The 72089-nt window shown below is 50.9% G+C and overlaps 1 protein-coding gene across 2 annotated transcripts; it reads left to right on the top strand.

Moving 5' to 3' along the window:
• The first annotated feature begins 20913 nt into the window (after positions 1 to 20913).
• LOC142912109 (uncharacterized) lies at positions 20914 to 33132 on the top strand. Of its 2 annotated transcripts, none has more exons than XM_076060425.1 (7): positions 20914 to 21065; positions 21546 to 21666; positions 22045 to 22235; positions 23541 to 23923; positions 25801 to 25963; positions 30321 to 30746; positions 32069 to 33132. In XM_076060425.1, the coding sequence occupies exons 1-7, from the start codon at positions 20975 to 20977 to the stop codon at positions 32314 to 32316; spliced, it is 1623 nt and encodes a 540-aa protein (XP_075916540.1). In that variant the 5' UTR covers positions 20914 to 20974; the 3' UTR covers positions 32317 to 33132. The 2 variants fall into 2 exon arrangements, with proteins under 2 accessions (XP_075916540.1, XP_075916541.1); XM_076060426.1 differs by having other exon boundaries at positions 20917 to 21065; positions 30588 to 30746.
• The last annotated feature ends 38957 nt before the right edge of the window (positions 33133 to 72089 follow it).

The raw sequence follows: 72089 nt of genomic DNA, 5'->3' as shown, positions 1-72089 counted from the left end.
GATCACGACCTTTAAGCTGTGTGAGAAGAAAAACACAAAGCGCCTTGACAAAAGAATTAGCATTTAATTTAGCATTGAAATGGCTCATTGAAATAGCTAAGTTAAAGTATACACATCCGCAGAGGTACCCCTTGACAAAGGAATTAGCATAGAATTTAGCATTGAAATTGCTGAGTGATTAGCTTGTAACTGGTCACAGAAATAGCTATGTTAAAGTCAGAGCATATACATTCACCGAGGCACCTAGTACTCATCAAAGAGGAGAATTTAACGAAACACAACCACGCTCAGACAGCGGACCTTTAAACTGTGTGCGAGCAAACAGGGTGTTCTGACAAAGAAATTAGCATAAAAATTAGCATTTGATTGGCGGATTTTAGGAAAGAGGTGGTGTACGTGCCGGTGGACTTGCCGTTTGGCGCAGGGGGGGGGGGGAGTTTACCTATTGATGGTGTGAAAATTCCCTTTTCACACCATCAATAGGTAAACTCCCCCTCCCCCCCTTCCCCCCCGCGCCAAACAGCAAGTCCACCGGCACGTACACCACCTCTTTCCTAAAATCCACCAATCAAATGCTAATTTTTATGCTAATTTCTTTGTCAGAACACCTTGTTTGCTCGCACACAGTTTAAAGGTCCGCTGTCTGAGCGTGGTTGTGTTTCGCTAAATTCTCCTGTTTGATGAGTACTAGGTGCCTCGCTGAATGTATATGCTCTGACTTTAACAAAGCTATTTCTGTGACCAGTTACAAGCTAATCACTCAGCTATTTCAATGCTAAATTCTATGCTAATTCCTTTGTCAAGGGGTACCTCTGCGGATGTGTATACTTTAACTTAGCTATTTCAATGAGCCATTTCAATACTAAATTAAATGCTAATTCTTTTGTCAAGGCGCTTTGTGTTTTTCTTCTCACACAGCTTAAAGGTCGTGATCTAAGCGTGGCTTCTCTCACTCCAGCGCTGTCCTCCAGACAGTCTCATCCCTTCACCTGATGAAGGCCGCTTGTGTTGTGGCCGAAACGTCGTGATTTTTTGTTATTTTATTTTCACCTACGTGACTTTACCCAATAGAACCAAAGAGTATGGATCCTAGCTGTCACGAAAGCTTTAAATCTAGAAGTGTCTGGATGGTCTGACTTAGTCCACTAGGGGGCGGTAGGGCGCCACCCCACCAGGCAGCTGGACATGAGAATGATTTTTCGAATAAAAAAGACTTTACTATAACCGTTGTTGTGTTGACATAACTTAAAACTATAATCATTCTTTCAACGTGAATTGCCCGAGTAACATTTTTAGTAGTTCGTATTAGAAACCGCCGCTGCAACGCCGCGCGGTCTGATTTGTACCTCGTGGGAGGTCTCGAGACCTTTTACCATGGGGTTTATATATTGCAGAACTAATGGACAACCTGAAGTGCATTTCTAGGAGAAAGACCCAGACCAGCCTGTGCATTATGCCTCAAGTTACGTTCGTGTCAAATGAAGACTTGATTTTACAATTTTTAATTTACTGAAATAAGTTTTGATCAAATTAATGTACTTTTTAATCACAAGTATGTTTGTTCTGTTCTGTATATACATGGACACAGTTCAACATTCAAAGCATTACAAGGCACAATATCCTCTAAATGCAATGGGTTTTATTCCGCTCTTTGGCTTTTACAAGCAGCCACTTGTGAGCCCCGTATTTAGACCGCTTCGAATCACACCTTGGCACAGTAATGAGCAATGTCACCCAATTCTGTCAAATGCGGTGTCCAACGTTTTGCCCCACGTGCCGTCGTCAGGTGCTGCCAGCCCACATCACCGTCTGTTGTAACGAGAATGGCCCTTGCAGATCGATCCCAACCAGCTGATTCGTCCGACTGACGCGGAACGGCCTCAGGGGTACCTGGTATCGCGCTGGTTTCGGCCCGCATTGCTGACACGCGCGGCAGCCCTGCACCCAGGCGGCCACGTCTGGTGCTAACTTGGGCCAGAGATACTGGCGACGCAGGGTCTCCCGAGTGCACCGTTCCTCATCATGGCCCCCGAGCGGGTGGTCGTGCACCAGTCTTAGCAGCTGGGGTCGCACCTGGGCGGGAACACAGATGCACCCAGGCTGGCCGGCTTCGGTTAGCACGCACAACCGGGCATACAAACCACTCCAGGGTCCTGGTAGGGCGTCCCTCTTCTCCCGTAGGGCCGCTTCCACCGCCGCCAGATCTGGATTCCGCAGCTGGGTCCGTCTCAGCTGCTTGTCGTCCAGGCCCGGGAAGGCGCAGCCGACGTCCTCCTGGATCCGATCGGGTGGGGTTGAGCGATCCGTCAGGCCCCGGGGTGTGGGCCCCGTGCCTCCCGGGCGGTCCTCCGGGTCCCTGGTTCCTCCTGCCGGGGTCTCTGTTGCACATACTGCACTCTCTCCCGCGAGGGGGGTTTTAGTTTTGGCGCGCCCTCTGGGGCCCGCTGCTTGCCAGCAGCATCCCTCCGCGAAGCATGGGCAGGCTTCCCCCGTCCTTGTCTCGGCGCACACCGCGGGTCGCCTCGACAAGGCGTCTGTGTTGGTGTGCATACGCCCAGCACGGTACTCGATTTGCAGGTTGTACTCCTGCAGCTGCGCCAGCCATCGGGCCATCTGCCCCCACGGTTCCTTGAATGTAAGGAGGAACTGTAGGGCATAATGGTCAGTGTGTACCCGACATTTTCTGCCATACAAGTACGGCCGGAACTGTTTACATGCGAAGATCACGGCATACAGTTCTTGACGGGTCACACAATAGTTCAGCTCGGCCCCGCTCAGGGTCCGGCTGGCATATGCGATGACTCGCTCTGTCCCATCCTGCACCTGCGACAGCACCGTGCCCAGCCCACTGCCGCAGGCGTCGGTGTCCAAAATAAAGTCAGTGGTGAAATCGGGGAAAGCCAGGGTGGGAGTGTGGGTGAGGTGGTCTTTGAGGGTGGTGTCTTATTTTTGCGTGGGGTAACGCTCCGCGGGTTCGTACCGCTTCCGACACCAATATGCGGGGGCTGCTGCCCCCCGCCTCCTTCGTTTCATTCTCGCTACTACCCCCCGACTGCTCTGTCGGGTTCGGGCTACTGACCTCCAATTCCTCACCCCCCTGTACCCCCGACTTTGCTGCTGCCCGCGTAGGCATGATTCAATTAGTGGGGCCGCCTGCTTTATGCTTACGACGCTCTACGCGGCTCAGTGGCGGACGCGCTGCTGTGAGCACGCCCGCGAAGTAAAACCCCGTCTCGTGCGTAAACAAAAGGGTACAGCGCGCCGACGCGTGACTCTGCGGCTGGCGCTTAGCCCCCCGGGATCTGTTCGTGCACACGCCCTACGTGCCCAGGCACTAACCAACCCGGCTCTGCTACCTGCCTGGCTCCGTACACCAATCACACGTGAGGAACTTGGGGTTAGGGGTTAGAGGGCAGGGGTGTTCACCGTGCGCGCACTGCTGATTGGAGGGAGTCACTCCGCCCCGATTTAAAGGCCGTCTAAACAGCCGCGTGTGTATGCGAACACTAGGCGCTTCACCCTCCTCTTCGCCGTAAACAGCCGCGCATGCACGCGAACGCAAGGCACTCCACCCTCCTCTTCACACTCACAAAGACCACACGAGACCGTTTATACTCTACTGGCTATTTTATTCCCCGTGAGTAACTCGCTAAACTACGCGTGATTGTGTGGGTCAGCAGACCCTAACTAGCCTATCCTTCGTGGATCCTGGACTCAATTTATCCTGCCTGGCGCTCCACTTTCTACCCTCTGACTAATTAGCCCAAACTCACCTCTCTCTTACTTACGCTTACTTCCAATCTGATGCGCCGGAAGCTGTAGAAGGGCGATGCTGTGGGTTGTCCCCATGGAGGATTGTGCCTGGCTGCGTTGAAGCTCGTCACACGGACGACTCGAACGGCTGGCTCCAACACCCCGCTGACTTCGATGGCTTGAAGGAAGGACTCTGATCTTCTTCTTTGTTTTTTTCGGTAAAGTCACGTGGAATGAGAATAAAATAATAAATTGATAAAATAAAATAACACAATAATATTCTCACGACGTTTCAGCCACAACACAAGCGGCCTTCATCAGGTGAAGGGACAAGACTGTCTGGTAGGACAGCGCTGGAGTGAAAAAAACACGCTCAGATCACGACCTTTAAGCTGTGTGAGAGGAAACAAAGCGCCTTGACAAAGGAATTAGCATATAATTTAGCATTGGAATGGCTGAGTGATTAGCTTGTGACTGCTCACAGAAATGGCTATGTTAAAGTTAAAGCATACACATCTGCAGAGGCACCCCTTTACAAAGGAATTAGCATAGAATTTAGCATTGAAATAGCTAAGTTAAAGCATACACATCCGCAGAGGCACCCCTTGACAAAGGAATTAGCATAGAATTTAGCATTGAAATAGCTGAGTGATTAGCTTGTAACTGGTCACAGAAATAGCTATGTTAAAGTCAGAGCATACACATTCACCGAGGCACCTAGTACAAAGCAAACAGGAGAATTTAGCATTGAAATAACTAGGCGAATTTAGCATTGAAATAACTGAGTAATTAGCTAGTGACTGGTCACAGAAATGGCTATGTTGAAGTCAAGGCCTACACATCTGAGCTATTCACAGTAACTGGGTATACAATACAATATATAATGAATACTATATAGTGAACCAATAAAAAAAACTAAAATATAAATTACCTTAATGTTATCAATAAACTCTATATTCTCCAATCAGCTAAGCTACCAACAATAAGTCGTTATATATCACAATGCTATATGGCGAAAAAATGGGTGGATTCTTACCCTTAACTTTTGCAACACGGATAGCTACGGGCCCCGTTCAGACGGACGAGTTCATCCATGGTCGGAACAGAGGAGGGGGAGAGAGACAGCTGCGAGGCGCTATTATACTCCATGTTGTAAACCATACCATTAACCGTGGTGTCAGAGGTATTAAGAGTCAATGCTGGCGAAAGAGCTGCGGTCTGAAGGTCATCGTAAAATACAATTAATTAAGAACAGAAATAGTTTAAAACATCTTTCCAATGGTTACTAAGCCAGAATCCATCTTCTCGGTTGAAATTGTCTCTGTGCTTGTATATGTGAATGGCCTCATGAACGAATCTCTCATGGTAGCCGGTTGGTTTGCAAAGAACCTCCGTCTTGGAGAAGTCAATGTCATGTTAGCCCACTGAATTATAACAGTGATCTGCCACGGCAGAGGAGTTAGTTTTACCGTGTTTCAAGTCTGCTTTATGTTCGCGGATGCGGTCCAAGATATGTCGTTTGGTTTCTCCAATGTAGCTACTACCACAGAGGCACTTTAGTTTGTAAATGCCCGGGTACTGTATGTCTGGAACAGCATCTTTTACAGATGGAACTAAATCACGGATTTTATGTACTGTGTTGAATCGGACCTGGATCTTGTGTTTATTCAGGATTTTGGAGATCTTTTTAGTGACCCCTGCAATGTAGGGTAAGGTGATGGTTTTGAGTGGCTCCACAAGAGGATCCTTCTTCATGACTGGAGTGATGGCTTTGCGGATTGTGTAGTCGGAGTAACCATTAGCCCTGAGAGCCTGGTGTACGTGCTTGAGTTCACTGGTAATGTGTTCCTGGTCGGAAATGCATTCGGCTCTATGGTATAGAGTCTTGATGAGGGAGTTCTTCTGGGATGGATGGTGGTGGTAATCCGGTTTCAAGTAAGCATCTGTACGGGTAGCTTTCCTGTAGACAGAGTGGCTCATTGAACCATCATGTCTCCTTTTAATTAAGACATCCAAAAAGGGTAGTTTGCCATCTTTTTCGACCTCCATGGTAAATCTGATGGCTGGGTGTATGGAATTGATGTGGTCGCGGAATTGGTCTAGAGCAGGCTGGCCATGTGGCCAGATGACAAAGGTGTCATCAACGTACCTCTTCCATAAGGTCGGGCGTAGAGTGGCAGTCTGGATGGCGTCAGTTTCAAATTTTTCCATGAATACGTTGGCTACAACCGGAGATAGGGGGGAGCCCATTGGGGTGCCCTCAGTTTGTTTGTAGAAAGTTCCATTCCAGGTGAAGTATGTGTTGGTTAAGCAATGTCTCACCAGGGGGGGTACATCAGTATGCAGTCCTTGATGAACCAAGTCTTCAATGATAGCGATGGTGTCAGTGTACCGGGACTTTGGTGAACAAGGACACCACATCAAAACTGACAAGCAGGTCGTCTGGGGACAGGGAAATGCCTTTGATTGTCGATACCAGGTGAGTAGAATTTAGTACCGCAGAGGTGGTTTTTCCAGTGAAAGGTCGCAGTATATCAGCAAGAAAACGTGCCAGTTTGTAGGTGGGGGAGTTGATAGTAGAGACGATGGGACAAAGGGGTGTATCTTCTTTGTGTATCTTTGGAAGGCCATATAATCTTGGTGGTCTGGCAGCAGAGGGTTTCAACGAGAACTGTTTGATCTCATCAATTAATGCTGTTGAATCAGAGATGATTTTGTTCGTTTTGGTGACCAGGCAGTTGGTGGGATCTCTTTTTATTTTTGTATAGCTGCCATCGTTGAGTAGTTCTTGAATTTTGTTGTTATATTCTGTTTTGTCCATGATGACAGTGGCATTGCCCTTGTCGGCTGAGAGGACGACAATATCATCCCTCTTTTTTAATTGAGTTAATTCAAAACGTTCGTCTTTGCTGATGTTGCTGGGTGGCAACTTAGCGTTTTTAAGGGTTGCAGCGATTTCAGATCTTGCTACGTCTGCAGAGATGTGACTCAAGCCCTTGAGTGCAACGTCGACATGTGCAATCATATCATTTATCGGTAATTGTCTCGGTGTGACAGCAAAGTTTAGACCTTTAGCTAAAACGGATTTTAGACCATCAGAAATGGAACTGTTACTGCGATTAATTACGACTTTGTTGACGTCTATCTTATCGGTGTGTGGATCCGATTTTTTGCTGGAGAGGTGATTGAATTTGGAAATCAAATTGTCCCTACATTTGGTCGACATAGTGGCAGCCGAAGAGGTAGTCATATTATCTACATGTTCCCAATCTGATGTAGACATTGTTGCTGTCAATTTTAAGTGTGATTTGTAGAGTGTCTTGTCTAACTGATCGAGTTCGGTGCGTGTAAGTCTGATTTTTTCCGAGATAAGAGCGAAGCTAGTTCTAGCTAGAATTCGTTTTGCATTGAGAGAAGTTGCAACAGCAGAGGTTAGTGTAAATGCGGTTGGTATTACCTTAGAGTCGCGGCATCTCTTCAGAAAGGTGAGAGACTCAATTAGTTGAGCCTTCTTATCCCGGAGTCTGTTGAATGATTTTAAGAATGTGTGGATCTTACTGCCTGAATCCCCCTCCTTTTATCCTACCTATAACAAAGGCATTCCGCTGTTTCGCCCCCGTGTTCTCCCGTCCAATCAGGAGCCCGGATTTTCCCGCCCTTTTGACCGTCGGAACCCAGCTCTGGTGACGTCACCGCAGTGGTTCCCTCGACGTCCGCTTTCCGCTACCCGCCCACTGACTCGTGTTGTGTGTGCGCGCTTCCATCCGCGGTGGCTCAACAGCCCCTGCCATGACCATGCCATTACAATCCAAGGTCACGGCGCCGCAGTGCCCATTAGCCTTAGGGGTAGGTCGCCCAATTCCCCGGCCGTGGGAAACCATGAAGCTTGATCTCAGTAGGGGCTTCTGGACGAAAACCCATCGGCCAGGTGACCTTCCCTCCCGGCTCTATGTGGGGTATGCGTGCGTTCATGTGGGGGGCGGCGAGGGGCGCGCAGCATCGGCGTCGTCACTCTCCGGTGGCGGCATCACGGTGGTGAGCACGGCCCCGACGGAGCGGCTCCGCTGCGGCGGCACCACAAGTCTCACACACACACACACAGAGTCACACACACCACACACACCACACACACAGAGTCACACACACCACACACACACACCACACACACACAGAGTCACACACACCACACACACACACCACACACACACACACAGTCACACACACAGACACACACCACACACACCACACACAGACACAAACACAATCACATACCACACACGCAGTCACACAACACACACACATAGTCACACACACACAGAGTCACACACACAGGCACACACACACACACACAGTCGCACACACAGGCACACATCACACACACCACACACAGACACAAACACAATCACATACCACACACACAGTCACACAACACACAAACAGAGTCACACACACACACAGAGTCACACACACACACACAGTCACACACACTACACACACACAGACACACACCACACACACCACACACAGACACAAACACAATCACATACCACACACACAGTCACACAACACACACACAGAGTCACACACACACACCACACACACAGTCACACACACAGACACACACCACACACACCACACACAGACACAAACACAATCACATACCACAGACACAGTCACACAACACACACACAGAGTCACACACACAGTCACACACCACACACACCACACACAGACAAAGTCACATAACACACAAAGTCACACACACCACACACACCACACATACAACACACACCACACACACAGACTCGCACACCACACACACAACGAAACACTACACAAAGACACAACAACAACCGCCATTCGTCACTAAGTGGTGGTGACGTCACCACGACGCTTGTGCCAGGCAATGTGCACCTTGAGGCCACGTGAAGTGTCGAACGCCCACTGGCAGGAGGTCACAGGGCAGACCCAAAGTGCCACGGGTCGACTGACTAAGATGACTGAGATGACTGGCTGATGCACCACCTGTGCCCCCTACTGTGCCAACCTGCTGTGCTTTAGCCACCAGGCGCTCCGCTCGTTGTTGTGAGCGTCGCTCCTCCGCCCTCCGTTGTTGTTGGAGGGCGACTGCCTCCAACTGCCCAGTAGCGTCCTTCACGAGCCTCCTCCACAGAGGCCGATCTTGACACCGCTGGTACCAGTCATCGGCAAGTCCACTCAGCTCCACGTCCTCCTGTACGACATCACTCCATCTCTTCTCTAGCCCGTGCCGCGCCCATTTAGCCCCCTCGATCCGGCCGAACAAAAGCTGTTTAGGCATGCGGTGGCTGGGCATGCGGTCTTCATGACCCAGCCAACACAGCCTTACCTGCCGGAGGAGCTCACAGATGGGACCTTGTCCAGATCTTTCGGGTATTTGTGAGCTCCTCACACAATCCAGCCTGGTTAAACCCAGGATGGATCGTAGGCAGGCAAACCTAAATGTTTCTAACTGGCGACGATGTTCCATTAGAGGGGTCCACGTTTCGCAAGCGTAGAGAAGGCAGGGAATGACCGTGGCCGAGAAGACCAGAAGCTTCGTGCGGAGCGACAGACCAGGTAGTTTCCACACAGTGTTGTGCCGGACTGATTCGGAATGAGACCTCTGCTGTTAAACTGGAGCCGGTCATGAGCACACTGCCCAGGTATGGAAAACTCTCCACTCTCTCCACAACTGCCGCATCACCGATTGGGAGTTGTGGGGGTGGAGTGCCCGATGGTACAAAATACCCAGGCAGGTGCTTCGTTTTGGTGGGGTTGATGGTAATGCCCCACAACAACCGCCATTCGCCACTAAGTGGCGGTGACATCACCACGACGCTTGTGCCAGGCCATGTGCACCTTGAGGCCACGTGAAGTGTCGAACGCCTGCTGGCAGGAGGTTACCGGGCAGACCCAGGTGCCACGGATCGACTGACTGAGATGACTGGCTGATGCACCACCTTTGCCCCCTACTGTGCCAACCTGCTGTGCCTTAGTCACCCGGGGCTCCACTCGTTGTTGTGAGCGTCGCTCCTCCGCCCTCCGTTGTTGTTGGAGGGCGACTGCCTCCAACTGCCCAGTAGCATCCTTCACGAGCCTCCTCCACAGAGGCCAATCTTGACACCGCTGGTACCAGTCATCGGCACGTCCACTCAGCTCCACGTCCTCCTGTACCACATCACACCATCTCTTCTCTAGCCCGTCCTGCACCCGTTTAGCCCCCTTGATCCAGCCGAACAAAAGCTGTTTCGGCATGCGGTGGCTGGGAATGCGGGCTACATGACCCAGCCAACGCAGCCTTGCCTGCCGGAGGAGCTCACCGATGGGACTGTGCTCAGATCTTTCAAGGATTTGTGAGCTCCTCACACAATCCAGCCTGGTTAAACCGAGGATGGGTCGTAGGCAGGCCAGCCTAAATGTTTCTAACTGGCGAAGATGTTCCATTAGGGGGGTCCACGTTTCGCAAGCGTAGAGAAGGGAGGGAATGACCGTGGCCGAGAAGACCTGAAGCTTAGTGCGGAGCGACAGACCAGGTAGCTTCCACACAGCGTTATGCAACCGATGAAAAGATATTGCCGCTCGACTGATTCCGAGTGAGACCTTTGCTGTTAAACTGCAGCCGGTCATAAGCACACTGCCCAGGTATGGGAAACTCTCCACTCTCTCCACAACTGCCCCATCACCAATTGGGAGTTGTGGGGGTGGAGTGTCCGATGGTACAAAATACCCAGGCAGGTGCTTAGTTTTGGTGGGGCTGATGGTAAGGCCCCACCTCTGAGTGGCACGCTCCAGTCTCAGCAGCAGTGTCTCCAACTCCTCCTCTGAATGAGCGGCTATTACCAAATCATCGGCATACATAACGTGGTTGACCAATAGGGAGCTATCCCTTGACAGCACCCGGGCATCGATCAGCCTCCCATTATATCTGTACCATATGGAGATTCCCCCGGTACAGCTATTGAAGGCTTCGCGAACTACGTGGTCAAAATAGATGTTAAATAATGTGGGAGCCAGAGGACATCTCTGTCACACCCCAAGGTGTACAGGGGATGGCTCTGACTCCCGACCTCCTAGTTTTACCCGGGCCCGCTCACCATCATGAAGGTCCTTAATGATCGTGAGCAGAGGGTCAGGTACTCCAAAAGCACGAAGAACGACCCAGAGCCCAGGCCTACTGATGGTATCATAGGCCTTGACCAGGTCAATAAAGCAGAGATATAGGTCTTGCTGGAATTCCCTACACCTCTGCTGAAGCAGACGGACAGAAAATATGGCATCTTTGTAGGACTGCCCTTTCCTGAAACCGCATTGGGGCTCCGCAAGTCTCTCCTCAGCGTGCATGGCAAGGCGATGTTGAATAATCCTTGCCAGGACCTTTCCCGGCACACTGAGGAGTGAGATGCCCCTGTAGTTGTTACAGTCTGTGTGGTCCCCCTTCTTAAAGAGGGGGACCACCAGGCCACCCTTCCAATCCTGTGGAACCCGTCCAGTGGTCCAGACTGTTGTTATTATGTCATATAGGGCAGTCTATGCACAAACGCCACTCTCCTTCAGCATTTCGCTTGGGAGATCATCTCTGCCCGCTGTCTTTCCTGGTCTCAGACTCCGGATCGCCTTCAGTACTTCCTCAACAGATGGCACCTCAGCCAGCCACTCACAGAGGTGACTTCTTCCAATATTTGAGGTACCGCAGCCTCAGTAGGGTCATCCTCACTTTGTGCCACGATGTTTTCCTGGCTGAGGGATTTTTGTAGTGCCACAACAGCGAAGCCGCTCCGTCGAAACCGGGGCCGTCGCTGTGCTGCTGCGACCGAGAAGCCACCCGGCTCCCATCACAGCACTTCCCCCGCCACCCCCCCCCCCCCCCCCACCTACAGGCACACACACTCAAGTAGGGCCTCATGGGGAGGGGAGGGGGGCACCTGCCCTGAGTTTTTACCCGAGAGGCCCCCTCGTGGGGGTGCTCCACGGTTTCTCAGGGTCAGGGAATTGGCAGGCACCCCCCCCCCCCCCCCAGGCCAAATGGCACTGCGGCGCCGTGGCTTAACTTAGAATTAAATGACCATGGCGAACCCACTGAGAACCGCAGTGAGGAGATGCCCAAGACACACACGGACCAGCAGACAGGTGGGGAGCGGGGCAGCATGGGTTAAGCGTCTCTACCCATGGTGCACCGCGGGCTAGCATCTCTACCCATTATGCACCGCGGATTAACGGCCCTACCCATGATGCACCACGGATTAACAGCCCTACCCATGATGCACCGCGGATTAACGGCCTGACCCGTGATGCACCGCGGATTAACGCCCCTACCCATGATGCACCACGGATTAACGGCCCTACCCATGATGCACCACGGATTAACGGCCTGACCCGTGATGCACCGCGGATTAACGCCCCTACCCATGATGCACCACGGATTAACGGCCCTACCCATGATGCACCACGGATTAACGGCCCTACCCATGATGCACCGCGGATTAATGGCCTGACCCGTGATGCACCGCGGATGGGCGGTGCGGGGGCTTTGAAAGGAGCATAAAAAGGGACGCTTTGGGCAAGCAAGGGGCCATTTTTTTATTTGACTGGAGATCAACAGGAGGGAGGGATCGGGGAGCCGTCACCTGACTGTTACTCGCACGTCCGTGAGACGGGGCAGAGAACAGCCAGATTCTGTTTACAGCATCATCTATCCGCGACCTCCATCGCTGCGAGGTCGGACCGTAAGTACGAGGGAGAGAGGTAAGACAAAGGGACGAAATTCGGAGAGAAAATAGAGGGCAGACAGGTCCATTAAGTATCAGGCAGTAGCGAGATAGGTTAGACCTGTCCTGCTGGTCCGTACTGACACACACAGTCTAGTTCGATACTCGTGGGGAATAAAACCACTAATAGGATAAAGCTGTGTCGTGGTCACTGTGAGTGCGAGGAGGGAGACGGAGTGTTTGGTGTTCGCATACCGGTATGAGTGTGTACAGAGTGTTTTGTGTTCGCGCGCATACGCGGCTGTTTGCAGCGAATAAGGGAGTAGAACGTGCTTAGTGCCGGTACCTGTACGATCGTTTACAGTATTGTTCAGCGCGCGCGTACCTACACGAATATCTTCGGTGGTGCCCAGCGCTTGCGTACCTGCGCAATAGCCTACAGTAGAGCTTTGCGCTCGCGCGCCTGTGTGACGGGGTGGCGGGGTGGCGGGCGCGCACTCGCGCTATTGTCTAATAGCGAATTAAGCGCCTGGCGTGCGCGAATACGCAGCTGTGTAAACAGCCCGTTAAATCGGAGCAAGTAATCACGGCGTGGTTGTTTTTGCTTAAGCGCGTGGAGCGTGGGTGGAAGGGAATCCCACGGGGGCGCGCCGCGCCTGTTTATTCCCGTGCAGGACGGGGTTTTACTTTGCGAACGGGCTCACCGCGACACGCCGCCGTTGAACAGGGTAGCGCATCGCAAGCGCAAAGCGTACGAACCGCTAATTAAGCTACGCAAACGCGGTCGACATCCCAGGCAGAGGTACAGGGGGGCGAGGCATTAGGGGTCGGTAGTCTGGACCTGACAGAGCAGCCGGGGAGGTAGCGGTATGAATGGAATGGGGGAGTCGGTGGGCAACGGCCCCGACAATTCAGTGATGGCGGGGGACGGTAGCCCCCACATAATGGTGTCAGAGGTGGTACGATCCCCCGCACCTCCAAGGGAGAGAGGCGCCCCACCCCAGGCTAAGATAAAATGCACGTTCACGGGCAAGGGGATTCCGTCATGGAAATTGTTTGCCCGCAGCATCAGAGGTGCGAAGAATTTTAATGGCTGGACGGACGCGGAGGCGTTGCAGCAGCTGGAGATGCACTTGGATGGGCGGGCAGCCGACTTTGTAGAGGCTTTGCCCGCAAGCGCACAAACCCAGTGGGGGGAATTAATGCGCCGGCTTGAACTACGCTTCGGCACGCATGATGAGGAGGAGGCGCAGGCGGCCTTAGAGGTGCGCCGCCGCCAACCCGGTGAGGATTTGCGAGATTATGCCGAGGACGTGCGCGCACTAACCCAGATCGCGCACCCGGAGTATGAGGCGAAAATAATTGATGACCTCGCCGCCGGGAAGGTACAGCGATATTTGGTGCGTACCCCGTGGTGGAAACCAAATGTAGACGGGGCGCGCCTCCCCTTCGACACCCTTGTCGAGCGCGCGCGTAAATGTGAGAAGCTCTCCGGTGAGCGCACGCAGCCCCGAGGGCGGGGACGGGAGTGCGCCATGGCGAGCTTACTCTCCGACGAGGAGGAGGAGGAGCTCGCCATCGCGACAAGGGGATGGGCAAGGGAGCCCCCGAGACCCCGGGTGACAGTACCCGGATGGGATATACAGGCCAGCATCGGGAGGATGGAGCACAAAATGGGCCGAGATATGACCAAGCTGCAGTCCTCCGTTGAGACCAAGCTGCAGGCCTCCGTCGAGACCATCCAGTTCGAGATGGGGGAGCTGCGCTCCACGGTGGGGGGGCTAGCTGGGAGGGTATCCCGACTAGAAGCAGAGTCTGGGCAGCGGCGCACTGGGGGTAGAGGGAGCGGGCAGGGTGCCCACTACGGAGCCACCACCCCCCCCCCCCCCCCCCCGGGCATGTTATATGTGCGGCCGTCAGGGGCATCTCGTGAGAGACTGCCCTCAGATCGCCCGCGCTAGATATGCCGAAGGGTTAAACGCCAACGCCCCCCTAGAGAATGGACCACCTAGGGGTGCAATCGACGCGGTCCCAACACATATCGACGACAATGGGAATAATGGCGAGCGAGTGATCTTCACACAGGTTCCAGCGACAACGCCCGTGGACGCGGTGACTCCTGGCGACTGGCTACGGGAGCTGGTGGCAGGAATCACGGGGGCCACGTCGCTGGTGGAAGGGCAGGTCAACGGAATGTGTACCCGGATCCTGCTGGACACGGGGGTGGTGGCCTCGCTTGTGAGCGCGGCACACTGCAGCGCGATCGGGGTCGACGTGAGCCACCTGCAGGCCCCGGACCGCACACTGCACACGGCGAGCGGAGCCGGGAATTGGGGCTCCTGGGGAGGGCCACCCTGGAGGTCCGCATAGGCCACCAGGTGTGCACCCAGGAGTTCTACGTCTCGAGTGTGCTGTGGCACAAGTGTATCGCAGGTACCGACCTCCTGGAAAAGCTGGGGCTCAACGTGCAGCCCCGCCAGCGATGCGCCACCGTGGAAGGCAGCAGGGAACAGATTCCATGCCTGGGACGGGAGCTGAATCGCCCCCGCTTCACACCCGTGGCCGCTACCCTGACGACGGCCGTCACCATCGGGCCGCTCGCCGAGATGCTGGTGCCTGTGGCGACACCCTCCACCGACCCCGCGCACCGACCATCGGGGGAGGTAATGCTAACTCCTCACCCGGAGTTGGCAAAACGATATGGGGTTGTGGGATCAGCCACGTTGGTAAACGCCGATGGGGGCCGATTGCGTGTGTTTAACCCCCACGGCACCCCGGCAATACTGCGATGGCGCACCACAGTAGCCACCGTGCACCCCCTACACGCGCGCCACTCCAGCGACTCGGTATTCGCACTCTGGGCGGAGGACCCCGGTCGCCCCGAAGACCACCAGGACCTGGCCTGGCGAGTCGGCCCGACTCCCCACGCCGAGGTCGTTCCCCTGCTTGACGCGTTACACGTACCTTGGGCAGATTTACCTAAGGGAGAGGCCGATCAGCTACGCGGGTTACTGCGGGAGTACGCCGACGTGTTCAGCGAACACGATTCGGACGTGGGTCGCACAGATCTCGTTAAGCACCAAATCGACACCGGTGCCGCCCGACCCATAAAACTCCCCGCGTACCGCGTGGGCGCACCCGAACGCACCCAGATCAAAGAGGCGGTCGGGGACATGCTCCGCGATAACATAATTCAGCCCTCGGCGAGCCCCTGGTCTGCCCCGGTGGTACTAGTAATGAAAAAGGACGGGTCAACCCGGTTTTGCGTCGATTACCGCAAATTAAACGCAGTCACCCTCGGCGACGCCTTTCCCATACCACGCATCGACGACACCTTTGACAGCCTCGCCGGAGCGCGGTATTTTTCCACCCTCGATCTCGCGTCCGGGTACTGGCAGGTGGAGATGACGGAGGAGGATCGGCCGAAAACCGCATTCACCACCCCGATGGGACTATTCGAGTTTCGAGTACTCCTGTTCGGGCTCACCAACGCGCCCGCGATGTTCCAGTAGCTGATGGAGTTGGTGATGCGGGGCTTGCAGTGGGAACAATGCCTGATTTACCTGGATGATGTGATCGTTTTCAGTAGATCTCTGTCTGAGCACTGGTCCAGGTTACGGGAGGTGTTCCAGCGACTGCGAGCGGCTCATCTCAAGCTCAAGCCCCGTAAGTGCTACATCGCACAGCACGAGGTGGGGTACCTCGGACATCGCGTCAGCGAGGCAGGGGTGCGCACCGATCCGGACAAGGTACGCGCCGTAGTGGATTGGCCACAGCCAAGGAACCTGACAGAGATAAGATCATTTTTGGGGCTCGCCACCTATTATCGTCGATTTGTAAAGGGATTCAGCGAGATTGCACGCCCCCTCACCCAACTCACTTCCCCTAAGAACCCCTATCAGTGGACGGAGGCCTGCCAGACGGCCTTCACCACCCTCAAAGACCACCTCACCCACACCCCCACCCTGGCTTTCCCCGATTTTACCACCGACTTTATTTTGGACACTGACACCTGCAGCAGCGGGCTGGGTGCGGTGTTGTCGCAGGTGCACGAAGGGATGGAATGGGTTATTGCGTACGCCAGCCAGACCCTGAGCGGGGCCGAGCTGAACTACTGTGTGACCCGTCAGGAATTGTACGCTGTGATCTTCGCGTGTAAACAGTTTCGGCCGTATTTGTACGGCAGGAAATGTCGGGTGCACACGGACCATTATGCTCTGCAGTTCCTCCTCACCTTCAAGGAACCGCGGGGGCAGATGGCCCGATGGCTGGCGCAGCTGCAGGAGTACAACCTGCAAATCGAGTACCGGGCGGGACGGACGCATGCAAACGCGGACGCCTTATCACGGCGACCCGCGGTGTGTGCCGAGACGAGGGCGGAGGAGGCCTGCCCGTGCTTCACGGGGGGACGTTGCCGACAGGCAACGGACCCCCGGGAACCCGCTGAGCCTAACCCCCCCCCGGCGAGAGAGAGTGCGGTATGCGCCACAGACCCCCACAGGTGGAGGCGCGGACCCAGTCGACCGCCCGGCAAGCGCAGGGCCCACGACTCAGGACCCAGCGGACCTATCCGCCCCGATCGGACGGATCCAGGAGGACGTCGGCTGCGCCTTCCCGAGCCTGAACGACGAGCAGCTGAGGCAGACCCAGCAGCCGGATCCGGATCTGGCGGCGGTGGAAGCGGCCCTGCGGGAGGAGAAGAGCACCCTACCAGGGCCCTGGAGCGGTTTGTATGCCCGGTTGTGTGTGCAGAACGGGGTGGTACGGGAGTTAACCGAGGCCGGCCAGCCGGGGTGCAACTGTGTTTCCGCCCAGGTGCGACCCCAGCTGCTAAGACTGGTGCACGACCACCCGCTCGGGGGCCATGACGGGGAACGGCGCACTCGTGAAACCCTGCGTCGCCAGTATCTCTGGCCCAAGTTAGCACAAGACGTGGCCGCCTGGGTACAGGGCTGCCGCGCGTGCCAGCAATGCGGGCCGAAACCAGCGCGATACCAGGTACCCCTGAGATCGTTCCGCATCAGTCGAACGAATCAACTGGTTGGGATTGACCTGCAAGGGCCATTCCCGCGATCCCACCGGGGCAACCGATATATTCTCGTAGCGGTGGAGTACTTCACACGCTATCCCATAGCGGTGGCCATCCCCGATGAGACAGACCTCGTAGTGGCCCGAGCGTTCGTGGAACACTGCGTACTGAAGCACGGGATCCCCGAACGAGTCATTACCGACCAGGGTAGTGAGTTCGAGGCAGAGCTATTCCAGGCGCTGTGCCGGGAGTTCGGGATCCAGAAGGACCGAACTACGGCGTACCACCCCCATGCAAATGTGATGGTAGAGAGGATGAACCAGACTCTAGCCAGGAAGCTTAAACGCATGGCGGCCGCGAATCAACGGGACTGGGACGAACACCTCCCCTATGCTCTGTTCGCCTACACCACCACGGTACACACATCTACGGGACAGACCCCGTTCCTAATGATGTTTGGTCGTCAGTCTCGCCTACCCACAGATCTGCTGTTCGGTGTCCCTCCACCGCAATGGGAGGAAGGGAGCCGCCCCGTGGAGCATCTGATGGAGACCCTACGAGGAGCGAGGGGCCGGGCCTACCCGCAAGGCGAGGCCGCACACCAGAGGCAGGAGCAGGGGACCCGACCCCGAATGGAGCCCCCTTTCTACTCGGCGGGCTCTAAGGTATGGCTGCACACCCCTCGCGTCGGGGCCGGGCAGGCGGGGAAGCTAACCACCTACTGGCGGGGACCCTGGACCGTGGGACGACAGATCTCCCCCTGGACGGTACTGATTCAGGGGGGGGAGAGAGGCCGGGAGATGGTGGTCAACGTCCGGCAACTAAAACCATGGAGGGCGTCCCCAGCGAAGGAGAACCCCGCCGCTCGAGTACCCCGAAACCCCTGGGTCCCCACACCCCCCATACCCGGGGGCCTCGCACGGTATATGGGCCCCACGGAGCCCCGGGCCCCGGGGGGTCCTGACCCGGGCCAGGGAGGACGGGGACGACGGCCCCTAAACCCTACCGCCCCCGAGTTTGTCTCCCAGCCCGCAGGTGCCAAGGACCAAGGAAAACCGCTGGAGCGGAGGAGGAGACCGCCGCCCGAACTCCGGGAGACGGAGCCACCACCCCCGAGGCCGGCCACGAGGACTGGACGAGTCCCGCGGACCCCGCGGCGCTACCTCGTGGGAGCAACCCAGGCGAGGTGCTCCAGTCAACCCGGGACGGGGACTGGCACCTCGGGGGGCTATGTGGTGCCACAACAGCGAAGCCGCTCCGTCGAAACCGGGCCCGTCGCTGTGCTGCTGCGACGAGAAGCCACCCGGCTCCCATCACAGCACTTCCCCTGCCACCCTCCCCCCCCCCCCACCTAAACACACACACACTCAAGTAGGGCCTCATGGGGAGGGGAGGGGGGCACCTGCCCTGAGTTTTTACCCGAGAGGCCCCCTCGTGGGGGTGCTCCACGGTTTCTCAGGGTCAGGGAATTGGCAGGCACCCCCCCCCCCCAGGCCAAATGGCACTTGGCGCCGTGGCTTAACTTAGAATTAAATGACCACGGCGAACCCACTGAGAACTGCAGTGAGGAGATGCCCAAGACACACACGGACCAGCAGACAGGTGGGGAGCGGGGCAGCGTGGGTTAAGCGTCTCTACCCATGGTGCACCGCGGGCTAGCGTCTCTACCCATGATGCACCGCGGATTAACGGCCCTACCCATGATGCACCGCGGAATAATGGCCCTACCCATGATGCACCGCGGATTAACGGCCTGACCCGCGATGCACCGCGGATGGACGGTGCGAGGGCTTTGAAAGGAGCATAAAAAGGGACGCTTTGGGGAGGCACGGGGCCATTTTTATTTGACTGGAGATCAACAGGAGGGAGGGATCGGGGAGCCGTCACCTGACTGTTACTCGCACGTCCGTGAGACGGGGCAGAGAACAGCCAGATTCTGTTTACAGCATCATCTATCCGCGACCTCCATCGCTGCGAGGTCGGACCGTAAGTACGAGGGAGAGAGGTAAGACAAAGGGACGAAATTCGGAGAGAAAATAGAGGGCAGACAGGTCCATTAAGTATCAGGGAGTAGCGAAATAGGTTAGACCGGTCCTGCTGGTCCGTACTGACACACACAGTCTAGTTCGATACTCGCGGGGAATAAAACCACTAATAGGATAAAGCTGTTTCGTGGTCACTGTGAGTGCGAGGAGGGAGACGAAGTGTTTGGTGTTCGCATATCGGTACGAGTGTGTACAGAGTGTTGTGTGTTCGCGCGCATACGCGGCTGTTTGCAGCGAATAAGGGAGTAGAACGTGCTTAGTGTCCGTACCTGTACGATCGTTTACAGTATTGTTCAGCGCGCGCGTACCTACACGAATATCTTCGGCGGTGCCCAGCGCTCGTGTACCTGCGCAATAGCCTACAGTAGCGCTTTACGCTTGCGCGCCTGTGTGACGGGGTGGCGGGCGCGCACTCGCGCAATTGTCTAATAGCGAATTAAGCGCCTGGCGTGTGCGAATACGCAGCTGTGTAAACAGCCCGTTAAATCGGAGCAAAGTAATCGCGGCGTGTTTGTTTTGGCTTAAGCGCGTGGAGCGTGGGTGGGAGGGAATCCCACGGGGGCGCGCCGTGCCTGTTTATTCCCGTGCAGGACGGGGTTTTACTTTGCGAGCGCGCTCACCGCGACACGCCGCCGTTGAACAGGGTAGCGCATCGCGAGCGCAAAGCATACGAGCCGCTAATTAAGCTACGCAAACGCGGTCGACATCCCAGGCAGAGGTACAGGGGGGCGAGGCATTAGGGGTCGGTAGTCTGGACCTGACAGCAGCCGGGGGGGTAGCGGTGTGAGTGAAACGGGGGAGTCGGTGGGTAAAGCGGGGGACGGTAGCCCCCACAACACACACACACATAGTGTACACACACAGGTACACACACACAGGTACACACACACAGGTACACACACAGGTACACACACACAGGTACACACACACACAGGTACACACATACACAGGTACACACACAGGTACACACACAGGTACACACACACAGGTACACACACAGGTACACACACACACAGGCCCACACACAGGTAGACACACACACAGGTACACACACAGGTACACACAGGCACACACACACAGGTACACACACACAGGTACACACACACACACGTACACATACAGGTGAGCATCACACCCACACACGATAGTCGATCATGTTCAATTCTCATGTAATACAAGTAGGAATCGATTCATTAAGATTCATTTTCGACCACTTAATTCTCATGTTATCCGAACGGAAATCGATTTAATTAGCTTAATCAACTGTATATCGATTCCCATGTTATCCCAATAAAAATCGACTCTATACATCCATTACTCTACAATAATCGATTCCTAATGTTATCCCATTAAGAATCGATGCGAGTATAGTTAATCGAACCGGGAATCGAATTTCTCTGCACGTGACTAAATATCGCTCCATGGCGATGCGTCAACTCGTCTCTAGACTTGGCCTACTCTTCCTCTTCCTCCTGCTCCTCCTCCACCTCGTCACGTGGTGCAGCAGCCACGGTGAGCCGGGCCGGTCGATACATCGGGTGCCAGGTTGTGGTGGACGTGGGGAGCGGTGGTGCAGTGGTTATCGCACTGTGTGAGTGAGTGTGGGGAGCGGTGGTGCAGTGGTTAGCGCACTGTGTGAGTGAGTGTGGGGAGCGGTGGTACAGTGGTTAGCGCACTGTGTGTGAGTGTGGGGAGCGGTGGTGCAGTGGTTAGCACACTGTGTTTGTGTGGGGAGCGGTGGTGCAGTGGTTAGCGCACTGTGTGTGAGTGTGGGGAGCGGTGGTGCAGTGGTTAGCGCACTGTGTTTGTGTGGGGAGCGGTGGTGCAGTGGTTAGCGCACTGTATGTGAGTGTGGGGAGCGGTGGTGCAGTGGTTAGCGCACTGTGAGTGTATGGGGAGCGGTGGTGCAGTGGTTAGCGCACTGTGTGTGAGTGTGGGGAGCGGTGGTGCAGTGGTTAGCGCACACTGAGTGCCGTTTGCCCATCTCCCCAGCCCCGGCTTCCCCACTGAATGTGCGCGTGGAGTCTCGAGACCTGCTGACACAACTCCGCTGGGAACCAGCTAACGTGAACCCCGCCACCAGCAGCGTCACCTACAGAGTGGAGAGCAAACGGTGAGATGCTCGCTCACTCACTCACCCACTCACTCACCCACTCACCCACTCACTCAGTCACTCACCCACTCACTCACTCACACACTCAACCACCCACTCACTCACTCACACACTCAACCACCCACTCACTCACTGACTCACCCACTCACTCACCCACCTACTCACTCACCCACTCACTCACTGACTCACTCACTCACCCAGCCACTCACCAACTCACTCACTCATCCACCCACTCACTCACTGACTCACTCGCCCACTCACCCACTCACGCATCCACTTACTCACCCACTCTCTCACTCGCCCACTCTCTCACTCACTCACCCACCCACTCACTCACCCACTCCTCACTACCTCCTCCCCGTGTCTCTGTCTGTGCAGCTATGGACGAGCCCACTGGCGGACCGTCTGCGCTGCCACAACAGAGACTCGGTGCGATGTCTCCTCAGCTCTGCGGCATCCCGGTGACCGCTATCACCTGCGCGTCAGAGCCACCGTTTCATCGTCATCACCGGTGGCCTCACCAATCTCCTTGCCCTGGGTCGTGGTTGAGGTCTTACCCTTGAAGACAAGTCAGTGGCTTTGTCTATGTGTGTGTGTGTGTGTCTGTGTGTGTGTGTCTGTGTGTTTGTGTGTGTCTGTGTGTCTGTCTCTGTCTGTGTGTATGTCTGTGTATTTGTCTGTGTGTCTGTCTCTGTATGTCTGTGTGTATGAGTCTCTCTGTGCGAGTGTCTCTGTGTGTGTATGTCTGTGTGTAGAGTGTCTGTATGTGAGTGTCTCTGTGTCTCTGTGTGTGTGTCTATGTCTCTGTGTGTGTCTGCCTGTGTGTATGTGTCTGTGTGTGAGTGTCTCTGTGTGAGTGTGTCTCTGTGTGTGAGTGTCTCTGTGTGAGTGTCTCTGTGCGTGTCTCTGTGTGAGTGTCTCTGTGTGTGAATGTCTCTGTGTATTGTCTCTGTGGGAGAGTCTCTTTGTGTGTATGTCTGTGTGTGTCTCTGTGTGTCTGTGTGTCTCTATGTGTGAGTGTCTCTTTGTGTGTCTCTCTGTGTGTGTCTCTGTGTGTATGTGTCTGTGTGTGAGTGTCTCTGTGTGAGTGTGTCTCTGTGTGTCTCTGTGTGTCTGTGAGTGTCTCTGTGTGTGAGTGTCTCTTTATGTGTCTCTATGTGTGTGTGTGTCTCTGTGTGAGTGTCTCTGTGTGAGTGTCTCTGTGTGTCTCTGTCTGTGTGTATGTGTGTCTGTGTGTGTGTGTGTCTGTGTGTGTGTGTCTGTGTGTGTGTCTGTGTGTCTCTGTCTCTGTGTGTGTATATGTCTGTGTGTAGAGTGTCTGTATGTGAGTGTCTCTGTGTCTCTGTGTGTGTGTCTATGTCTCTGTGTGTGTTTGCCTTTGTGTATGTGTGTCTGTGTGTGTCTCTGTGTGTCAGTGTCTCTGTGTGAGTGTCTCTGTGTGTGTGTGTCTCTGTCTGTGTGTGTCTCTGTGTGTCTCTGAGTGTCTCTGTGTGAGTGTCTCTGTGAGTGTCTCTGAGTGTCTCTGTGTGAGTGTCTCTCTGTGTGTCTCTGTGTGTCTCTGAGTGTCTCTGTGTGAGTGTCTCTGTGTGTCTCTGTGTGTCTCTGAGTGTCTCTGTGTGAGTGTCTCTGTGAGTGTCTCTGAGTGTCTCTGTGTGAGTGTCTCTCTGTGTGTCTCTGTGTGTCTCTGAGTGTCTCTGTGTGAGTGTCTCTGTGTGAGTGTCTCTGTGTGAGTGTCTCTGAGTGTCTCTGTGTGTCTCTGTGTGTGTCTCTGTGTGTCTCTGTGTGAGTGTCTCTGAATGTCTCTGAGTGTCTCTGTGTGTCTCTGAGTGTCTCTGTGTGAGTGAGACGTCATCTCCCCCCCCCCCGTGTCTCAGCTGTGCTCAGCGCTCCTACGGTCACCATGATGCTCCACAAGAACGCGACGGTGGAGGAGGAGGAGGGTGGTGATGGTGGTGAGGAGAAGGAGGAGTGTGGTAGTGAGGGTGAGGATGAGGTCTACAAAGATGACGACGATGGCTACGACGATGACGACTACGATGATGATGATGAGGGTGTTGGCGCCGACGGTGATGGGGCTGACGGCGATGGCGACGACGATGGGTACTATGACGACGATGACGACGAGGGAGAGCCGAAGGCGTGGGAGCTCTCCGTGGGGGTCTCCATGAGGAGTGGGTGGAGGAGGAGGATGGCGCAGTGTGACGTGCTGTACCACCTGCAGGCAGAGGTCTCCACACGGAGGGGCGTGACGAGCATGGTGAGAGTGGGTGGGTTGGTAGGTGAGTGGGTGGGTAGGTGAGTGAGTGGGTGGGTGGGTGAGTGGGTGATTGAGCTGCTGAGTGAGCGGGTGGGTGGGTGGGTGAGTGAGTGGTGAGTGAGTGGGTGGGTGAGCGGGTGGGTGGGTGAGTGGGTGAGTGGTTGAGTGGGTGAGTGGGTGGTTGAGTGGGTGAGTGGTGATGCTACTAGTACTACTGATGATGATGATGATGCTCAGGTTAACACGTAGTTGGCGTACGCGACCAATATCCATAAGAGGTTTTTGGGTTAGGTCGCGTAAATATATAAATGTTGTGTCGTTAAAACCCGCCACCACCCGACACAGCCAACTAGTAAGGGTTGTCACGTAAACAGAACGTGCCAATTCGTCACTAGTGCAACACTAGTGTGTAGTGTATAGTGTAGTGTACTAGTACAGCACACCAGTTGTGTGTTGGAGAGCCAAGCCACAACATTTACAGTCTGAGTACCGTGACGTTTCGCCGGTAATTACAACAAGCTTCATCAGGCGACAGACAGATTTGTGAAGTCTTCCTGTTTCGTTCCTTATATAGAGGCCTAGATGTGGTGACCACCCTTCTGCGCTCTTGCACAATCATGGGTGGGGGGGGGGTGGAGTGATTACTGAGGCAAGGCACATGAGGCATGTGCATTATGCAAGCCCTTTGCACTTGTCTTTCCTGTCTATTGTGTTGAATAAAATAGCCCTACCAACAATAATCCCTGCTGAAGTACGCCGCCCTTTGTAGGCATGCATTTAACTAATGTATTATTTGATGATTCGCTTACACGCAGCACTAAGGCGGTAGCTATCCGAACGGTTAAAGTTATTTCGATTTGGTTCTATTGGGTAAAGTCACGTAGGTGAAAATAAAATAACAAAAAATCACAACGTTTCGGCCACAACACAAGCGGCCTTCATCAGGTGAAAGGACGAGAGTATGGATCCTAGCAGTCACGAAAGCTTTAAATCTAGAATTATTTCGATTTCTTTCAATTTCGATAGATTCTCTAATTAGTCTTGGCCAGTAGGAGCTAGTTTTGCACAAAACTTCAACATCAATGGAGTGTGTCATTGTTGGCACGCGTGTTCTGCTACTGCTGACAGTTGTGTTTGGGAGAATTTAATGTTTCTCTGGTGTTCTTTTAGTCTCGTGCTGATCATTCGTCCTGTTTGCCCAACATAACATTTACCACACGTGCAGTTAATCCTGTACCACACCTTCTGTTGATAGCTTCGGTAATACATGTTTTGTAGCAGATATTAAATTCTGTATTTTATGTACCGTGCCAAATCTGACTCGGATGTTTTGTTTTCCCAAACATGTGGCGGGTTCATCAGCTACTCCCGCAATGTACGGTATTTTGATCGTTTTAATTACTTGGGCGGTTTCAATGCTCTTGTTATTTGATGTGGTTTTGGTATTCAATGCCCTCTTTATTTGTGCATCATCGTAACCGTTCATTTGCAGCGCTTCTTTAACATGTTCAATTTCACTTCTCAGACTGTCACCATCTGACACTTTCTTAGCTCGATGAATGAGCGACTTGACAAGAGCAGATTTCTGTTGCGGGGTGAAGGTTGTGACTCTGCATTCAGATAGGCGTCAGTACGAGTTTTATTTTGGTAAATACTGAGTGTTATTGTGTCACTTCTACCCCGTCTGAGCCGAATGTCCAGAAATGCCAACTCTTTGGTTGTTTGGGTAAAGAAATGTTGGAGTTCTGTCAGCCTCTGTCAGCTTCATGGTGAGACGATTTAGAAATGCGTTCAGTGTATCTTTGCTGTGTGCCCAGACCACCAATGTGTCATCCACATAACCAGGCACACTAAAGCCTTCTGCTTGCCACTGCCAGGAGCGCTTTGTTGGGTGCCGCTACCGCCACCCGGTGCCTCCGCCTGGCGGCAAGGATGAGTACTGCGTCCGCGTGAGAGTCGTAGCTCGCTACCCACGGTGGAAGACAGGGGAGTGGTCTCCACCGTCGTGTGTCTCCGTCCCTCCACCGCACAGCGCCGTAGGTGAGTGGGTGGGTGGGTGGGTGAGTGGCTGAGTGAGTGGGTGGATGAGTGGGTGGGTGGGTGAGTGGCTGAGTGAGTGGGCGAGTAAGTGAGTGAGTGGGTGGGTGAGTGGGTGGGTGAGTGGGTGGGTGAGTGATTGGGTGAGTAGTTGAGTGGGTCAGTGGGTGAGTGGGTGGGTAAGTGGTTGAGTGAGTGGGTGCGTGAGTGGTTGAGTGAGTGGGTGGGTGAGTGATTGGGTGGGCGAGTGATTGGGTGGGTGAGTGAGTGGGTGGGTGAGTGATTGGGTGAGTAGTTGAGTGAGTTGGTGCGTTAGTGGGTGGGTGAGTAGTTGACTGAGTGGGTGGGTAAGTGGTTGAGTGAGTGGGTGCGTGAGTGGTTGAGTGGGTAGGTGGGTGAGTGAGTGGGTGGGTGAGTCGGTGGGTGAGTGGGTGGGTTAGTGGTTGAGTGAGTGGGTGCATGAGTGGTTGAGTGGGTAGGAGGGTGAGTGAGTGGGTGGGCGAGTGCCGCACCCGTTTAGCCCCCTCTATCCGGCCTAACAAAAGCTGTTTAGGCATGCGGTGGCTGGGCATGCGGGCTACATGACCCAGCCAACACAGCCTTGCCTGCCGGAGGAGCTCACCGATGGGACTTTGTCCAGATTTTTCTGGGATTTGTGAGCTCACACAATCCAGCCTGGTTAAACCCAGGATGGATTGTAGGCAGGCCAGCGTAAATGTTTCCAACCGGCGAAGATGTTCCATTAGGGGAGTCCACTTTTCGCAAGCGTAGAGAAGGGAGGGAATGACTGTGGCCGAGAAGACCTGAAGATTCGTGCAGAGTGACAGACCAGGTAGCTTCCACACAGCGTTACGCAACCGATGAATAGATAATGCCGCTCGACTGATTCAGAGTGAGACCTTTGCTGTCCAACCGGAGCCAGTCATGAGCACACTGCCCAGGTATGGGAAACTCTCCACTCTCTCCACAACTCAATCACCGATTGGGAGTTGTGGGAGTGGATTGTCCAATGGTACAAAATACCCAGGCAGGTGCTTAGTTTTGGTGGAACTGATGGTTAAGGCCCCACCTCTCAGTGGCAAGCTCCAGGTTTAGCAGCAGCGCCTCCAACTCCTCCTCTGAATGAGCAGCTATTACCAGATCATCGGCATACGCAACGTGGTTGAGCAATAGAGAGCCATCCCTCAACCCCACCTGGGCATCGATCAGCCTCCCATTTTATCTGTGTAATGGGTTCCGGAGACACTTCGGATAGGAAACTCCTTTATTACAACACAGCACTCCCACAGTCCTTCTGATACACTGCTACAGCCTAGGCACACGGCCTGCTCCTAGCGTGCCGTGACACTGCCTACGCCGTGGGCTCCTCCGCTGTGACCACCCTAGGGGAGGCTACCCTGACCCCACCCAGCCAAGGTGACCACCCTAGGGGAGGCGACCCCTGACCCCAGCCAGCCAAGGTGACCACCCTAAGGGAGGCGACCCCTGACCCCACCCAGCCAAGGTGCGGGTCCAGACTCTGGCTGCCTCGGACCTCACCCTTACAAGGGCGTGGGGCCGGGAGTCCCAGAGTCACACCACCGGCCCAGAGTCCCACCACTGGCCCAGAGTCCCACCACTGGCCCAGAGTCCCACCACCGGCCCAGAGTCCCACCACTGGCCCAGAGTCCCACCACTGGCCCAGAGTCCCACCACTGGCCCAGAGTTCCACCACCGGCGAAGAGTCCAACCACCACTGGCCCAGAGTCCCACCACTGGCCCAGAGTCCCACCACTGGCCCAGAGTCCCACCACCGGCCCAGAGTCCCACCACCACTGGCCCAGAGTCCCACCACCACCGGCCCAGAGTCCCACCACTGACCCAGAGTCCCACCACTGGCCCAGAGTCCCACCACCGGCCCAGAGTCCCACCACTGGCCCAGAGTCCCACCACTGGCCCAGAGTCCCACCACTGGCCCAGAGTCCCACCACTGGCCCAGAGTCCCACCACTGGCCCAGAGTCTCACCACAGTCCCGGAGTCCCACCACTGACCCAGAGTCCCACCACTGGCCCAGAGTCCCACCACTGGCCCAGAGTCCCACCACTGGCCCAGAGTCCCACCACTGGCCCAGAGTCTCACCACAGTCCCAGAGTCCCACCACTGACCCAGAGTCCCACCACTGGCCCAGAGTCCCACCACCGGCCAAGAGTCTAACCACCACTGGCCCAGAGTCCCACCACTGGCCCAGAGTCCCACCACTGGCCCAGAGTCCCACCACCAGCCCAGAGTCCCACCACCACTGGCCCAGAGTCCCACCACCACCGGCCCAGAGTCCCACCACTGACCCAGAGTCCCACCACTGGCCCAGAGTCCCACCAACGGCCCGCACGGCGTCCCGGCCCTTACAAGTGTTGAGGCGTAAATGACGACTCGGAGGAAGATCTTCATGTAGGGGCTTGCGCCAGTTGTTTTATTAAAGACTTCTCTTCACACACCACGACTCCGTGTACTGCACGCTCACTGCCTACACTCCACACCCCAGGGGAAGGGTACTGGGGAGGTCCCTAGCACACCCACAGGCTACCCTAGCCCGGTGCTAATCTCCCCCTACCCTGGGTCCCATCGCTCCCCCAGGGGAAGGGTACTGGGGAGGTCCCTAGCACACCCACAGGCTACTCTAGCCTGGTGCTAATTTCCCCCTACCCTGGGTCCCAACTCCCAACTTCACACGTTCCTGGCTCCCCGCCAACGACCTCGGAACACGTCACGGGGTCCCAGCCTAAATATCCCAGGGGGACATGACGTCACCGTCCCGGTCCCCTGTCCGTGCCGGAGGGCGAGCGCGACGTGACGTCACCAACTACCGCCTTGCACAAGGACGGCGGGGCGAGGGGGTCCAGGGTCCTATCAAGCTGCCGCCAGTCTTCGTTCTTCGGCTGCGCCTGGCTCCAGATCGGCTGGGGAGATCCCCTCTGGTGCCTCCTGCCCACCGAGGGGTGGGGCTGTCTGGGGTCCTGAGCCCCCAGCAGCCCCTCCCCTCTTGGGCTGCCGCTGCAGCCCCTCCCCTGACGGTTCGATGCACCGCCGTCACATCTATGGCGCTACGTCTGTACCAGATGGAAATTCCTCTGGTCTGGTACGGCCATCGAAGGCTTCACGAACTGCGTGGTCGAAATAGATGTTAAATAATGTGGGAGCCAGAGGACATCCCTGTCACACCCCAAGGTGGACAGGGAATGGCTCCGACTCCCGGCCACGTAGTTTTACCCGGGCCCGCTCACCATCATGAAGGTCCTTAATGATCGTGAGCAGAGGGTCAGGGACTGCAAAAGCACGAAGAACAACCCAGAGCCCAGGCCTACTGATGGTATCATAGGCCTTGACTAGGTCAATAAAGCAGAGATGTAGGTCTTGTTGGAATTCCCTACACCTCTGCTGTAGCAGACGGACAGAAAATATGGCATCTGTGCAGGACCGCCCTTTCCTGAAACCACATTGGGGCTCCGCAAGCCTCTCCTCAGCATGCCTGGCAAGGCGGTGTTGAATAGACACACAGACACACACAGACACACAGACAGATAGCCACACACAGACAACAACAACCGCCATTTGCCACTAAGTGGCGGTGACGTCACCAAGATGCTTGTGCCAGGACATGTGCACCTTGAGGCCACGTGGAGTGTCAAACGCCCGCTGGCAGGTCACGGGGCAGACCCAGGTACCACGGGTCGACTGACTGAGATGACTGGCTAATGCACCACCTGTGCCCCCTACTGTGCCAACCTGCTGTGCTTTAGCTACCCGGCGCTCCGCTCGTTGTTGTGAGCGTCGCTCCTCCGCCCTCCGTTGTTGTTCGAGGGCGACTACCTCCAACTGCCCAGTAGCGTCCTTCACGAGCCTCCTCCACAGAGGCTGATCTTGACACCGCTGGTACCAGTCATCGGCAAGTCCACTCAGCTCCACGTCCTCCTGTACCACATCACTCCATCTCTTCTCCAGTCCATGCTGCGCCCGTTTAGCCCCCTCGATACGGCCGAACAAAAGCTGTTTCGGCATGCGGTGGCTGGGCATGCGGGCTACATGACTCAGCCAGCCCAGCATACAGACACACACACAGACACACACACATACACAGAGAAGTGATTAAGACCAAAACCTCCTCCTCCTCACTAACCTCATCCAACAACACTGCTCAGCATCCCACTCTGTCTGTGTCTCTCTGTCAGTCTCTCTCTGTTTCTCTGTCTGTATCTGTCTCTCTGTCTGTATCTGTCTCACTGTGTCTCTCTGTTTCCCCGTGTCTGCCTACCCATGTCTACCCGTATCTCCCCGTTATCTCCCCGCGTCTCACCGAATCTCCTCGTGTCCCCAATCCCGTAGCCATCACCACCACCACCGCCGCCACCACCACCACCACCGCCACCACCACCACCAATGCCACCACCACCACCGCCACCACCACCAATGCCACCACCACCGCCACCACCACCACCGCCGCCACCACCACCACCGCCGCCACCACCACCGCCGCCACCACCACCGCCGCCGCCACCACCGCCGCCACCGCCGCCACCACCACCACCGCCGCCACCACCACCATCACCACCACCCCATCCACCTCCCGCTCCTCCTCACCCTCGTCCACAGTGCCTACGGGAGACGAGGCGACGCTCCACGCCAGCAGCAGCACTATCTACCCCATCAGCTTGACGGTGGCCATGACGGTGCTGGTGCTGGCGGTGCTGGTGCTGTTCCCCTTGCTGGTGTGCGCCGTGCAGGGCAGACGGAACGCCGGCAAGCGTCCCGGTGAGCGGCGGTGGCGTTGCGGTGGCTACGTAGATGTTGACTGCCTCGCTTGGTACACGGGAGGGCGTGGGCTACTTCCCCGCCCCTGACACCCGTATATTTGGAGTTTGCGGTGTCTCCCTCATCATCATCATCGTCATCACGGTGGCTATGAAATGGTAACTACCTCGCCTGGATCATCTACATCATTAGACCTCCTTTGCCAGTACCAAAAAGGGGAAAAACCCTATTATTATTACCTCGCCTGGTACGCAGGAGGTCGTGGGTCCTATCCCGACCCTGACACTTCCTGTGTCTCTACGCGTTCAGAGCCATTTGGCTGCTGCTCCTTATTTGCCACCCGACAACGATGATGACGATGATGATGACGACGATGATAATGATGACGATGATGATGACGATGACAACGATGATGACGATGATGATGATGATGACGATAATGATGACGACGATAACGATGATGACGATAATGATGACGATGATGACGATAATGATGACGATGATGACGATAAGCCACTGAGTTGAGCTGTCACTTGTGGTAGCCGGTGTAGCTTCTACAAAACAAGTGACGTAGTAGCACAGCGGGGGGCTTACCTGGTAAGATACACAATATTTGTCTATATTTATTTTTATTGATTTGTTAACCTTTGCTATACCTGGCATGTGCCGACGGCGCGTGACATGTCAGCGTGACGAGTTTGCGTGACGTGTTTGCTGTTGTAACGTTCTGACCCCCGTACCCCCGACCGTACATTTGTGGATTCCGCCTCCTCCTGCTGCTACAACATGAACACAATATTCCCATTGTGTTCAAAGTCGAATTTGTTTTTGTGTTAAGTGGCGTCAATATATAAACGCTGTGTCGTAAAACCCGCCACCACCTGACGCAGCCAATTAGTCAGGTTTAGTGTCACGTAAACAAAACGTGCCAATTAGTTACGAGTTTATAGTGTAGTGTACAGTGTAGTGTATAGTGTAGTGGACAGTGCAGTGTACTGTCCAGTGTAGTGTACAGTGTAGTGTACAGTGTAGTATACTTGTTCAGTACTAACCGGTAGTGTGTTGTAGAGTAAACCCACGACAACGTTCACAATTCAAGTACCTGGTGACACCTCACCGGTAATTACAACAACCACAACCGGCATCATCAACATCATCATCGGGCCTGATGATGCTGCTGCTGCTGGCTGTTGTTTCGAGTTCCGTGCCTCCTGAGTGTTTTCTCCCCACCCTGCGTGATATTCTCGTTCCCCGGCGAACGAGCGAGGGGGGAACGCCCCAGGCCTGGTCCCCAAGCCTGATATTGTCTCTGCCGAGTGCAGGTAGCCACCGCCGCTGTCGCCACCGCCACCACCGCCGACACCGCTGCCACCGCTGCCACCGCCGCCGCCACCGCCGCGATGGAGCAGAAATCGGAACTTTAGGACCTCGTCCCCGCCCCCGGTTGACACCGCCGGATGAAAGCCGCTCCCCAAGTCGTCGCCACACCAATCACACCGCGCGGTGGTTAGGAGATGTCGACCACCTCGCCTGGCACGCGGGAGGTCGTGGGTTCCATCCCGACCCCTGACGATGCCTGCCGCCGCTGGATATTTCTGAGTTTGTCCCATAGACTCACCACACAGAGACCCATAGACTCACCACACAGAGACCCACAGACTCATCACACAGAGACCCACAGACTCACCACACAGAGACCCACAGACTCACCACACAGAGACCCACAGACTCATTACACAGAGACCCATAGACTCACCACACAGACCCAAAGACTCACCACACAGAGACTCATAGACTCACCACACATAGACACCCAGACTCACCACACAGAGACCCATAGACTCACCACACAGAGACCCACAGACTCACCACACAGAGACCCACAGACTCATCACACAGAGACCCATAGACTCACCACACAGAGACCCAAAGACTCACCACACAGAGACCCACAGACTCATCACACAGAGACCCATAGACTCACCACACAGAGACCCAAAGACTCACCAGACTCGCACAACTTTATCCATGGCCCGGTGGGTGGTGGTGGTGGTGAGGCTGTGTGCGTTGTTGGGGCGCGTGCACGATGCATCTTCCAGAACGATCCGAGAGAGTCGACAGAGAATCATCGTCCGTTCGACTTGCCCCCACCCAGGGGGGGGGGGGGGGTGGGGTGGGTGGGGGCGCTTTGCGCGTCACGGTTCTGTTTGACGTCGCCACGTGGCCCAGCGTTGGTTGTGGGTCACGTGGTCTGTCGTGGCAACGTCCCCTCTCTCCCTGCCTGCCTGCCCCCAGACTGAAGGGGGCATGGCAGCTGTTTCGTTGTTTGCTGGAGACATCGCGGTGGTGGTGGTGGTGACGATAATAAAGGTGGCGAGTTCACTTACCTGGGCTGGAACTCCTCCTCCTCTATACAGGTGGACGCGTGATGTTGTGCACGGGACTTGAACTATAAACGGAACGTTTTATTTTTGCCGGGTAAGGCCCTCATTGAGATGCGGCGTAGCTCTCTTTCAGAAGGCCCTGACCTGGCCGTTACAAATCATAGCTCTAGCAATTCGGTTTATTATCATCGTCGTCGTCATCATCACGTGGACCTTTAGAGCAGTTGACAAATACTCGACAACTCACGTTTCTCAAATGTGGAGGGGAAAACCAGAGGGCCCGGAAAAAAATCCACGCGACAAAAGGGACAGAGACAAAGTCTATACAGCAGCAGCAGCAGCGGGCATCAGGGTCGGCATGGAACCCACGACACCCAGACCCAGGGCTTGAATGCAGGGTGTCAGTGTCTCTGACACGGCCATTATGAACCCACTGAGAGACACCCAGACCCAGGGCTTGAACCCAGGGTCTCAGTGTCTCTGACACGGCCATTATGAACCCACTGAGAGAGAGAGACACCCAGACCCAGGGCTTGAACCCAGGGTGTCAGTGTCTCTGAGACGGCCATTATGAACCCACTGAGAGAGACACCCAGACCCAGGGCTTGAACCCAGAGTGTCAGTGTCTCTGACACGGCCATTATGAACCCACTGAGAGAGACACCCAGACCCAGGGCTTGAACCCAGGGTGTCAGTGTCTCTGACACGGCCATTATGAACCCACTGAGAGAGAGAGACACCCAGACCCAGGGCTTGAACCCAGGGTGTCAGTGTCTCTGACACGGCCATTATGAACCCACTGAGTGAGAGAGACACCCAGACCCAGGGCTTGAACCCAGGGTCTCAGTGCCTCTGACATTATGAACCCACTGAGAGAGAGAGACACCCAGACCCAGGGCTTGAACCCAGGGTGTCAGTGTCTCTGATACGGCCATTATGAACCCACTGAGAGAGACACCCAGACCCAGGGCTTGAACCCAGGGTCTCAGTGCCTCTGACATTATGAACCCACTGAGAGAGAGAGACACCCAGACCCAGGGCTTGAACCCAGGGTGTCAGTGTCTCTGATACGGCCATTATGAACCCACTGAGAGAGACACCCAGACCCAGGGCTTGAACCCAGGGTCTCAGTGCCTCTGACATTATGAACCCACTGAGAGAGAGACACCCAGACCCAGGGCTTGAACCCAGGGTGTCAGTGTCTCTGACATGGCCATTATGAACCCACTGAGAGAGAGACACCCAGACCCAGGGCTTGAACCCAGGGTCTCAGTGTCTCTGACACGGCCATTATGAACCCACTGAGAGAGAGACACCCAGACCCAGGGCTTGAACCCAGGGTGTCAGTGTCTCTGACACGGCCATTATGAACCCACTGAGAGAGAGAGACACCCAGACCCAGGGCTTGAACCCAGGGTGTCAGTGTCTCTGACATGACCATTATGAACCCACTGACTGATGTATTTATTAGAGATGTTTACATCTCTCATCTATGAACTCCCAAAGTGAAAACACCAAAAACTCCCCAACAACAACAACAAACACAACAACAATGCTTTGTTTTAACCATCCCAACAAACACACGCCTGTCTCTGCGTGTGTCTATGTGTGTGTCTGTGTGTGTCTGTATCGGTGTGTGTGTGTCTCTGCGTGTGTCTGCATGTATCTGTGTTTATGTGTCTGTATCGGTGTCTGTCTCTGCATGTGTCTGTGTGTGTCTATGTCTCTGCGTGTGTGTTTATGTGTCTCTGCGTGTGTGTCTGTGTCTCTGCATGTGTGTCTGTCTCTGCGCATGTGTGTCACTGTGTCTGTGTGACTGCCAAGTTGTCCTTATTTTCGTTGCCTTCTGATACGCCCAGCAGAGACACTTGCTGCACACACTCACCGGGTCGCAAAAAGACAAAGATCCCCCGTGTAGCCTTAACAGACCGTTGGGGCAAGTGCTGTTAGCGAGCACCTATGAAGGCCGGCATGGCACACGAAGGGGGTGGGTGGCCAACACAACGCCCAGCCGCCTTTGTCTCCCCAGTGGCGATGTTTACACACCGCACCAGGAACTCATTTGAGGCGGAGTCGACCTAGGGGAGGCCCTAGACCGGTTCAAATAATCGTCACCGATGTTGGATGCGAGTGGGAATCGAACTTGGGTCGTCAGGTTCGTGGTGCAGCGTAGCGCTAACTGCTACACTTCAGATCTCCAAACACAACCGCCATTCGCCACTAAGTGGCCGTGACGTTACCACGGCGATTGTGCCAGGCTGTGTGCACGTTAAGGCCACGTGAAGTGCCGAACGGAACTTACGGAGGGCGCCTGCCTCCAACTGCCCAGTAGCAGATTCCTACACGAGCCTCCTCCACAGAGACCGATTGAGACACTCAGCTCCAAATCCAACAGCACTCCGTCTCTTCTCGTAATGCCGGTCGACCGATTCTGAGCGAGACCTCTGCTGTCAAACCAGAGCCGGTCATGAGCACACTGCCCAGGTATGGAAAACTCTCCACTCTCTCAACATCTGCTTCATCAACAACGGGGGGTGGAGTGTTTGGTGGCACAAAATACCCATGCAGGTTTTGATTTAAAGCTTTCGTGACTGCAAGGATTCCTCTTCTTTGGTTCTTTCGGTAAAGTCACATAGAATGAGAACATAATAATAAATTGATAAAATAAAATAACACAATAAAATTCTCACGACGTTTCGGCCACAACACAAGCGGCCTTCATCAGGTGAAGGGACGAGACTGTCTGGAGGACAGCGCTGGAGCGAACACTGCCAAGCTCAGACCGTGACCTTTAAGCTGTGTGAGAAGAAACAGAGCGCCTTGACAAAGGAATTAGCATAGAATTTAGCATTGAAATAGCTGAGTGATTAGCTTGTGACTGGTCACAGAAATGGCTATGTTAAAGTCAAAGCATACACATCCACAGAGGCACCCCTTGACAAAGGAATTAGCATAGAATTTAGCATTGAAATAGCTGAGTGATTAGCTTGTGACTGGTCACAGAAATGGCTATGTTAAAGTCAAAGCATACACATCCACAGAGGCACCCCTTGACAAAGGAATTAGCATAGAATTTAGCATTGAAATAGCTGAGTGATTAGCTTGTGACTGGTCACAGAAATGGCTATGTTAAAGTCAAAGCATACACATTCAGAGAGGCACCTAGTACAAATCAAACAGGAGAATTAAGCATTGAAATAACTGAGTGATTAGCTTGTGACTGGTCACAGAAATGGCTATGTTAAAGTCAAAGCCTACACATCTGAGCTATTAACAGTAACTGAGTATACACTACACTATATAATGAATGCTATATAGTAAACCAATAAAAAAACTAAAATATAAACTACCTCAATGTTATATTCTTAGTTTTTTTCGGTAAAGTCACGTTGAAGAGAAACAACAAAATAACAATATATATAAAACAATAAAAAATTCTCACGACGTTTCGACCATAACTCAAACGGTCATCATCAGGTATGTTGGTTTGCATAAATTTATTTTTAAACGGCACATTTATTTATTTATAAAAAACGTTGGCGTCACGCGCAGCGATTTGGCAGTTTGCCCAGGACTAGTCCATCTATTTTTTTTTTAAAAGAGGAGGGGGGAGACGAATTTTTTTATAATGTATGCTGTCTGAAAGCCACTGTAAGCGTGAACAATCAATTAAGAACTGAAATGGTTTATCAAATCTTTCCAATGATTGCTAAGATAGAATCCATCTTCTCGGTTGAAATTGTCTCTGTGTTTGTATATGTGGATAGCCTCATGAACGAATCTCTCATGGAAGCCAGATGGCTTACAAAGAACCTCCGTCTTGGAAAAGTCAATGGCATGTGAGCCTACTGAATTAGAACAATGATCTGCTACGGCCGAGGTGTTGGTCCTACCGTGTTTAAGGTCTGCTTTATGTTCACGAATGCGGTCCGAGACATGGCGTTTGGTTTCTCCAATGTAACTACTACCACAGAGGCAACTTAGTTTGTAGACACCAGGGTATTGTATGTCCGGAATCACATCTTTTACAGATGGAACCAGATCACGGATTTTATGTAATGTGTTGAAACGGACCTGGATCTTGTGTTTATTCAAGATTTTGGAGATCTTTTTTGTGATCCCAGCAATGTAGGGTAAAGTGATGGTTTTGAAAGGCTCCTCAAGAGGGTTCTTCTTCATGGTTTGAGTGATAGCTTTGCGGATTGTATAGTCGGAGTAACCATTAGCCCTAAGAGCTTGGTGTACGTGCTTGAGTTCACTGCTTATGTGTTCCTGGTCGGATATGCATTGGGCTCTATGATACAGAGTCTTGATGAGATAATTCTTCTGTGATGGATGGTGGTGGGAATCCGGTTTCAGATAAGCATCTGTATGGGTAGCTTTCCTGTAGACAGAGTGGCTCATTGAACCATCAGGTCTCTTTTTAATTAGGACATCCAAAAAAGGTATCTTGCCATCTATTTCGACTTCCATGGTAAATCTGATGGCTGGGTGTATGGAATTGATGTGGTCGAAGAATTGGTCTAGATCAGGCCGGCCATGTGGCCAGATGACAAAAGTGTCATCCACGTACCTCTTCCATAAGGTTGGGCGCAGAGTGGCAGTCTGGATGGCGTCAGTCTCAAATTTCTCCATGAAAATGTTAGCTATAACTGGAGAAAGGGGGGAGCCCATTGGGGTGCCCTCAGTTTGTTTGTAGAAAGTTCCATTCCAAGTGAAGTATGTATTGGTTAAACAGTGTCTCACCAGGGGGGGTACCTCAGTGTTTAGTCCTTGATGAACCAAGTCTTCAATGATTGCAATGGTGTCAGGTACAGGAACCTTGGTGAATAAGGAAACTACATCAAAACTGACAAGCAGGTCGTCTGGGGACAGGGAAATACCCTTGATTGTCGATACCAGGTGAGTAGCATTTTGTACCGCAGAGGTGGTCTTTCCAGTGAAAGGACGCAGGATTTCAGACAAAAAACGAGCTAGTTTGTAGGTGGGGGAGCTGATAGTAGAGACTATGGGACGAAGAGGTGTATCAACTTTATGTATTTTTGGTAAGCCGTATAATCTTGGTGGCCTGGCAGCAGAAGGTTTCAACGAAAACTGTTTAGATTGATCAATTAATGCGGTTGAATCAGAAATTATTTTGTTGGTTTGTGTGACGAGGCTGTTGGTGGGATCTCTTTTTATTTTTGTATAACTACCATCGTCGAGTAATTCTTTAATTTTGTTGTTGTATTCTATTTTATCCATGATGACAGTAGCATTGCCTTTGTCAGCTGAGAGGACTACAATATCATTCCTCTTTTTTAATTTATATAATTCAAAACGCTCATCTTTGCTGAGGTTGCTAGCTGGCATCTTAGCGTTTTTGAGGGTTGCAGCGATTTCAGATCTTGCTACGTCTGCAGCGATGTGACCCAGGCCCCTGAGAGCAACGTCTACTTGGGCAATTATATCATTAACTGGTATGTGTTTAGGTGTGACTGCAAAGTTTAGACCTTTAGCTAAAACGGATTTCAGACCATCGGAAATAGAACTGTTACTGCGATTAATTACGACTTTATTAACGTCTAACTTTTTGGTATGTGGGTCCGGTCTTTTGTTGAAGAGGAGGTTAAATTTGGAAATCAGGTTTTCCTTACATTTGGTCGACATAGTAGCAGCTGAAGAGGCAGTCATATTGTCTACATGTTCCCAATCCGATGTGGACATTATTGCCGTCAATGATAAGTGTGATTTGTAGAGTGTCTTGTCTAACTGATCTAGTTCTGTGCGTATAAGTCTGATTTTTTCTGAGATAAGAGCTAAGCTAGTTTTGAAAAGAATTCGTTTCACATTAGAAGAAGTTACAGCAGCAGAGGTCAGTGTAAATGCGATTGGTATTACCCCAGAGTCGCGGCATCTCTTCAGGAAGGTGAGAGACTCGATCAGCTGAGCTTTCTTATCCCGGAGTTTGTTGAAGAATCTTAAAGTTATGTGAAAACCCTCCCCGTAGAGGCGATTAAATTTTGATTTAAAGCTTTCGTGACTGCAGTAATTCATATTCTTAGTTTTTTCGGTAAAGTCACGTTGAAGAGAAACAACAAAATAACAATATATATAAAGCAATAAAAAAATTCTCACGACGTTTCGACCATAACTCAAATGGTCATCATCAGGTATGTTGGTTTGCATAAATGTATTTTTAAACGGCACATTTATTTATTTATTTATAAAAAAACGTTGGCGTCACGCGCAGCGATTTGGCAGTTTGCCCAGGACTAGTCCATCTATTTTTTTTTTAAAAGAGGAGGGGGGAGACGAAATTTTTTATAATGTATGCTGTCTGAAAGCCACTGTAAGCGTGAACAATCAATTAAGAACTGAAATGGTTTATCAAATCTTTCCAATGATTGCTAAGATAGAATCCATCTTCTCGGTTGAAATTGTCTCTGTGTTTGTATATGTGGATAGCCTCATGAACGAATCTCTCAAGGAAGCCAGATGGCTTACAAAGAACCTCCGTCTTGGAAAAGTCAATGGCATGTGAGCCTACTGAATAACTTTAAGATCCTTCAACAAACTCCGGGATAAGAAAGCTCAGCTGATAGAGTCTCTCACCTTCCTGAAGAGATGCCGCAACTCTGGGGTAATACCAATCGCATTTACACTGACCTCTGCTGCTGTAACTTCTTCTAATGCGAAACGAATTCTTTTCAAAACTAGCTTAGCTCTTATCTCAGAAAAAATCAGACTTATACGCACAGAACTAGATCAGTTAGACAAGACACTCTACAAATCACACTTATCATTGACGGCAATAATGTCCACATCGGATTGGGAACATGTAGACAATATGACTGCCTCTTCAGCTGCTACTATGTCGACCAAATGTAAGGAAAACCTGATTTCCAAATTTAACCTCCTCTTCAACAAAAGACCGGACCCACATACCAAAAAGTTAGACGTTAATAAAGTCGTAATTAATCGCAGTAACAGTTCTATTTCCGATGGTCTGAAATCCGTTTTAGCTAAAGGTCTAAACTTTGCAGTCACACCTAAACACATACCAGTTAATGATATAATTGCCCAAGTAGACGTTGCTCTCAGGGGCCTGGGTCACATCGCTGCAGACGTAGCAAGATCTGAAATCGCTGCAACCCTCAAAAACGCTAAGATGCCAGCTAGCAACCTCAGCAAAGATGAGTGTTTTGAATTATATAAATTAAAAAAGAGGAATGATATTGTAGTCCTCTCAGCTGACAAAGGCAATGCTACTGTCATCATGGATAAAATAGAATACAACAACAAAATTAAAGAATTACTCGACGATGGTAGTTATACAAAAATAAAAAGAGATCCCACCAACAGCCTCGTCACACAAACCAACAAAATAATTTCTGATTCAACCGCATTAATTGATCAATCTAAACAGTTTTCGTTGAAACCTTCTGCTGCCAGGCCACCAAGATTATACGGCTTACCAAAAATACATAAAGTTGATACACCTCTTTGTCCCATAGTCTCTACTATCAGCTCCCCCACCTACAAACTAGCTCGTTTTTTGTCTGAAATCCTGCGTCCTTTCACTGGAAAGACCACCTCTGCGGTACAAAATTCTACTCACCTGGTATCGACAATCAAGGGTATTTCCCTGTCCCCAGACGACCTGCTTGTCAGTTTTGATGTAGTTTCCTTATTCACCAAGGTTCCTGTACCTGACACCATTGCAATCATTGAAGACTTGGTTCATCAAGGACTAAACACTGAGGTACCCCCCTTGGTGAGACACTGTTTAACCAATACATACTTCACTTGGAATGGAACTTTCTACAAACAAACTGAGGGCACCCCAATGGGCTCCCCCCTTTCTCCAGTTATAGCTAACATTTTCATGGAGAAATTTGAGACTGACGCCATCCAGACTGCCACTCTGCGCCCAACCTTATGGAAGAGGTACGTGGATGACACTTTTGTCATCTGGCCACATGGCCGGCCTGCTCTAGACCAATTCTTCGACCACATCAATTCCATACACCCAGCCATCAGATTTACCATGGAAGTCGAAATAGATGGCAAGATACCTTTTTTGGATGTCCTAATTAAAAAGAGACCTGATGGTTCAATGAGCCACTCTGTCTACAGGAAAGCTACCCATACGGATGCTTATCTGAAACCGGATTCCCACCACCATCCATCACAGAAGAATTCTCTCATCAAGACTCTGTATCATAGAGCCCAATGCATATCCGACCAGGAACACATAAGCAGTGAACTCAAGCACGTACACCAAGCTCTTAGGGCTAATGGTTACTCCGACTATACAATCCGCAAAGCTATCACTCAAACCATGAAGAAGAACCCTCTTGAGGAGCCTTTCAAAACCATCACTTTACCCTACATTGCTGGGATCACAAAAAAGATCTCCAAAATCTTGAATAAACACAAGATCCAGGTCCGTTTCAACACATTACATAAAATCCGTGATCTGGTTCCGTCTGTAAAAGATGTGATTCCGGACATACAATACCCTGGTGTCTACAAACTAAGTTGCCTCTGTGGTAGTAGTTACATTGGAGAAACCAAACGCCATGTCTCGGACCGCATTCGTGAACATAAAGCAGACCTTAAACACGGTAGGACCAACACCTCGGCCGTAGCAGATCATTGTTCTAATTCAGTAGGCTCACATGCCATTGACTTTTCCAAAACGGAGGTTCTTTGTAAGCCATCTGGCTTCCATGAGAGATTCGTTCATGAGGCTATCCACATATACAAACACAGAGACAATTTCAACCGAGAAGATGGATTCTATCTTAGCAATCATTGGAAAGATTTGATAAACCATTTCAGTTCTTAATTGATTGTTCACGCTTACAGTGGCTTTCAGACAGCATACATTATAAAAAATTTCGTCTCCCCCCTCCTCTTTTCAAAAAAAAAATAGATGGACTAGTCCTGGGCAAACTGCCAAATCGCTACGCGTGACGCCAACGTTTTTTATAAATAAATAAATGTGCCGTTTAAAAATAAATTTATGCAAACCAACATACCTGATGATGACCGTTTGAGTTATGGTCGAAACGTCGTGAGAATTTTTTATTGTTTTATATATATTGTTATTTTGTTGTTTCTCTTCAACGTGACTTTACCGAAAAAACTAAGAATATGAATTACTGCAGTCACGAAAGCTTTAAATCAAAATTTACCTCAATGTTATCAATAAACTCTATAGATTCTCCAATCAGCTAAGCTACCAACAATAAGTCGTTATATATCACAATGCTATATGGCGAAAAAATGGGTGGATTCTTACCCTCAAGTTTAGCACCACGCATAGCTACGAGCCCCGTTCAGACGGACGAGTTCATCCATGGTCGGAATGGAGGAGGGGGAGAGAGACAGCTGCGAGGCGCTGTTATACTCCATGTTGTAAACCATACCATTAACCGTGGTGTGAGAGGTATTAAGAGTCAATGCCAGCGAAAGAGCTGCGGTCTGAAGGTCATCATAAAATACAATTAATTAAGAACGGAAATGGTTTAAAACATCTTTCCAATGGTTACTAAGCCAGAATCCATCTTCTCGGTTGAAATTGTCTCTGTGCTTGTATATGTGAATGGCCTCATGAACGAATCTCTCATGGTAGCCGGTTGGTTTGCAAAGAACCTCCGTCTTGGAAAAGTCAATGTCATGTGAGCCCACTGAATTATAACAGTGATATGCCACGGCAGAGGAGTTCGTTCTACCGTGTTTGAAGTCTGCTTTATGTTCGTGGATGCGGTCAAAGATATGTCGTTTGGTTTCTCCAATGTAGCTACTACCACAGAGGCACTTTAGTTTGTAAACGCCCGGGTACTGTATGTCTGGAACAGCAACTTTTACAGATGGAACCAGATCATGGATTTTATGTACTGTGTTGAATCGGACCTGGATCTTGTGTTTATTCAGGATTTTGGAGATCTTTTTAGTGACCCCTGCAATGTAGGGTAAGGTGATGGTTTTGAGTGGCTCCACAAGAGGATCCTTCTTCATGACTGGAGTGATGGCTTTGCGGATTGTGTAGTCGGAGCAACCATTAGCCCTGCGAGCCTGGTGTACGTGCTTGAGTTCACTGGTAATGTGTTCCTGGACGGAAATGCATTGGGCTCTATGGTATAGAGTCTTGATGAGGGAGTTCTTCTGGGATGGATGGTGGTGGGAATTCGGTTTCAAGTAAGCATCTGTATTTACACTAACCTCTGCTGCTGCAACTTCTCTCAATGCAAAACGAATTCTAGCTAGAACTTGCTTCGCTCTTATCTCGGAAAAAATCAGACTTACACGCACCGAACTCGATCAGTTAGACAAGACACTCTACAAATCACACTTAACATTGACAGCAACAATGTCTACATCGGATTGGGAACATGTAGACAATATGACTACCTCTTCGGCTGCCACTATGTCGACCAAATGTAGGGACAATTTGATTTCCAAATTCAATCACCTCTCCAACAAAAAATCGGATCCACACACCGAAAAGATAGACGTCAACAAAGTCGTAATTAATCACAGTAACAGTTCCATTTCTGATGGTCTGAAATCCGTTTTAGCTAAAGGTTTAAACTTTGCTGTGACACCGAGACACATACCGGTTAATGATATGATTGTCCATGTTGACGTTGCACTCAAGGGCTTGAGTCACATCTCTGCAGACATAGCAAGATCTGAAATCGCTGCAACCCTCCAAAACGCTAAGTTGCCACCCAGCAACATCAGCAAAGATGAACGCTTTGAATTATCTCAATTAAAAAAGAGAGATGATATTGTCATCCTCTCAGCCGACAAGGGCAATGGCACTGTCATCATGGACAAAACAGCATATAACAACAAAATTCAAGAACCACTCAACGATGGCAGCTATGCAAAAATAAAGAGATCCCACCAACAGCCTGGTTACCAAAACGAACAAAATCATCTCTGATTCAACAGCATTAATTGATCAGACCAAACAGTTCTCGTTGAAACCCTCTGCTGCCAGACCACGAAGATTATATGGCCTTCCAAAGATACACAAAGAAGATGCACCCCTTCGTCCCATCGTCTCTACTATCAACTCCCCCACCTATAAACTGCCACGTTTTCTTGCTGATATACTGCGACCTTTCACTGGAAAAAAACACCTCTGCGGTACTAAATGCTACTCACCTGGTATCGACAATCAAAGGCATTTCCCTGTCCCCAGACGACCTGCTTGTCAGTTTTGATGTGATGTCCTTGTTCACCAAAGTCTCGGTACCTGACACCATCGCTATCATTGAAGACCTGGTTCATCAAGGACTGCATACTGATGTACCCTCTCTGGTGAGACATTGCTTAACCAACACATACTTCACCTGGAATAGAACTTTCTACAAACAAACTGAGGGCACCCCAATGGGCTCCCCCCTATCTCCGGTTGTAGCCAACGTATTCATGGAAAAATTTGAAACTGACGCCATCCAGACTGCCACTCTACGCCCGATCTTATGGAAGAGGTACGTGGATGACACTTTTTTCATCTGGCCACATGGCCAGCCTGCTCTAGACCAATTCCGCGACCACATCAATTCCATACACCCAGCCATCAGATTTACCATGGAAGTCGAAAAAGATGGCAAACTACCCTTTTTGGATGTCTTAATTAAAAGGAGACATGATGGTTCAATGAGCCCCTCTGTCTACAGGAAAGCTACCCATACAGATGCTTACTTGAAACCGGATTCTCACCACCATCCATCCCAGAAGAACTCCCTCATCAAGACTCTATGCGATTAATTACGACTTTGTTGACGTCTATCTTTTCGGTGTGTGGATCCGATTTTTGCTGGAGGTAATTGAATTTGCAAATCAAATTGTCCCTACATTTGGTCGACATAGTGGCAGCTGAAGAGGTAGTCATATTGTCTACATGTTCCCAATCCGATGTAGACATTGTTGCTGTCAATGTTAAGTGTGATTTGTAGAGTGTCTTGTCTAACTGATCGAGTTCGGTGCGTGTAAGTCTGATTTTTTCCGAGATAAGAGCGAAGCAAGTTCTAGCTAGAATTTGTTTTGCATTGAGAGAAGTTGCAGCAGCAGAGGTTAGTGTAAATACAGATGCTTACTTGAAACCGGATTCCCACTACCATCCATCCCAGAAGAACTCCCTCATCAAGACTCTATACCATAGAGCCCAATGCATTTCCGTCCAGGAACACATTACCAGTGAATTCAAGCACGCACACCAGACTCGCAGGGCTAATGGTTGCTCCGACTACACAATCCGCAAAGCCATCACTCCAGTCATGAAGAAGGATCCTCTTGTGGAGCCACTCAAAACCATCACCTTACCCTACATTGCAGTGGTCACTAAAAAGATCTCCAAAATCCTGAATAAACACAAGATCCAGGTCCGATTCAACACAGTACATAAAATCCGTGATCTGGTTCCATCTGTAAAAGATGCTGTTCCAGACATACAGTACCCGGGCGTTTACAAACTAAAGTGCCTCTGTGGTAGTAGCTACATTGGAGAAACCAAACGACATATCTCGGACCGCATCCGCGAACATAAAGCAGAATTGAAACACGGTAGAACGAACTCCTCTGCCGTGGCAGATCACTGTTATAATTCAGTGGGCTCACATGACATTGACTTTTCCAAGACGGAGGTTCTTTGCAAACCAACCGGCTACCATGAGAGATTCGTTCATGAAGCCATTCACATATACAAGCACAGAGACAATTTCAACCGAGAAGATGGATTCTGGCTTAGTAACCATTGGAAAGATGTTTTAAACCATTTCCGTTCTTAATTAATTGTATTTTACGATGACCTTCAGACCGCAGCTCTTTCGCTGGCATTGACTCTTAATACCTCTCACACCACGGTAAATGGTATGGTTTACAACATGGAGTATAACAGCGCCTCGCAGCTGTCTCTCTCCCCCTCCTCCGTTCCGACCATGGATGAACTCGTCCGTCTGAACGGGGCTCGTAGCTATCCGTGGTGCTAAAGTTGAGGGTAAGAATCTACCCATTTTTTCGCCATATAGCATTGTGATATATAACGACTTATTGTTGGTAGCTTAGCTGATTGGAGAATATATAGAGTTTATTGATAACATTGAGGTAATTTATATTTTAGTTTTTTATTGGTTTACTATGTAGTATTCATTATATAGTGTAGTGTATACCAAGTTACTGTTAATAGTTCAGATGTGTAGGCTTTGACTTTAACATAGCCATTTCTGTGACCAGTCACAAGCTAATCACTCAGTTATTTCAATGCTAAATTCTCCTGTTTGATTTGTACTAGGTGCATCTGTACATGTGTAGGCTTTGACTTTAACATAACTATTTCTTTGACCAGTCACAAGCTAATCCCTCAGTTATTTCAATACTAAATTCTCCTGTTTGATTTGCACTAGGTGCCTCTGTGAATGTGTATGCTTTGACTTTAACATAGCCATTTCTGTGACAACTCACAAGCTAATCACTCAGCTATTTCAATGCTAAATTCTATGCTAATTCCTTTGTCAAGGCACTCTGTTTCTTCTCACACAGCTTAAAGGTCGCGGTCTGAGCTTGGCTGTGTTCGCTCCAGCGCTGTCCTCCAGACAGTCTCGTCCCTTCACCTGATGAAGGCCGCTTGTGTTGTGGCCAAAACGTCATGAGAATTTTATTGCGTTATTTTATTTTATCAATTTATTATTTTGTTCTCATTCTACGTGACTTTACCGAAAGAACCAAAGAATGAACCCAGGCAGGTGCTTAGTTTTGGTCGGGCTGATGGTAATTCCTCCGGTACAGCCATTGAAGGTTTCACGAACTACGTGGCTGAAATAGATGTTAAATAATGTGGGAACCAGAGGACATCCCTGTCGCACCCCAAGGTGAATAGGGAATGGCTCTAACTCCCAGCCGCGTAGTTTTACCCGGGCCAGCCCACCATCATGAAGGTGCTTAATGATCGTGAGCAGAGAGTCCAATAGCACGAAGAACAAAGCCAGAGCCCAAGACAACTGATGCTGCCACCCCTCATGGTGGCAGGAGCCAGCGCCAGTCTACCGGACCTCCCAAATACGGCAGAGATGCAGGCAGTGCCGGGCCACCTTGCGATAGGGGAGTGGCAGCATCTCCTCCGCAGCGAATGTTCGAACATTCCACGTGGCCAGCCAGGAGATTGAATCTCTACCCTCGGGGTTCCTCCAGAAACAACGTAAAGCCACTACGTGTGGCCACGTGGCATGTTCGAATGCTCACTGTGGAGGAGAGGCTGCCACTCCTCTATCGGGAGTTGGACCAGTACCACCTGGATTTCTGTGGCATTCAGGAGGTCCGGTGGACCGGCTCTGGCTCCTGCCACCATGAGGGGTGGAGACTGCCAAACAACAGGGTGTGGCTCTTCTTTTGAACAAAAGAATGAAGGGGGCGTGGGAGCGTGGGGGTGAGGTGTGGGAAGCTCTAAGCCCCAGGCTACTTTGGGCTCGCCTTCCCATCAACTGGAGGCGAGGAGTGGTGGTCGTTACTTATGCCCCCACCGAAGACGAACATCCGTGGAGGGAGGCTGCTAGATTTTTGTGCAGCCCATGGGCTTGTAATTACCAACACGCTGTTCCGGCATCGGCGCATCCACACAACATCATGGATGCATGCCGGGTCCAAGCAAGAACATCTGCAGGACTACATAGTGACGGACCAGCGAATGCGAGCCCATGTCCTTGACACCAGGACCTACCGTGGAGCTGATCTGGCCTCTGACCATCGACTAGTCATCTGTAAGATGCCCCTGCCATTCTTCCACTCCGGTGGTGGGTGTACACCCAGGACCCCATTCCAACATAAAGTGGCCTGGTCTCAATTATCTGATGAAAGTTGCAAGTGAGAATTTCATCATCGCTTGCGGCTGGGATTGGCATCGTCCCCGACTCCTCCTGATGTCGAGGGTAAATGGGCAAGGTTTAGGACTGTGACTCATGCAGCTGCAATGGCTGCTTTGGGTACGCGGTCCAGACCTCCCCAGAGACCCTGGCTGACAGAGGAGGTGTTCAGGATGGTTGAGAAAAAGCGACAGGCCCACTGTCATCGGCTACAGAATCCCACGTCAGAGAATGAGGAGGCTTACCGCAGCCTTCGCTCGGAGGTTCGGAGAGCCGTGAGGCGCTGCAAGGATGGGTGGTGGTCGCGGGTTGCTGAGGAGATGGAGTCTGCCTCAGTGGCCCGTGATCACAAATCTCTATTTAACTCCATCAAAAAAGTAACCTGCAGTGCCACACCTATTACCATCATTAGGGGAAAAAACGGTGATCCAATCTCCGACCCCCAGGAACAGGTTCGCAGATTTGCTGAGCATTTCTGTGAGGTCCTGGGGGAGGGAAAATCCCACAGCCAGGAAAACATCGTGGCACAAGGTGAGGATGACCCTGCTGAGGCTGCGGTGCCTCAAATATTGGAAGAAGTCACCCCCTGTGAGTGGCTGGCTGAGGTGCCATCTGCTGAGGAAGTATTGAAGGCGATCCGGAGTCTGAAACCAGGAAAGGCAGCGGGCAGAGATGATCTCCCAAGCGAAATGCTGAGGGAGGGTGGCGTTTGTGCACATACTGCCCTATATGACATCATAACAACAGTCTGGACCACTGGACGGGTTCCGCAGGATTGGAAGGATGCCCTGGTGGTCCCCCTTTTTAAGAAGGGGGACCGCACAGACTGTAACAACTACAGGGGCATCTCACTCCTCAGTGTGCCGGGAAAGGTCCTGGCAAGGATTATTCAGCATCGCCTTGCCAGGCATGCTGAGGAGAGGCTTGCGGAGCCCCAATGCGGTTTCAGGAAAGGGCGGTCCTGCACGGATGCCAGATTTTCTGTCCGTCTGCTACAGCAGAGGTGTAGGGAATTCCAACAAGACCTACATCTCTGCTTTATTGACCTGGTCAAGGCCTATGATACCATCAGTAGGCCTGCGCTCTGGGTCGTTCTTCGTGCTTTTGGAGTACCTGACCCTCTGCTCACGATCATTAAGGACCTTAATGATGGTGAGCGGGCTCGGGTAAAACTACGTGGCCGGGAGTCAGAGCCATTCCCTGTACACCTTGGGGTGCGACAGGGATGTCCTCTGGCTCCCACATTATTTAACATCTATTTTGACCACGTAGTTCGTGAAGCCTTCAATAGCTGTACCGGGGGAATCTCCATATGGTACAGATATAATGGGAGGCTAATCGATGCCCGGGTGCGGTCAAGGGATGGCTCCCTATTGCTCAACCACGTTATGTATGCTGATGATTTGGTAATAGCTGCACAGTCAGAGGAGGAGTTGGAGACGCTGCTGCTGAGACTGGAACGTGCCACTAAGAGGTGGGGCCTTACCATCAGCCCCACCAAAACTAAGCACCTGCCTGGGTATTTTGTACCATCGGACACTCCATCCCCACAACTCCCAATCGATGATGGGGCAGTTGTGGAGAGAGTGGAGAGTTTCCCATACCTGGGCAGTGTGCTTATGACTGGCTCCAGTTTAACAGCAGAGGTCTCACTCCGAATCAGTCGAGCGGCAATATCTTTTCATCGGTTGCGTAACGCTGTGTGGAAGCTACCTGGTCTGTCGCTCCGCACTAAGCTTCAGGTCTTCTCGGCCACGGTCATTCCCTCCCTTCTCTACGCTTGCGAAACATGGACCCCTCTAATGGAACATCTTCGCCGGTTAGAAACATTTAGGCTGGCCTGCCTACGATCCATCCTGGGTTTAACCAGACTGGATTGTGTGAGGAGCTCACAAATCCTTGAAAGATCTGGGCAGGGTCCCATCGGTGAGCTCCTCCGGCAGGCAAGGCTGCGATGGCTGGGTCATGTAGCCCGCATGCCCAGCCACCGCATGCCAAAACAGCTTTTGTTTGGCCGGATTGAGGGGGCTAAGCGGGCGCGGCACGGGCTAGAGAAGAGATGGAGTGATGCGGTACAGGAGGACGTGGAGCTGAGTGGACTTGCCGATGACTGGTACCAGCGGTGTCAAGATCGGCCTCTGTGGAGGAGGTTCGTGAAGGATGCTACTGGGCAGTTGGAGGCAGTCGCCCTCCAACAACAACGGAGGACGGAGGAGCGACGCTCAGAACAACGAGCGGAGTGCCGGGTGGCTAAAGCACAGCAGGTTGGCACAGTAGGGGGCACAGGTGGTGCATCAGCCAGTCATCTCAGTCAGTCGACCCGTGGCACCTGGGTCTGCCCCGTGACCTCCTGCCAGCGGGCGTTCGACACTTCACGTGGCCTCAGGGTGCACATAGCCTGGCACAAGCGTCGTGGTGACGTCACCGCCACTTAGTGGCGAATGGCGGTTGTTGTTGTGTATGTATATATGTGTGTATGTATATATGTGCGTATGTATATATGTGTATGTATATGTATGTATATGTGTGTTTATATGTGTGTATGTATATTGTGTATGTGTTTATGTGTGTATGTATTTGTGTGTGTATGTATATGTGTGTATGTATATATGCGTATGTATATATGTGTGTATGTATATGTGTGTATGTATATATGTGTATGTATATGTGTGTATGTTTATATGTGTATGTATTTGTGTATGTGTTTATATGTGTGTATGTATATTGTGTATGTGTTTATGTGTGTATGTATTTGTGTATGTGTTTATGTGTGTGTATGTATATTGTGTATGTGTTTATGTGTGTATGTATTTGTGTTTGTGTTTATATGTGTGTATGTATATTGTGTATGTGTTTATGTGTGCATGTATTTGTGTATGTGTTTATATGTGTGCATGTATATTGTGTATGTGTGTATGTATTTGTGTATGTACCTGGTTCCAAGTGTGAGGGGGAGCCACGGCTGCCCCCCTCCCGTGTGGGAATGGCATCGGAGCAGGGGGTGGTGGTTATAAACCACCACACAAAGTCACCCTCCACCTCGTCCTTCTACTCAACCACCTTCCCCTCATCCTTCTCATCCACCGCCTCCTCATCCACATTCTCATCCACCTTCTCATCAACCTCCTCCTTCTCATCCACCTCCTCCTTTTCATCCACCGCCTCCTTCTCATCCATCTTCTCATCCACCTCCTCCTTCTCATCCACCTCCTCCTTTTCATCGCCCTCCCCCTCCATCACCACCACCTCCTCCTCCTCGCCCTTTATGGTGCCGCCACCGCCAGCGGCCACGGAAGCGCCCTGTCGCTCACGGGACAGCAGCGGCCGTGGGACGACGACGCCGCTGATGCTGCCGCCGCTCGACGTTGTCCGGTGACCACAGTGCAGCCCGGCACCACCGCCATCACCACCACCACCATCACCACCACCGCCAATCACCACCACCGCCAGGAGGATTCGCCTTGGTGAGGATGTTGTAGGCGAGCTGGCACGCCACCTCCCGTGCTCCCTCCACGCTTGAGCTCAGAAATTTGGGGAAGATGATGGCGCCTTCTCCCACCCCGGGAACCGACACCTTATAGAGGAGGCCCACGGGCATCCCGGGCTCCGAGTGAGCGTGCAGCTCGAAGATTGGGTAGCTGACGCCAGCGGTCCGGCACAGCATCCGCAGCCGCACCTCCCACGACAGCATGGCCGCCTCCGGCAGCGCCTCGAGAGCAATGGGCATGGGCCGCAGGTGGAAAAGGTACCCACCACAGCCGCGTGCGTGCCCCCCAGCCCTCAAATTGGCTGTGTGCGGCTTTGCCGGTGCCCGTGCACTCCGGCTGCAGCAGGTCTGGCACCGCCGCCTCCATCTCGTCCTCGTCTTCCATTGCCGCCGCCGCGGCCGCAGCCGCCGTGTCCCACTCCGCCTTGATGGTCCGGCCCCATGGCCGGAAGTTGATTCGAAGGAGCTTCTTCCGGGCCATGGCGGCTGCGCGATGGCTCCCATACTCGATGAACGCGTAGCCTCGGTTGAGGGTTTTGTCCCAGCGACAAACGCTCATTTTGACGTCCACCACGCCCTTCGTGGCACCGCTCATCGCCATCATCACCTCCGCTCGCTTCTTGTCCATTGGCAGCCCCCCAATGAAGAGGCGGCGATTGTCCACGCTGATGCAGACTGCAATGCGGCGTCCGGGACGGATCTCTACCTTGTCGAGTTTCTTGATGGCATCCGTGGCTTGGGCGAGCGTCGCGTAGGTAGCGAACGCATAGCCGCGGGTCTCTCCGCTATAACCCATCATGAGGCGGAGCTGGTAGAGCTTCCCCACCGTCTCAAGCACGGGCACCAGCTCATCCTCGTAGAGGTCGTGCGGGATCCTCCCCAGAAACACCTCGCAGCCATGGGCGGGAGGGGGCCCCTGCCAGTCGGGCGGTGGTCCGAACTTCCTCTGTCCGTTCTCCTGCACAATGTTGTACCCCGTGCGCAACATGAGGTCCAGCAGGACCTTCATGCAGGCCATGCCGAGCACCGGTGGTTTGGCTACTACCGTGGTGCTGGGGCAGCGGCTTGGGGCCCGGTGGAGCCCTTGACACTCCGCGCGGTCGCCTCGTGCCGACAAAGCCACGGGGGGAATCAGCTCCTGAAAAGCCAAATCCCCAGCAGGAACTCGCTCGGCCCAAACCTACAGGCCAGCAGTGAAGAGAGGAAGAGAGAGAGAGTGGAGACGGATGGAGAAGGAGAGACGCGTTTGTTCGGTCCATGGGCCTAAATGTGACGTTAGCGTAGCCTGTGCAGTATGCATACAGCGCTTTTGTCAATCCACTCCTGGATCAAGCCCTCCCCCACATTGCACAGAGGAGACAAGAAACACAAACCCACACGGTTCCCGGCATGCGTTTGTTTGTCCTCGGAAATGTTCACCGAGCGATGATTTTGCGTTTCGAGCGGCGTTTGACTTCGCGCGGTGAACTTCGCCCGTGATGACGTCACTGGGCACGACAGGAGAGGTCGGCACTGACTTTTAGCGCCGGTTTTTTACTCCCCATCCAATAGTCCATGAGACGCTTCAAAATGAGACCGTTTTGTCGGTATCAAAGTATGACAAAATAAGAATAGATTTGATCCTTTTTTGGCAACAAAACGAGTGTTTAGATGTTCAAACACCAAACAGAAACCTTCTTCAATGAATCTTAAGATCTGTTTTATTGCCAGAAAGGATACAACCTATTCTTATTTTTTCATAGCCCATGAGATGTCTCCTTTGTCGGTACCACGTGAGGTGGCCTACATTGAGCAGTTTCAATTTCTCTACGTGGCCAGTGATAAACAAATGCAATGAGTGAGACTATCAAGTAATTTACTTTCATTTTCCATCCAAATAAATGGGTACGACTGAAGTCTTGCTACCTTAGGTGGTACCGAGTTCTACTCTGGACCATGAGTGGGCCGTTTAATCAATTTTGGCCAGTTTTCAACATTGTTAGGTCCCTAACAGCAACAGAGCTGTTGTACTACAATTGTGTTCATATTGGATCATCTTTACAACAGAGCAAACATGCAGACAGATCTAATGCTTAATGCTTTCAAATCCTCATTGTTGAAATGTGAGTTTACTTGCAAATGGAATCACAGTCCCAAATCATGACCGCAGAATGGTTGGAGCGAGTTGTTGGGGAGGGTGGTGGGTCGGGGGTTGAATTGCCATCATCAAAGCAGCACACGCCCCACCTTATGAACCACACAGAGTAATTACGCGAGCCAGACGTTGTATAGAAATTATTATTGTTGTTAGTGTAGCATTCACCAAAACGATCCAGCATATGTTTTATTTGGTCACGCCATTCATATTCAGATATTCATTTTGCTTGTGTTTCAGAGTGGGCCGATTCATCTTTGATCTCATGAAGATGCGAAATCGTAAATAGGTTTTGATCAAGTTGCTAAAAGGATACAATTTTTAAACGGATATTTTAAATCAATGGAGTGCATGTTTTACAATTCACGCAGCTCAATAACGAAAGAAATAATATCGCATGGTTTTAATTAAGTAAAATATTTCATATATATAAGAATTTATAAATTTGTGTCATGAATTGGTGATGAATTTTGCTTTGACCATCTCTTAAATGACCGCAGTTATAATGAGCTGGGATATCATCATATTTCTCAAGTCGTCGATCACTCAACCAAATATATCGGTTTCATTACTCGACAAATTGGATAGCAATTAGTTTTTTTAAAAATTGTCCGCATATGTGCCACTGGATGGGAGGTTATGGGCGCGGCATAATCTGTTGTATCATGCTGGGCGTGGCTTGTAGGGGGTTTCCTACCTTCGGGAAGCGTGATGCTGAAATGGTCGCTGTTTTTTAATCAAATCTAGATTTAAAACTAATTTCTTTAGAACTGCTTTTCGTATTCTTAGCTCTTTCGGTAAAGTCACGTTGAAGGGAAACAATAAAATAATAAAATATATATAAAACAATAAAAATTCTCACGACATTTCGACCATAACGCAAACGGTCATCATCAGGTGTGAAAAACCAACGACCGTTGCATATCAGCTCCTAGCTATATTTTATTATTTTATTGTTTCCCTTCAACGTGACTTTACCGAAAGAGCTAAGAATATGAATTACTGCAGTCACGGAAGCTTTAAATCAAAATTTAACTGCTTTTTGTGTTTAGTCTTTTGTCCTTCCCCCACACCTCTGATTGGCACGGTTAACTACCGTACAGCGTGAAAGAAGTTCAACAACATACATGCACACAAAAGTTATAAGTTTAGTCAATTCACTTAATCGACTAATCATATCAGCTCCTAGCTATATTGCACTCTTTGTAGGTGAGTAGGTCGGTAGCTACGCTACTGTTGTGACATTGCCTACACGATTAACTCTGCCGTGGCGAATAGCGCGAGTGGTGTGTGTGTGTGATAATTATACATGACGACAGTGGTGTAGCTTGTACAGAATAAGTTAACACGATTTTTAATTTAGAGAGCATCTACATGCAACCGAATCTCACGACGCTATACCACAACAGACGCGTGCACCTAACCGGTAACAACGAGGCGTGATATTTGTCCGGTATTTTAAGAGAGAGACGGCCATAGGCAGAGAAGAGGAGGAAATATATTTAGCTTGGACGTGGACAGATGGTTGAGGGAAGTAAGTTCCAGATCTTGGAGGCAGCAAGAGGAGAAGGCGAAGCAAAAGACGAATCGAGGGTTGACCTCTACACAAGGAGAAGGTCAACTCGCTGCTTCGATCAGAAAGCTTCGGCTCCTGCGGCGCAGAGCGCACGGAGGCAGTGCCTGGTGTAAGAGGGGAGATGAGGCTTGCACGTTGGAACCGGCAACAGTTGAATCCACATTCAGAGACGTTCGATTCGATATTGTGCACAGTCTCACGTGTACAGGATACATTACGTGAGAGCCCGGAGTGCAGCGGAGGGGGGTGAGGCTGATTCATTCGGCCTCAGAGGAACGCCGTGAGCCTCAACCGGTCCGTCATCAGCCTCAGCCGTGGTCTATCCGCTGCGGGGTGAAGGGCACCCCCCTCGTTAGTCGCTCTCGGTACTGCCAGGGCCACGTTACACTTCACTCCTGCGTCACGAAGCGATCCCGTAGCTCCGTCTCTACACGGGCTGGGCCAGACGTGGGAAAAGGACGGCCCGTTGGGCTTCTTAATCCGGCCTGCCGAACTTGTCCATATATTATTATTGTTGTTGTTGTTAAATTAAATTTTACCTTTCTCCTGTAATGCCCCCGTTTCCCAGATTAGACGGCGCACATTGACCGGGAGTGTGGACATTGTTTTTGGCGCAGGCCTCAGACGTTTCGTGATGTTTGATCAGTCACGTTACGACACGTTTTTGTGTCGTTCACGTTCGTGCAATTTGTTAAATTGACTTGCAAATAAACGCTTTGCTACCTGTTAAAGGCCAAATACTTTCATGTAATGATTTTTGACACCGTCATTTATATTTAGTTCACGCAAACGCTCCATCCACCACCATCACCACCAACATCACCACCACCATCACCACCACCGGCATCACCACCACCAACAACATCACCACCACCAACATCACCACCACCACCAACATCACCACCACAAACATCACCATCACCACCAACATCACCACCACCAACATCACCACCACCAACATCACCACCACCACCAAGAGCACCATCACCACCACCAACATCACCATCACCACCACCAAACTCACCACCACCACCAACATCACCACCACTAACATCCGCACCACCACCAACATCACCACCACCACCAACATCACCACCAACATCACCACCATCACCACCACCATCACCACCACCAACATCACCACCAACATCACCACCACCACCACGAACATCACCACCACCACCAACACCACCACCACAACCACCAACATCACCACCACCATCACCACCACCAACATTACCACCAACATCCCCACCACCACCAACATCACCACCACCAACATCACCACCAACATCACCACCACCAACATCACCACCCCCAACATCACCACCACCACCAACATCACCACTACCAACATCACCACCACCAACATCACCACCACCAACATCACCACCACCATCACCACTACCACCAACATCACCACCAACATCACCACCATCACCACCACCACCATCACCAACATCACCACCACCATCACTACCACCATCACCACCACCAACATCACCACCACCACCAACATCACCATCACTAACAACATCACCACCACCAACATCACCACCACCACCAACATCACCACCACCACCAACATCACCACCACCAACACCACCACCAACATCACCACCACCAACATCACCACCACCACCAACATCACCACCACCATCACCACCACCACCAACATCACCACCACCAACATCACCACCATCACCAACACCACCACCAACATCACCACCACCAACATCACCACCACCACCAACAACACCACCACTACCAACATCACCACCACCATCACCACCACCACCAACATCACCATCACCAACAACAACACCACCAACAGCACCACCAACATCACCACCACCACCAACACCACCACCACCATCAAAGACAAACTATAGAGTTCCCCCCCCCACCACCGTACGAGCCCTGGAACGAGACCCTTGGGGGGCGAGCCGCTGTTCAGTCTCCAGCAGCAGCAGCAGCAGCCGCCGTGTGGCGCACGATGGGGTGACCAAGCGCCTGAGCGCGCGGCCGCCTTTGTCTCCCCAGCGAGCCCCAGGCGGCCAACATCGCCACCCTGGGCCGGGTGAGCAATCTAGCCGAGACCGGCGACACTCCCGGGGACCAGGCCTCACTACGGCACTTACCGGCGCAAAGCTCCTGTAGGTGTCTGGGGGAGGGGGTCTTGATGAGGTTACACACGAAACTGTTTCCTAGTGCGCTGGTGGAAGAGGAGGTCGCTTATGTCCGACGTTCCGTGTCACTGCCACGGACGGGTGACTTGCGCGCGTGCCGTCAAAGGCCTTAGCTTGACGCTTTCAGAAAACGTAGCGCGGATAGGCGATCACGTGGGGCGAGCGAGGCTCAGATTCCGTAGAACTGATAAGCAATGCCCGTAGAATCAGCACTGCCCATAGACTCATCACTGCCCATTCGCTAGGAGAAAACCCCAATAAGCTGAAATAGAAACCGAATAAACTTAGAGAGAAACCCGCAAAACGTAAAAAGCTATTGAATGCATGGCTGTGTGTGCTGCTTTGCATTGTCGTAGCTACGTATGCAGTCTGCAAGTTTTTTTTAATGTGGGCACGTGCAAATATTGTCTGGGTACATGAAAATATTTCTTTGAAAATGTGTCCTAGATAGTATATTTGTAAGTGTGTGGGTTAATAAAAGTAGAATTTAAACATTAGCACAATGTAGATTTGTATATTGTAGGGTAGAAATGTCTTTATGATCTAATATTGGTTTAATACAATTTATATTTTTAATTAGAATACTTTGCAATGCAATAGACTAAATATAATGCTTGTGTTTTTAAAGAAAATAATATATATTCTTAGCTCTTTCGGTAAAGTCATGTTGAATTACTGCAGTCACGAAAGCTTCAAATCAGAAAATAATATATTTACCAGGATTAAAGTTGAGCGAAATATGTAATAAAATCTGAGGCTTGGAGAATTGCATGCTGGGAATTAAATTGAGACATTGGGAACGTTGGTAATGATCAGGAAAATGCCCTAACAAAACAGGGAAGTCTGAAATATGTTGGCGTGTAATTCATCAAATTAAATCCAAAGAGGAGGGAAAGAAGGATCCCAAGCATGCGACACTCAGAACCAAAAGTGGTAGAGACTCGGCCGAGAGAGTGGAGAGAGAGAGAGAGAGGAAGAGACTTTTCAGGACTTTATTTCCACTAAAAAAGTAACAAAAAAACATTACGGGAAAAAAACACCTAAATTCAAAATCAATAAAACATCAAACTCTTAACAGCGGTATGTGCATGAAATACAAATGGCACCGGGATAGAGGCTGTGGAAACGAGGCGGTGCACGGACATCTCCGTGTGCAGCAAAGTTGTTCAAGGGTTTTTCAATTTTATAAAGAATCAAATGTTTTGACATCAGAATGCGATGTGCACAATATATATTTTTCTCCCCTACATTTTCAAAACGAAATGGCGTTGAAATGTCAAACACCTGAATTCGTTATTTCTTCAAGGATTCTGTTGTCGTAGCTACGTATGCAGTCTGCAAGTTTTTTTATGTGGCCACGTGCAAATATTGTCTGGGTACATGAAAATATTTCTTTGAAAATGTGTCCTAGACACTATATTTGTAAGTTAATAAAAGTAGAATTGAAAAATTAGCACAATGTAGATTTGTATATTGTAGGTTAGAAATATATTTATCATAGCGATGATCTAATATTGGTTTAATACAATTTATATTTTTACTTAGAAGACTTTAGCCATGCAATAGACTAAATATAATGCTTGTGTTTTTAAAGAAAATAATATATATTCTTAGCTCTTTCGGTAAAGTCATGTTGAATTACTGCAGTCACGAAAGCTTCAAATCAGAAAATAATATATTTACCAGGATTAAAGTTGAGCGAAATATGTAATAAAATCTGAGGCTTGGAGAATTGCATGCTGGGAATTAAATTGAGACATTGGGAACGTTGGTAATGATCAGGAAAATGCCCTAACAAAACAGGGAAGTCTGAAATATGTTGGCGCGTAATTCATCAAATTAAATCCAAAGAGGAGGGAAAGAAGGATCCCAAGCATGCGACACTCAGAACCAAAAGTGGTAGAGACTCGGCCGAGAGAGTGGAGAGAGAGAGAGAGAGGAAGAGACTTTTCAGGACTTTATTTCCACTAAAAAAGTAACAAAAAAACATTACGGGAAAAAAACACCTAAATTCAAAATCAATAAAACATCAAACTCTTAACAGCGGTATGTGCATGAAATACAAATGGCACCGGGATAGAGGCTGTGGAAACGAGGCGGTGCACGGACATCTCCGTGTGCAGCAAAGTTGTTCAAGGGTTTTTCAATTTTATAAAGAATCAAATGTTTTGACATCAGAATGCGATGTGCACAATATATATTTTTCTCCCCTACATTTTCAAAACGAAATGGCGTTGAAATGTCAAACACCTGAATTCGTTATTTCTTCAAGGATTCTGTTGTCGTAGCTACGTATGCAGTCTGCAAGTTTTTTATGTGGCCACGTGCAAATATTGTCTGGGTACATGAAAATATTTCTTTGAAAATGTGTCCTAGACACTATATTTGTAAGTTAATAAAAGTAGAATTGAAAAATTAGCACAATGTAGATTTGTATATTGTAGGTTAGAAATATATTTATCATAGCGATGATCTAATATTGGTTTAATACAATTTATATTTTTACTTAGAAGACTTTAGCCATGCAATAGACTAAATATAATGCTTGTGTTTTTAAAGAAAATAATATATTTACCAGGATTAAAGTTGTGCGAAATATGTTAGTAAATCTGAGGCTGGGAGAATTGCATGCTGGGAATTAAATTGAGACAGAAAGGGGTTAATGCATGCCTTGCAGAGCAGGCGCACGTTACAGAGATTATTGACAAAACAGAATGCGATGTGAACAATATATATTTTTCTCCGCTACATTTTCAAAACGAAATGGCGTCGACATGTCAAACACCTGAATTCGTTTTTTTCTTCAAGGATTCTGTTGTCGGTTTTCATTAAAGTGCAATGACAGGGTGACACCTGCTGACATCACAGGGTGACACCTGCTGACATCACAGGGTGACACCTGCTGACATCACAGGGTGACACCTGCTGACATCACAGGGTGACACCTGCTGACATCACAGGGTGACACCTGCTGACATCACAGGGTGACACCTGCTGACATGACAGGGTGACACCCGCTGGCAAGGGCTTCACGGGTACGGCCACAGAGGTAACAACCAATCAGGGAAGGAGGCGCATCTGGGGCAAAGGCAACAGGTGGGGCTAGCCGAGTTACTCCGGTAACCTTTGCGAAAGGTTCCACGAGAGGGTGTGGCCGGAGGCGGGGCCTAGCCACGCCTCTGGCCACATTCTCAGAGGATTCGCCTTGCTGAGGATGTTGTAGGCGAGCTGACATGCAACCTCCCGTGCTCCCTCCTCGCTGGAGCTCAGAAATTCGGGGAAGATGTCGGCGCCTTCTCCCACCCCGGGAATCGACATCTTATAGAGGAGGCCCGCGGGTATCCCGGGCTCCGAGTGAGCGTGCAGCTCGAAGATTGGGTAGCTGATGCCGGCGGTCCGGCACAGCATCCGCAGCCGCACCTCCCACGACAGCATGGCCGCCTCCGGCAGCGCCTCGAGAGCTACGGGCATGGGCCGCAGCTGGTGAGGTACCCACCACAGCCACGTGCGTGCCCCCCAGCCCTCAAACAGGCTGTGTGCGGCTTTGCCGGTGCCCGTGCACTCCGGCTGCAGCAGGTCTGGCACGGCCGCCTCCATCTCCACCGCCGGGGCCGGAGCCACCCGTTCCGGGATGGCCCAGTCCACCTTGATGGTCCGGCCCCATAGCTGCAAGTTGATTCGAAGGAGCTTCTTCCTGGCCATGGCGGCCGCGTGATGGCTCCCGTACTCGATGAACGCGTAGCCTCGGTTGAGGGTTTTGTCCCAGCAACAGACGCTCATCGTGACATCCACCACGCCCTCCGTGGCACCGCTCATCGCCATCATCACCTCCGCTCGCTTCTTGTCCTCTGGCAGCCCCCCAATGAAGAGGTGGCGATTGTCCACGCTGAAGCGGACTCCAATGCGGCGTCCGGGACGGATCTCGAACTTGTTGAGTTTCTTGACGGCATCCGTGGCTTCGGCGCGCGTGGCGTAGGTAGCGAACGCATAGCCGTGGTTCTCTCCGCTATGCTCCATCATGAGGTGGAGCTGGTAGAGATTCCTCACCGTCTCCAGCACGGGCACCAGCTCATCCTCGTAGAGGTCGCGCGGGATCCCAGCCAGAAACACCTCACAGCCACGGGCGGGAGGGGGCCCCTGCCAGTCGGGCGGCGGTCCGAACTTCCTCTGTCCGTTCTCCTGCACAATGTTGTACCCCGTGCGCAACATGAGGTCCAGCAGGACGTTCATGCAGGCCATGCCGAGCACCGGTGGTTTGGCTACTACGGTGGTGCTGGGGCAGCGGCTTGGGGCCCGGTGGAGCCCTTGTCACTCCGCGCGGTCGCCTCGTGCCGACAAAATCACGGGGGGAATCAGCTCCTGAAAAGCCAAATCCCCGGCAGGAACTCGCTCGGCCCAAACCTACAGGCCAGCAGTGAAGAGAGGAAGAGAGAGAGTGGAGACGGATGGAGAAAGAGAGACGCGTTTGTTCGGTCCATGGGCCTAAATGTGACGTTAGCGTAGCCTGTGCAGTATGCATACAGCGCTTTGTCAATCCACTGCTGGATGAAGCCCTCCCCCACATTGCGCAGAGGAGACAGGAAACACAAACTCACACGGTTCCCGGCATGCGTTTGTTTGTCCTCGGAAATGTTCACCGAGCGATGATTTTGCGTTTCGAACGGCGCTCACGAGGCGGCGTTTGACTTCGCGCGGTGAACTTCGCCCGTGATGACGTCACTGGGCACGACAGGAGAGGTCGGCACTGACTTTTAGCGCTGTTTTTTTTCTCACCATCCAATAGTCCATGAGACGCTTCAAAATGAGACCGTTTTGCTGGTATCAAAGTATGACAAAATAAGAATAGATTTGATCCTTTTTAGGCAATAAAACGGGTGTTTAGATGTTCAAACACCAAACAGAAACCTTCTTCAATGAATCTTAAGATCTGCTTTATTGCCAGAAAGGATACAACCTATTCTTATTTTTTCATAGCCCATGAGATGTCTCCTTTGTCGGTACCACGTGAGGTGGCCTAAATTGAGCAGTTTCAATTTCTCTACGTGGCCAGTGATAAACAAATGCAATGAGTGAGACTATCAAGTAATTTACTTTCATTTTCCATCCAAATAAATGGGTACGACTGAAGTTTTGCTACCTTAGGTGGTACCAAGTTCTGCTCTGGACCATGAGTGGGCCGTGTAATCAATTGTGGCCAGTTTTCAACAGTGTAAGGTCCCTAACATCAACAGAGCTGTTGTACTACAATTGTGTTCATATTGGATCATCTTTACAACAGAGCAGACATGCAGACAGAGCTAATGCTTTCTAACCCTCATTGTTGAAATGTGAGTTTACTTGCAAATGGAATCACAGTCCCAAATCATGACCGCAGAATGGTTGGAGTGAGTTGTTGGGGAGGGTGGTGGGTCAGGGGTTGAATTGCCATCATCAAAGCAGCACACGCCCCCCACCTTATGAACCACACAGAGTAATCACGCGAGCCAGACGTTGTATAGAAATGAGTATTGTTGTTAGTGTAGCGTTCACCAAAACGATCCAGGATATGTTTTATTTGGTCACGCCATTCATATTCACATATTCATTTTGCTTGTGTTTCAGAGTGGGCCAATTCATCTTTGATCTCATGAAGATGCCAAATCACAAATAGGTTTTGATCAAGTTGTTAAAAGGATACAATTTTTAAATGGATATTTGAAATCAATGGAGTGCATGTTTTACAATTCACGCAGCTCAACGACGAAATAAATAATACCGCATGGTTTTAATTAAGTAAAATATTTTATATATATCAGAATTTATAAATTTGTGTCATGAATTAGGGTGATGAATTTTGCTTTGACCATCTCTTAAATAACCGCATTTATAATTAGAGCTGGGGTATCATCATATTTCTTAAGTCGTTGATCACTCAACCAAATATATCGGTTTCATTACTCGACAAATTGGATAACAATTAGTTTTTTAAAAATTTGTCCGCATATGTGCCACTGGATGGGAGGTTATAGGTGCGGCATAATCAGTTGTATTATGCTGGGCGTGGCTTGTAGGGGGTTTCCTACCTTCGGGAAGCGTGACGCTGAAATGGTCGCTGTTTATTAATCCACCCGAGTTACTGCCAACGCATTCCTCTGGTTAAGGAACATTCACGCAAACTGCGGTCATCCTCGCAGTGCCTTTTGGCTCAGCCACCGAACAAAGACGGTCACTGTATCGCACGCTGTCAGATGTGTTTCTGCAGCCGCCTGGAATACTTTTTATTGCCATATTAGGAAGCCACTGGAGCTATGCACATTGACATCTAGATTTAAAACTCATTTCTTTAGAACTGCTTTTAGTGTTCTTAGCTCTTTCGGTAAAGTCACGTTGAAGGGAAACAATAAAATAATAAAATATGTAAAAAACAATAAAAATTCTCACGACGTTTTGACCATAACACAAACGGTCATCATGATTTTTATTGTTTTATGTATATTTTATTATTTTATTGTTTCCCTTCAACGTGACTTTACCGAAAGAGCTAAGAATATGAATTACTGCAGTCACGAAAGCTTTAAATCAAAATTTAACTGCTTTGTGTTTAGTCTTTCGTCCTTCCCCCACATCTCTGATTGGCACGGTTAACTACCGTACAGCGTGAAAGAAGTTCAACAACATACATGCACACAAAAGTAATAAGTTTAGTCAATTCACTTAATTGACTAATCATATCAGCTCCTAGCTATATTGCACTCTTTGTAGGTGAGTAGGTCGGTAGCTGCGCTGCTGTTGTGACATTGCCTACACGATTAACTCTGAGGTGGCGAATAGCGCGAGTGGTGTGTGTGTGATAATTATACATGACAGTGGTGTAGCTTGTACAGAATAAGTTGACACGATTTTTAATTTAGAGAGCATCTACATGCAACCGAATCTCACGACGCTATACCACAACAGACGCGTGCACCTAACCGGTAACAACGAGGCGTGATATTTGTCCGGTATTTTAAGAGAGAGACGGCCATAGGCAGAAAAGAGGAAATGTATTTAGCTTGGACGTGGACAGATGGTTGAGGGAAGTAAGTTCCAGATCTTGGAGGCAGCAAGAGGAGAAGGCGAAGCAAAAGACGAATCGAGGGTTGACCTCTACACAAGGAGAAGGTCAACTCGCTGCTTCGATCAGAAAGCTTCGGCTCCTGCGGCGCAGAGCGCACGGAGGCAGTGCCTGGTGTAAGAGGGGAGATGAGGCTTGCACGTTGGAACCGGCAACAGTTGAATCCACATTCAGAGACGTTCGATTCGATATTGTGCACAGTCTCACGTGTACAGGATACATTACGTGAGAGCCCGGAGTGCAGCGGAGGGGGGTGAGGCTGATTCATTCGGCCTCAGAGGAACGCCGTGAGCCTCAACCGGTCCGTCATCAGCCTCAGCCGTGGTCTATCCGCTGCGGGGTGAAGGGCACCCCCCTCGTTAGTCGCTCTCGGTACTGCCAGGGCCACGTTACACTTCACTCCTGCGTCACGAAGCGATCCCGTAGCTCCGTCTCTACACGGGCTGGGCCAGACGTGGGAAAAGGACGGCCCGTTGGGCTTCTTAATCCGGCCTGCCGAACTTGTCCATATATTATTATTGTTGTTGTTGTTAAATTAAATTTGACCTTTCTCCTGTAATGCCCCCGTTTCCCAGATTAGACGGCGCACTTTGACCGGGAGTGCGGTAATTGTTTTGGGCGCAGGCCTCAGACGTTTTCGTGATGTCTGATCAGTCACGTTATGACACGTTTTTGAATGGTTCATGTTCGTGCAATTTGTTAAAATTGCCTTGCAAATAAACGCTTTGCTACCTTTTAAAGGCCAATTCCTTTCAAGTAAAGATTTTTGACACCGTCATTTATATTAGTTCACACAAACGCTCCATCCACCACCATCACCACCAACATCACCACCACCACCACCAGCATCACCACCACCATCACCACCACCAGCATCACCACCACCACCACCATCACCACCACCAACAGCACCATCACCACCACCAACATCACCATCACCACCACCAACATCACCACCACAAACATCACCATCACCAACATCACTACCACCACCAACAGCACCATCACCACCACCAACATCACCATCACCACCACCAACATCACCACCACCAACATCACCACCACCAACATCACCACCACCAACATCACCACCACCACCAACATCACCACCAACATCACCACCACCATCACCACCACCAATATCACCACCAACATCCCCACCACCACCAACATCACCACCACCATCACCACCACCAATATCACCACCACCAACATCACCACCAACATCCCCACCACCACCAACATCACCACCAACATCACCACCACCAACATCACCACCACCAACACCACCACCACCAACATCCCCACCACCACCAACATCACCACCAACATCACCACCACCATCACCACCACCAACATCACCACCAACATCCCCACCACCACCAACATCACCACCAACATCACCACCACCAACATCACCACCAACATCACCACCACCACCAACATCACCACCACCAACACCACCACCACCAACATCACCACCACCATCACCACCACCAACATCACCGCCAACATCCCCACCACCACCAACATCACCACCACCAACATCACCACCAACATCACCACCACCACCACCAACATCACCACCACCACCAACACCACCACCAACATCACCATCACCACCACCAACATCACCACCAACATCACCATCACCACCAACATCACCACCACCAACATCACCACCAACATCACCACCACCACCAACAGCACCATCACCACCACCAACATCACCAACACTAACATCCCCACCACCACCAACATCACCACCACCAACATCACCACCAACATCACCACCACCATCACCACCACCAACATCCCCACCACCACCAACATCACCACCACCATCACCAATATCACCACCACCAACATCACCACCAACATCCCCACCACCACCAACATCACCACCAACATCACCACCACCAACATCACCACCGTCACCACCACCACCAACATCACCACCACCACCAACACCACCACCACCAACATCACCACAAACATCACCATCACCAACATCACCACCACCACCACCAACAGCGCCATCACCACCACCAACATCACCATCACCACCACCAACATCACCACCACCAACAGCACCATCACCACCACCAACATCACCACCACCAACATCACCACCACCACCAACATCACCACCACAAACATCACCATCACCAACATCACCACCACCACCAACAGCACCATCACCACCACCAACATCACCATCACCACCACCAACATCACCACCACCACCAACATCACCACCACTAACATCCCCACCACCACCATCACCACCAACATCACCACCACCACCAACATCACCACCACAAACATCACCATCACCAACATCACCACCACCACCAACAGCACCATCACCACCACCAACATCCCCACCACCACCAACATCACCACCACCAACATCACCACCACCAACATCACCACCACCACCAACATCACCACCAACACCACCACCACCAACATCACCACCACCACCACCAACATCACCGCCAACATCCCCACCACCACCAACATCACCACCACCAACATCACCACCAACATCACCACCACCACCAACATCACCACCACCAACAGCACCATCACCACCACCAACATCACCACCACTAACATCCCCACCACCACCAACATCACCACCACCACCACCAACATCACCGCCAACATCCCCACCACCACCAACATCACCACCACCAACATCACCACCAACATCACCACCACCACCACCAACATCACCACCACCACCACCACCAACACCACCACCAACATCACCACCACCATCACCACCACCAACATCACCACCAACATCACCATCACCACCAACATCACCACCACCAACATCACCACCAACATCACCACCACCACCAACATCACCACCACCAACAGCACCATCACCACCACCAACATCACCACCACTAACATCCCCACCACCTCCAACATCACCACCACCACCACCAACATCACCACCAACATCACCACCACCATCACCACCACCAACATCCCCACCACCACCAACATCACCACCACCATCACCAATATCACCACCACCAACATCACCACCAACATCCCCACCACCACCAACATCACCACCAACATCACCACCACCAACATCACCACCGTCACCACCACCACCAACATCACCACCACCACCAACACCACCACCACCAACATCACCACAAACATCACCATCACCAACATCACCACCACCACCACCACCAACAGCGCCATCACCACCACCAACATCACCATCACCACCACCAACATCACCACCACCAACAGCACCATCACCACCACCAACATCACCACCACCAACATCACCACCACCACCAACATCACCACCACAAACATCACCATCACCAACATCACCACCACCACCAACAGCACCATCACCACCACCAACATCACCATCACCACCACCAACATCACCACCACCACCAACATCACCACCACTAACATCCCCACCACCACCATCACCACCAACATCACCACCACCACCAACATCACCACCACAAACATCACCATCACCAACATCACCACCACCAACAGCACCATCACCACCACCAACATCACCATCACCACCACCACCATCACCACCACCACCACCAACATCACCACCACTAACATCCCCACCACCACCATCACCACCACCACCAACATCACCAGCACCAACAGCACCATCACCACCACCATCACCACCACCAACATCACCACCACCAACAGCACCATCACCACCACCAACATCACCACCACCAACATCACCACCACCAACATCACCACCAACACCCCCACCACCACCAACATTACCACCACCATCACCACCACCAACATCACCACCAACATCCCCACCACCACCAACATCACCACCACCATCACCACCACCAACATCACCCCCACCAACATCACCACCAACATCCCCACCACCACCAACATCACCACCAACATCACCACCAACATCACCACCACCACCACCAACATCACCACCACCAACATCACCACCAACATCACCACCAACATCACCACCACCATCACCACCACCAACATCACCACCAACATCATCACCATCACCACCACCAACATCACCACCAACATCACCACCATCACCACCACCATCATCACCACCACCAACATCACCACCATCACCACCACCACCAACATCACCACCACCACCACCACCAACATCACCACCACAAACATCACCACCACCATCACCACCACCAACATCACCACCATCACCACCACCAACATCACCACCACCACCACCATCATCACCACAAACATCACCACCACCATCACTACCACCAACATCACCACCATCACCACCACCATCACCACCACCACCACCATCATCACCACCAACATCATCACCACCACCATCACCACCACCAACATCACCACCAACACCACCAACATCACCACCACCAACATCATCACCACCACCAACATCACCACCACCATCACCACCAACATCACCACCATCACCACCACCACCACCATCACCACCACCACCACCATCATCACCACCAACATCATCACCACCACCATCACCACCATCAAAGACAAACTAGAGAGATGCCCCCCCCCCCCACCGTACGAGCCCTGGAACGAGACCCTTGGGGGGCGAGCCGCTGTTCAGTCTCCAGCAGCAGCAGCAGCAGCCGCCGCGTGGTGCACGATGGGGTGACCAAGCGCCTGAGCGCGCGGCCGCCTTTGTCTCCCCAGCGAGCCCCAGGCGGCCCACATCGCCACCCTGGGCCGGGTGAGCAATCTAGCCGAGACCGGCGACACTCCCGGGGACCAGGCCTCACTACGGCACTTACCGGCGCAAAGCTCCGTAGGTGTCTGGGGGAGGGGGGGAGGGGTCTTGATGAGGTTACACATGAAACTATTTCCTAGTGCGGTGGTGGAAGAGGAGGTCGCTTATGTCTGACGTTCCGTGTCGCTGCCACGGACGGGTGACTTGCGCGCGTGCCTGTGATCACGTCAGAGGCCTTATCTTGACGCTTTCAGAAAACGTAGCGCGGATAGGCGATCACGTGGGGGCGAGCGAGGCTCAGATTCCGTAGATCTGATAAGCACTGCCCGTAGACTCAGCACTGCCCATCGACTCATCACTGCCCATTCACTAGGAGAAAACCCCAATAAGCTGAAATAGAAACAGAATAAACTTAGAGAGAAACCCGCGAAACGTAAAAAGCTATTGAATGCATGGCTGTGTGTGCTGCTTTGCATTGTCGTAGCTACGTATGCAGTCTGCAAGTTTTTTTTAATGTGGGCACGTGCAAATATTGTCTGGGTACATGAAAATATTTCTTTGAAAATGTGTCCTAGACAATAAATGTGTCCTAGACACTATATTTGTAAGTGTGTGAGTTAATAAAAGTAGAATTGAAACATAAGCACAATGTAGATTTGTATATTGTAGGGTAGAAATGTATTTATGATCTAATATAGGTTTAATACAATGTATATTCATCATAAAGGTTTTTGGGTTAGATCGCGTTATTTATAAATGTGTCGTAACCCTCCACCACCCGACACGGCCAATCAGCAAAAAAAAGTGTCACTATGACAAAAGACAAATAGTTCACTATTTTAGCCCACCGGTGTGTTGAAGAGTGAATCCACAACATTTACAGTTTGAGTACGACGTTTCGCTGGTAATTACATCCGCATCAACGGGCAATTCGCCAGAATGGTAAAGCCCTCACTTGCTCCCGGTTTTATATAGAGCAGCAGGGTGACGTCATCACTTAACTCATATCAGGGGCAGTGATTAGAGGCGGAGGGGGGTATTGTAATTATATAATCGATTGGTAATCAGTCAATGGTTTTGATTAGTAATGAGTTGTAGATTAGTAATTAGTTGTAATGTGTGTTATTGTGATTATATGCTACGTTAGTAATCCGTTAATTAGTATGTGTTTCCCCAATAAGGAATTGTAATATGTATGATTTAATAATACGCTTCCAAGCCGCACTAAGCCTGTAGCTGTCAGAGCGATTAAAATTATTTCTATTCCTCTCAATTTCAATGGATTTTCTAATTAGTCTTTGCCAGTAATAATTCGTTTTACACAACACTTCAACGTTATCAAAATCAATTGAGTGTCCTTGTTGACAAGCATGTTCTGCCACTGCCGACAGTTGTTTGAGATAATTTAATATTTCTTTGATGTTCTTTTAGTCTTATGCTGATGTTACGTCCCGTCTGTCTAATATAGCATCTGCCACATAAACAATTAATCCGATATACACCTTCTGTTGATAATTTAGGTAATGCGTCTTTAGTGCAAGATACTAGTTTTTGAATTTTGTGTACTGTACCAAATCTTACTGTAATGTTTTGTTTTTGCAAAACACGGGCTAATTTGTCAGCTACTCCTAAGATATATGGAATTTTTTATTGTTTTAACAATCTGGTCGCTTTCAGCAGTATTGCTTTGCGATCGTGATTTGGCATTCAGTGCTGTTAATTTGAGCATTATTGTAGTCATTCTGTCGTAGTGCGTCTTTAACGTGTTTAATCTCTCTCACTAGACTCTCACCATCAGACACTGTTTTAGCCCGATGTATGAGCGTCTTGATAAGAGAGGATTTCTGAGCTGGATGATGATGATGCGATTCTGCATTCAGATAGGCATCAGTGTGCGTTTGCTTTCTGTAAACGCTGTGTTATTTTACCGTTTAGGCCATGTCCAAGCGTCTTATCACGAGATCAAACCGGTCCGAGATTACGCCAACCTTGCTAATTGAAGGTGCGATATCTCAACACGTGTATGTGTGTGCATACATCAAGGCCGTAGCCATGGAGAAAAAAAATAATCTAAATTTTAAAACGAATTTCCTGCTTAAAAATATTTTTTAAAAATTCACTAACACTAGTGTGGATCTAAACGCGATTCCGTAGTTTCGATTCATTCCCCGACTCGTTCCATCAGAATCGATATTCACCTTCACCGTAAAAAAATTAGATTCTCTCCAATCTAAGAACGCATTGACAAACGATTCATAGAATCGATCATCGATGCCTACCGCCCTCTTTGTTGAACAGCGGCTAAATCGTATTGAGCTATAATTAGGAATCGAATCGGCTATGATGCGATCTGCGCAGCTTAGCCAATAGGAGCGCACGTTGCTCAGAGGCACCGTCCAATCGGAGGAGGCGATGGTTTGGGGTGGCTGGGTGCCACTTGGACCAATCAGGAGGGCTTCAGGTTGTTCCTTCCACCCGCAACACGACGTGCACCTAGCCTGGCACCGGCTTCACTGCTACACAGATACATCACTACAGCAGGTGTACCTAGCCTGGCACCGGCTTCACTGCTTCACTGCTACATCACTAAAGCAGGTGCACCTAGCCTGGCACCGGCTTCACTGCTACACGTATACATCACTAGTGTATAGTAATGTGTAGTGTATAGTAATGTATAGTGTGTAGTGTATAGTAATGTGTAGTGTAGTGTGTAGTGTATAGTAATGTGTAGTGTAGTGTGTAGTGTATAGTAATGGATAGTGTATAGTAATGTATAGTGTAGTGTGTAGTGTATAGTAATGTATAGTGTAGTGTATGGTAATGTGTAGTGTATAGTAATGTATAGTGTGTAGTGTATAGTAAT

Source organism: Petromyzon marinus, unplaced genomic scaffold, assembly GCF_048934315.1.
Source record: "Petromyzon marinus isolate PM22_M1 ecotype Great Lakes invasive population unplaced genomic scaffold, UKy_Petmar_22M1.pri1.0 PM_G_Scaffold_19, whole genome shotgun sequence".
Lineage (NCBI taxonomy): Eukaryota > Metazoa > Chordata > Hyperoartia > Petromyzontiformes > Petromyzontidae > Petromyzon > Petromyzon marinus.
The sequence above is the reverse complement of the archived record's forward strand: the minus strand, read 5'-3'. Positions and strand labels throughout refer to the sequence as shown.

Coding starts and splice junctions, on each gene's coding strand:
- LOC142912109 (XM_076060425.1), top strand. CDS start 20,975: ATGGCGATGCGTCAACTCGTCTCTAGACTTGGCCTACTCTTCCTCTTC. Junction 23,924..25,800: donor GGAGGGGCGTGACGAGCATG/GTGAGAGTGGGT, acceptor TGCCACTGCCAG/GAGCGCTTTGTTGGGTGCCG. Junction 30,747..32,068: donor GAACGCCGGCAAGCGTCCCG/GTGAGCGGCGGT, acceptor TGCCGAGTGCAG/GTAGCCACCGCCGCTGTCGC.